The sequence below is a fragment of the Rhinopithecus bieti genome, unplaced genomic scaffold, assembly GCF_001698545.2.
Source record: "Rhinopithecus bieti isolate Rb0 unplaced genomic scaffold, ASM169854v2 scaffold_12238, whole genome shotgun sequence".
NCBI classification, from domain to species: Eukaryota; Metazoa; Chordata; class Mammalia; order Primates; family Cercopithecidae; genus Rhinopithecus; species Rhinopithecus bieti.
This window is the reverse complement of record NW_016807069.1, coordinates 79,358-151,446: the sequence shown is the minus strand read 5'-3', so window position 1 is coordinate 151,446 and position 72,089 is coordinate 79,358. Positions and strand designations below refer to the sequence as shown.

General features: G+C 37.6%; 1 protein-coding gene across 1 annotated transcript; it reads left to right on the top strand.

Annotated features, from left to right (window-relative positions):
• The first annotated feature begins 16,938 nt into the window (after positions 1 to 16,938).
• PTGFR (prostaglandin F receptor) lies at positions 16,939 to 63,477 on the top strand. Its single transcript, XM_017880107.1, is given in 4 exon segments — positions 16,939 to 17,161; positions 18,572 to 19,441; positions 61,744 to 62,006; positions 62,008 to 63,477. Coding segments are annotated over 3 exon segments (1,095 nt in total). The 5' UTR covers positions 16,939 to 17,161; positions 18,572 to 18,643; the 3' UTR covers positions 62,042 to 63,477.
• Positions 63,478 to 72,089: the final 8,612 nt, after the last annotated feature.

The following is a 72,089-nucleotide window of genomic DNA, read 5'->3' as shown; positions in this document are numbered from 1 at the left end:
TGGGTGCAAGACCATTCATAGTATAATATTTCATAAGAACAAAACCTGGGAAAATAACTTCATAGCTATTAACAGAATACTATTTTAACATGTGAATGTCCTAACATTGAGATATTATAGAACTTTGTAAATGAGTAAACTACTGCTGTGTATATCAATATACATGCATTAAAAAATTTTGCATAAAAAAGCAAGTTGCAGAAAATTTACAAACCAAAATAATTAATATATTGGCTCATCTGCATATTTATATAACAAAACAATATAAAAATGCAAGAGAATGATGACACAATTCAGGACAGTGGTTATCTGGGGGAAAGATATAGAGAAATGAAATGGAGGGAGAGGCATATAGGCAGATGTAATATTGGTAATGTTCTAATATAGTCCTTGCTGTGGATTGAATTGTGACCATTCCAAAAAAGATTTGTTGAACTCCTAACACCTTGAATTTCAGAACGTGACCTTATTTGGAAATAGGGTAGCTGCAGATAAAATTAGTTAAGATCAGGTATTGGAGTAGGGTAGACCCCAATCTAACATGACCGAGGTCTTTATAAGAAGACAGCTACGTGAAGACGAAAACACAGGGATAAGGGTATGTGAAAATAAAGGCAGAAATTACAGTCATATTCCTCTGCAAGCCTAACAATGTAAAAGATAGCCAGAAAATCACCAGAAGCTAGGCAAAGGCATGGAATAGATTTTCCCTCACAGTTCTCAGAAAGAGCCAATCCTGTCAACACATTGATTTTGGACTTCTAGCCTTCAGATTTGAAAACAATAAATTTTTGTTGTTTAAGCTGCCTAGTTTATAGTACTTTGTTACAGCAGTCTTAGAAAATGAATACAGTTTTTTAATAAAGTGGCAGTTCATAATGTTTATTTTATAATTTAAAACTCACAAATGTGTACATATACTACTTTTTATATTGAAATAGTTACATAATAAAATGAAAAGACAAAGTTATTATTTTATCACTATGAAACGGTGGCATGTATTCACTATTAATCTTTTTTTTTTTTTTTTGACAAGGTCTCACTATGTTGCCCAGGGTGGAGTGCAGTGGCACAATCACAGCTCACTGCAGCCTTGGCCTTCCAGGCTCAAGTAATCCTCCCACCTCAGCCTCCCAAGTAGCTGGGACTATAGGCATGTACCACTACACCTGGATAATTTTTGTATATATATATATTTTTTTGGTAGAGATGGGGTTTCACCATGTTGCCCAGGCTGGTCTGGAACTCCTACACTGAAGCCATATGCCTACCTTGGCCTCCCAAAATACTGAGATTACAGGCATGAGCCACTGTGCCCAGCCTCCACTATTAATCCTGATGGCAAATTCCAATAAAGTTTTTCTGGGAAATTTTATTAAAACTATAAAGTCAACTTCCAGAACTCCTCTTGATTTTTATGGATCTTTTATCTCAACCTCAGTGACATGGAGTCTCTGTTTCTCTGATTGCAATTACAGTGTGCCCATCTTCTGAGAGAAGTGTTTTGCTGGTAATCCTGAATGAAGGTGAGTGGAAAACACACACCTGTCATGGCATGTTATCTTCTTGTAGACAGGCTGACATCAACTCTGCCTCTATTTAACACAAAAAGGACCTCAAAATCACATCAAGATTTCCAGCATGCATGCTACAAAAGTAAGTGCTTTCTCCTAGCCTAGAAGCCACACCAGAGCAGAGGCTAAGATGCCTTATTCATACAACTGTGTTTCTGCCTCCTAGAAACGGAATGTGGCGCAAAGTAGATGCTCAATGAATTTACTGAAGAATGTATGAATGAATGGTTCTATTAGTGTCCACCTCTTTGAAACAAGACAAGCTGCAGTACTTTTCAGAAGGGTTTATCAGGCATCTCCCACTCTGCACAACATTTTGATCTGCTAGTTCCTTTCATCTGTGGATTCCTCAGTTTTTCTTTTTGTATAAGCACTCAAGGGTTGTCTTTGGGTATTTTGAATAGGGATCAGATTTGGGGCCCGTAATACCAGACACACATATTTGTCTGTGTTTGTGAGTTTTTTTTTTTCTTTTGAAGGTAGTTATTCTTCCTTATAGACTAGTAACATGCAGAGAAGAGATGGAGGCATTGTAGACTCTTTTATTAATGCTCAGGTGAAATGTGTCTTGATTAAGGAATGGGTTCTAAAAAAGGAACACCAAGAGTACATACAAAGTAGATATTGTTTTCAAATTGGATTTATTTAGTACATTGAAAAAGAAATTAATACTGTTTTGAATATATTACATAATGAATGTTATAATTTGACGTTGTATTAATGTGAATTTTTTTCTGTTTTTAAATACCCAGGAGCTACAGCAGCTGATGTTAGTGAGATACTCCAGTGAGAGCCTGAAAATTTTCAAAATCCTGAACTCTAATACTGGAAATACTGACTATAGCATTTATTAATTTAAGCAACATTTGATGAGTAGACAGGCATTGTCTTAGGTGAGAACGAAGAGATGAACAAAACTTCTGCAGTCATTCATTTCAGTGGGAGAGATATAAGTAAACCAACAATTGCAATGTCATGTCATTAAGTGCTATTAATCATTAAAGGAAAGAATAGGAGGTGGGGCCAAGATGGCTGACTAGAAACAGTGGCAACTGGAGGTTCCCATCGAAAAGAATCATAAAAAACATGTGAATCTTTCACCAGCAACCAAGGTATCCAGGTTCTCTCATCAGAACTGACTAGGTGGCTGGCATGATCCACAGAGAGTGAGGAAGAGCAGGGTGGTGCAGCAGCCCACCTGAGAACCACATGGGGCAGGGGAGATCCCACTCCCCAGCCAAGGGAGACGGTTAGTGACTGTGCTTCCCAGCTGGGAAGACTGCGCTTTTTCCATGGAACTGTGCAACCCACGGACTGGAAGATCCCACTTGCAAGCCAATGCAGATTCTCAACAGCCTCTCAGCTGGAATCTGCTTAACTCTGCCAAGCTCCTGGGGGGAGGGGCGACCAGCATCACAGCTGTGACTGCCTGCTGTTTAAGTCATTTGAGCTCCTTGGGAGAGGGGCAGCAGCCAGCACTGGAACTCACAACTGCCTAACATGCTAAGCTCCCTGGGTGGGAGAAGGGTGGCATCCATCTCTATAGCTCCAGACCACACTTTTCCCTTGCTGGAGTCAGTGAGGCTGGATGACTTGGTCCCAAAAGGTGTCCCCACAGCCTTACACAACAGCTGTGACAGACTGCAGCCAGAGCGCCTCTTCAGGCCTGACCCTGACTCATCCTTCCTTACTGGGTGGGGCTTCCTGTAGGAACTCCAAAAATTCTAACCAGAGGCTCAGGGATAGAACCCTGATCTCCCTTGGCCTGAGCCCCTAGGAGAAGGGGTGCCCACAGTCTGTGGACCAGCAGACTTAGCCTTTCCTCCTGGTAGTTCTAAGGAATCCAGGCAGCCCAGATAAGTGGGTTTTTCCCTAGCTAAGCACACCCCCTCCACCGAGGGACAGTCAAAGTGCTTTGTTAAATGGGTCCTGTTCCCCAAGACACCCAACTGGGTAAGACCCTCCAACAGAGGTTATCAGACACCCTATATAGGAGGGATCCTGCTGGCATCAGGTTGGTGACTCTCAAGGTCAGAGATCCCAGAAGAAGGAGTAGGCACCCATCTTTGCTGTTCTCCAGCCTCCTTGAGTGACATCTCCAAGAATGGGAGTGAACTAGATGAATAGGGCCTGAAGTGAATCCCCAGCAAACCACAGCAGACCTATAGAAGAGGGACCTGACCATTGAAAGAAAAACAAACAAACAGAAAGCAACAACAGCATCAACAGCAACAAAAAGTTTTCACAAAAACCCCATCCCAGGGTCAGTAACCTCAAAGACAGAAACTAGACAAACTCACGAAGATGAGAAAGAATCAATGAAAAAAACGCTGAAAACCCAAAAGGCCAGAGTGCCTCTTCTCCAAATGTTCACAATGTCTCTCCAGCAAAGGCACAAAACTGGATAGAGGATGAGATGGACAAATTGACAGAAGTAGGCTTCAGAAGACGGGTAATAAAAAAACTATGCTGAGCTAACGGAGCATGCTCTATCCCAATGCAAAGAAGCTAAGAACCTTGATGAAAGGTTAGAGGAGCTGCTGACTAGAATAACCAGCTTAGACAGGAACATAAATAACCTGATGGAGCTGAAAAACACAGCATGAGAACTTTGTGAAGCATACACAAGTATCAATAGCCAAATTGAACAAGCAGAAGAAAGGATACCAGAGTCTGAAGACCACCTTGCTGAAATAAGGCATCCAGACAATATTAGACAAAAGAGAATGAAAAGGAAAGAACAAAGCCTCAGAAAATATGGAACATCATATATAAAGACCAAACCTACAATTGACTAGCATACCTGAGGGAGACGGGGAGAATGGAAACAAGCTGGAAAACACACATCAGGATATTATCCAGGAGAACTCCCCCAACCTAGCAAGACAGGCCAACATGCAAATTCAGGAGATACAGAGAATATCACTAAGATTACTCCATGAGCACATCAATCCCAAGACACATAATCTCCAGATTCTCCAATGTTGAAATGAAGGAAAAAATTTAAAGGGCAACTACAGAGAAAGGCCAGGTCACTTACAAAGGGAAGCCCATCAGACTAACAGCAGACCTCTCAGCAGAAACTCTACAAGCCAGAAGAGCTTGGGGGCCAATATTCAACATTCTTAAAGAAAAGAATTTTCAGCCCAGAATTTCACATTCAGCCAAACTGAGCTTCATAAGTGAAGGAGAAATAAAATCCTTTTCAGGAAAGCAAATGCTGAGGGATTTCATTACTACCAGGCCTGCATTGCAAGAGTTCCTAAAGTAAGCACTAAATATGGAAAGGAAAATCAGGTGCCAACCACTGCAAAACACACCAAAATATAAAACCCAATGACACTATGAAGAAACTGCATCACCTAGTGTGCAAAATAACCAGCTAGCATCATGATGACAGGATCAAATTCACAATAATAATACTAACCTTAAATGTAAATGTGCTAAATGCCTCAATTAGAAGACACAGATGGGCAAATTGGATAAAAAGTCAAGACCCATCAGTGTGCTGTTTTCAGGAGACCCATCTCATGTGCAAAGACATAGGCTCATAGAGACATAGGCTCAAAATAAAGGGATGGAGGAAAATTTGTCAAGCAAATGGAAAGCCAAAAAAAGCAGAGGTTGCAATTCTAGTTTCTGAAAAAACAGACTTTAAGCCAACAAAATAAAAAAAGACAAGAAAAAAATTATATAAAAGTATAGGGAACAATGCAACAAGAGGAGCTAACTATTCTAAATACATATGCACCCAATACAGGAACACCCAGATTCATAAAACAAGTTCTTAGAGACCTACCAAGACTTAGACTCTGATGCAATAATAGTAGGAGACTTTAATATCCCACCTTGAACTCAGCTCCGAACCAAGTGGACCTAATAGACATCTACAGAACTGTCCACCCCAAATCAACAGAATATACATTCTTCTCAGTGCCACATGGCACTTATTCTAAAATCAACCACATAATTGGTAGTAAAACACTCCTCAGCAAATGCAAAAGAACTGAAATAATAACAAACAGTCTATCAGACTACAGTGCAATCAAATTAGAACTCAGGATTAAGAAACTCACTCAAAACCACACAATTACATGGAAATGGAGCAACCTGCTCCTGAACGACTCCTGGGTAAATAATGAAATTAAGGGAGAAAACAAGAAGTTCTTTGAAACTAATTAAAACAAAGAGAAAACCTACCAGAATTTCTGGGACACAGCCAAAGCAGTGTTAAGATGGAAATTTGTAGCACTAAATGCCCACATCAGAAAGCTAGAAAGATCTCAAATCAACACCCAGACATCACAATCTAAAAAAGTTAGAGAGGCAAGAGCAAACTAATTCAAAAGCTAGCAGAAGACAAGAAACAATTAAGATCAGAGCAGAATTGAAGTAGATAGAGACAGAAAAAAGCTCCAAAAAATCAATGAATCCTAGAGCTGCTTTTTTTTTTTGAAAAAGTTAACAAAATACATAGACCACTAGCTAGACTAATAAAGAAAAAAAAAGAGAAAAATCAAATAGACACTGTAAAAAATGATAAAGGGAATATCACCAGTGACCCCACAGAAATACAAACTACCATCAGAGAATTCTATAAACACCTCTATGCAAATAAAATAGAAAGTCTAGAAGAAATAGATAAATTTTTGAATACATACACCCTCCCAAGACTAACCCATGAAGAAGTCAAATCCCTGAATAGACCTATAATGAGTTCTGAAATTGAGGCTGTATAATAAATAAAATAAAGGGTATTCAAATAGGAAGAGAGCCTACCAAGCAAAAAAAGCCCATGACCAGACGGATTCATAGCTGAATTCTACCAGAGGTACAAAGAAGAGCTGGTACCATTCCTTCTGAAACTATTCCAAATAATTGAAAAGGAGGGACTCCTCCCTAACTCATTTTATAAAGCCAGCATCATCCTGATACTAAAACTGGGCAGAGACACAACAAAAAAAGAAAACTTCAGGCCAATATCCCTAATAAACATTGATACAAAAATCCCCAGTGAAATACTGGCAAACTGAATCCAGCAGCACATCAACAAACTAATCCACCTTGTTCAAGTTGGCCTCATCCCTGGGTTGCAAGGCTGGTTCAACATATGCAAATCAATAAACGTAATCCATCATATAAACAGAACCAAAGACAAAACCACATGATTATCTCAATAGGTGCAGAAAAGGCCTTTGATAAAATTCAACATCCCTTCATGTTAAAAACTCTCAATTAACTAGTTATTGATGGAACATACCTCAAAATAATAAGAACTGTTTATGACAAACCCACAGCCAATATCATATTGAATGGGCAAAAGCTAGAAGCATTCCCTTTGAAAACCAGCACAAGACAAGGATGCCCTCTCTCATCACTCCTATTCCACATAGTATTGTAAGTTCTGGCCAGAGCAATCAGGCAAGAGAAAGAAATAAATGGTATTCATATAGGAAGAGGGAAACATGTCCCTGTTTGCTAAGGACATGATTTTATATTTAGAAAATGCCATTGTCTCAGCCCAAAAGCTTCTTTTTTTTTTTTTTTTTTTTTTTTTTTTTTTTTTTTTTTGAGACGGAGTCTTGCGGCCTGTGCCAGGGCTGCGAGTTGCCAGTGGCCGCGATTCTCGGGCTCAACTTGGCAAACCTGCCCTCCCGGGTTCCGCCCATTTTCCCTGCCTCAAGCCTTCCCGAGTAGCTGGCGACTAACCAGGTGCCCGCCACCTCGCCCCGCTAGATTTTTTGTAATTTTTTTTGGGGTGAAGGACGGGGCGTTTTCACCGCCTGCGTTAGCCAGGATGGTCTCGATTCTTTTTCTGACCTCATTTGAATCCGCCCGCTCTCACGGCGCCTCCAAGCTGCTGGGATTACCAGCGCTTTGAAGCCACCCGCCCGGCCCCCCAAGGCTTCTTAAGCAGGACAAAGGAAACTTCAGCAAAAGACTTCAGCAAAGTCTCAGGAAACAAAATCAATATGCAAAATCACAAGCATTTTTTTTTACACCAACAGTAGAAAAGCAGAGAGCCAAATCATGAATGAACTCCCATTCATGATCACTACAAAAAGAATAAAATACCTAGGAATAGAGCTAACAAGGGATGTGAAGGACCTCTTCAAAGAGAACTACCAACCACTGCTCAAAGAAATAAGAGAGGGCACAAACAAATGGAAAACCATTCCATGCTCATGGATAGGAAGAATCAATATCATGAAAATGGTCATACTGCCCAAAATAATTTATAGATTCAGTGCTATTCACATCAAACTACCATTGATATTCTTCACCAGAATTGGAAAAAGCTACTTCAAACTTTATGTGAAATCAAAGAAGACCCCCATATAGCCAAGACAATCCTAATCAAAAAGAACAAAGCCAGAGGCATCATGCTACCTGACTTCAAGCTATACTACAAGGCTACAGTAACCAAAACAGCATGGTATTGGTATCAAAACAGACATATAGACCAATGACACAGAACAGAGGTCTCAGAAATAACACCGCACATCTACAACCACCTGATCTTCAACAAACCTGACAAAAACAAGCAATAAGGAAAGGATTTCCTATTTAATAAATGGTGCTGGGAAAACTGGTTAGCCATATGCAAAAAACTGAAACTGGACCCCATTCCTTATACCTTATACAAAAATTAACTCAAGGTGGATTAAAGACTTAAATGTAAACTCTAAAATAATAAAAACTCTAGAAAAAAACATAGGTAATACCATTCAGGACATAGGCATGGACATAACTTTATGACAAAAACACAAAAAGCAATGACAACAAAAGCCAAAATTGACAAATGGGATCTAATTAAACTAAAGAGCTTCTGTACAGCAAAAGAAACTGTCATCAGTGAACAGGCAACCTAGAGAATGGGAGAAAATTTTTGCAACCTACCTATCTGACAAAGGTCTAATATTCAGAATTTACAAGGAACTTAACACATTTACAAGAAAAAAACAAACATCCCCATCAAAAAGTGGGCAAAGGATATGAACAGATGCTTCTAAAAAGAAGACATTTACACAGCCAACAAAAACATATGAGAAAAGCTCAATAGAACTGATCATTAGAGAAATGCAAATAAAAACCACAATGAGATACCATCTCATGCCAGTTAGAATGGTGATTATTAAAATGTCAAGAAACAAGGTGGATGGCAAGATGGTCTAATAGGAACAGCTCTGATCTTCAGCTCCCAGTGATATCAATGCAGAAGGCCAGTGATTTCTGCATTTCCAACTCAGGTGTCCAGCTCATCTCATTGGGACTGGTTAGACAGTGGGTGCTGCCCATGGAGGGTGAACAAAAGTAGGGTGGGGCCTTGTCTCACCAGAGAAGCACAAGGGGTCGGGGAACTCCCTCCCCCTAGCCAAGGGAAGCTGTAAGGGACTGTGCCATGAGGAATAGTGTACTCCAGCCCAGAAACTATGCTTTTCCCAAGATCCTTGCAACCCACAGAGCAGGAGATTCCCTCTGGTGCCTACTCCACCAGGGTCCTGGGTTTCAAACACAAAACTGGGCAGTTGTTTGGGTGGACACCTAGCTAGCTGCAGGAGATTCTTTTCATACCTCTGTGGCATCTGGAATGCTAGGGAGACAGAACTGTTTACTCCCCTGGAAAGGGGGCTGAAGACAGGAAGCCAAGTGGTCTAGCTCAGCGGATCCCACCCCCATGGAGCTCAGCTAAGATACACTGGCTTGAAATTCTCGGTACCAGCAGAGCAGTCTGACGTCAACCTGGTACGCTTGAGCTTGGTTGGGAGAGGAGTGCCCACTATTACTGTGGCTTGAGTAGACAGTTTTCCCCTCACAGTGTGAATAAAGCTGCCAGGAGGTTTGAACTGGGTGCAGAACCCACCATAGCTGGGCAAAGCTGCTGTAGCCAGACTGCCTCCGTAGATTCCACCTCTCTGGGCAGGGCATCTCTGAAAGAAAAAGGCAGCAGCCCCAGTCAGGGGCCTACAGATCAAACTCCTATCTCCCTGGGACAGAGCACCTGGGGGAAGGCGCGGCTGTGAGGCTGCTTCAGCAGACTTAAATGTTCCTGCCTGCTGTCTCTGAAGGGAGCAGTGCATCCCCAGCACAGCAATTGAGCTCTGCTAAAGAACAGACTGCATCCTCAAGTGGGTCCCTGACCACCATGCCTCCTGACTGGGAGGCACCTCCTAGCAGGGGTCGACAGACACCTCATACAGGAGAGTTCTGGCTGGCATCTGGCAGGTGCCCCTCTGGGATGAAGCTTCCAGAAGAAGGAACAGGCAGCAATCTTTGCTGTTCTGCAGCCTCTGCTGGTGATACAGGCAAACATCGTGTGGAGTGGACCTCTAGCAAACCCCAGCAGACCTGCAGAAGAGGAGCCTGACTGTTAGATGGAAAACTAACAAACAGAAAGGAATAGAATCAAAATCAACAAAAAGGATGTCCACACAGAAACTCCATCTGAAGCTAACCAACATCAAAGACCAAGGTAGATAAATCCATAAAGATGAAGAAAAACCAGTGCAAAAAGGCATAACATTCCAAAAACCAGAATGCCTCTTTTCCTCCAAAGGAATAAACTCCTCACCAGCAAGGGAACAAAACTGGACAAAGAATGAGTTTGACAAATTGACAGAAGTAGGCTTCAGAAGGTGGGCAATAACAAACTCCACTGAGCTAAAGGAGCATGTTCTAACCCAATGCAGGGAAGCTAAGGACATTGAAAAAATGTTAGACAAATGAAAAAATTGCTAACTAGAATAACCAGTTTAGAGAAGAACATAAATGACCTGATGGAGCTGAAAAACACAGCAGGAGAACTTTGTGGAGAATACACAAGTATCAATAGCTGAATCGATCAAGTGGAAGAAAGCATATCAGAGATTGAAGATCAACTTAATGAAATAAAGCATGAAGACAAGATTAGAAAAAAAAAAGAATGAAAAGAAATGAACAAAGCCTCCGAGAAATATGGGACTGCATGAAAAGACCAAACCTACGTTTGATTGGTGTACCCAAAAGTGATGGGGAGAATGGAACCAAATTGGAAAACACTCTTCTGGATATTAACCAGGAGAACTTCCCCAACCTAGCAAAACAGGCCAACATTCAAATTCAGGAAATAGAGAACACCACAAAGATACTCCTCGAGAAGTGCCATCCCAAGACACATAATAGTGAGATTCACCAAGGTTGACATGAAGGAAAAAATGTGAAAGTCAGCCAGAGAGAAAGGTTAGGTTACCCACAAAGGGAAACCCATCAGACTAACAGTGGATCTCTCTGAAGAAACCCTCCAAGCAAGAAGAGAGTGGGGGCCAATATTTAACATTCTTAAAGAAAAGAATTTTCAACCCACAATTTCATATCCAGCAAAACAAATCTTCATAGGTGAAGGAGAAATAAAATCCTTTACAGACAGGAAATGCTGAGAGATTTGTCACCACCAGGCCTGCCTTACAAGAGCTCCTGAAGGAAGCACTAAACATGGAAAGGAACAACCAGTACCAGCCGCTGCAAAAACGTACCAAATTGTGAAGACCATTGATGCTATGAAGAAACTGCATTAATTAAAGGGCAAAGTAACCAGCTAGCATCATAATGACAGGATCAAATACACACATAACAATATTAACCTTAAATGTAAACGAGCTAAATGCCCCCATTAAAATACACAGACTAGCAAATTGGATAAAGAGTCAGTAGCCATCGGTGTGCTGCATTCAGAAGATGCATCATACATGCAAATACATGCAAAGGCTGAAAATAAAAGGATGGAGGAATATTTATCAAGCAAATGGAAAGAAAAAAAGCAGGGATTGTAATCCTAGTCTCTAATAAAACAGACTTTAAACCAACAAAGATAAAAAAAGACAAAGAAGGGCATTACATAATGGTAAAGGGATCGATGCAACAAGAGGAGCTAACTATTCTAAATATGTATGCACCCAATACAGGAGTACCCAGATTCATAAAGTGAGTTCTTAGAAACCTACAAAGAGACTTAGACTCCCAAACAATAATAGTGGGAGACTTTAACAGCCCACTGTCAATATTAGATAGATCAATAAGACAGAAAATTAACAAGGATATTCAGGACTTGAACTCAGCATTGGACCAAGCAGACCTAATAGGCATCTACAGAACTCTCCACCCCAAATCAACAAAATATACATTCTTCTCAGCACCACATCACACTTATTCTAAAATTGACCACATAATTGGAAGTAAAACACTCCTCAGCAAATGCAAAAGAAAGGAAATCATAACAAACAGTCTCTCAGACCACAGTGCAATCAAATTAGAACTCAGGATCAAGAAACTCATTGAAAACCACACAATTACATGGAAATTAAACAACCTGCTCCTGAATGACGACTGGGTAAATAACGAAATGAAGGCAGAAATAAGTAAGTTCTTTGAAACCAGTGAGAACAAAGACACGATGTACCAGAATCTGTGGGACACAGCCAAAGCAGTATTTAGAAGAAAATTTATAGCACCAAATGCTCACAGGAGAAAGAAGAAAAGATCTCAAATTGACACCCTAACATCACAACTAAAAGAACTAGAGAAGCAAGAGCAAAAAATTCAAAAGCTAGAAAAGACGAGAAATAACTAAGATCAGAGCAGAACTGAAGGAGACAGAGATACGAAAGACCCTTCAAAAAATCAAAGAATCCAGGAGCTAGCCAGACTAATAAGAAAAAAGAGAAGAATCAAATAGGTACAATAAAAAATGATAAAGGGGATATCACCACTGACCCCAAAGAAATACAAACTGCCGTCAGAGAATACTATAGATATCTCTATGCAAATAAAATAGAAAATCTAGAATAAATGGATAAATTCCTGGAAACATATACTCTCCCAATATTGGTCTATTCAGGGATTCGACCATGAAGAAGTCGAATCCCTGAATAGACCAATAATGAGTTCTGAAATTGAGGCAGTAATTAATGGCCTACCAAGCAAAAAAAGCCCAGACCAGACAGATTCACAGCTGAAGTCTACCAGAGGTACAAAGAAGAGCTGGTACCATTCCTTCTGAAACTATTCCAAACAATAGAAAAAGAGGGACTCCTCCCTAACTCATTTTATGAGGCCAGCATCATCCTGATACCAGAACTTGGCAGAGACCCAACAAAAAAAGAAAATTTCAGGCTAATATCCATGATAAACATCAATGTGAAAATCCTCAATAAAATGGCAAACCGAATCCAGCAGCACATCAAAAAGCTTATCCACCATTATCAAGTTGGCGTCATCCTTGGGATGCAAGACTGGTACAACATATGTAAATCAATAAACGTAATCCATTGCATAAACAGAACAATGACAAAACCACACGGTTGTCTCAATAGCTGCAGAAAAGGCCTTCAATAAAATTCAACACCCCTTCATGCTAAAAGCTCTCAATAAACTAGGTATTGATGGAACATATTTATGACAAATCCACAGCCAATATCACACCGAATGGGAAAAAGCTGGAAACATTCCCTTTGAAAACCAACACAAGACAAGGATGTCCTCTCTCCCGACTCCTATTCAACATAGTATTGGAAGTTCTGGCCAGGACAATCAGGTAAGAGAAAAAATTAAAGCTATTCAAATAGGAAGAGAGGAAGTCATATTGTCTCTGTTTGTAGATGACATGATTGTATATTTAGAAAACCTCATTGTCTCAGCCCAAAATCTCCTTAAGCTGATAAGCAACTTCAGCAGTCTCTGGATACAACATCAGTGTGCAAAACTCACAAGCATTCCTTTACACCAATAATAGACACACAGCCAAATCATGAGTGAACTCCCATTCACAATTGCTACAAAGACAATAAAATACCTAGCAATACAGCTTACAAAGGATGTGAAGGACGTCTTCAAAGAGAACTACAAACCACTGCTCAAGGAAGTAAAAGAGGATATAAACAAATGGAAAACATTCCATGTTCATAGATAGGAAGACTCAATATCATGAAAGTGGTCATACTGCCAAAGTAATATATAGATTCAATGCTATCCACAGCAAGCTACCATTGACTTTATTCACATAATTAGAAAAAACTACTTTAAATTTCATATGGAACCAAAGAAGAGCCCAGATAGCCAAGACAATCCTAAGCAAAAAGAGCAAAGCTGGAGGCATTGCACTACCCGACTTCAAACTATACTACAAGGCTACAGGAACCAAAACAGCATGGTATTGGTATCAAAAACATATATATACCAATAGAACAGAACAGAGGCCTCAGAAATAACTCCACACATCTACAACCATCTGACCTTTGACAAACTTGACAAAAACAAGCAATGGGGAAAGGATTCCCTGTTTGATAAATGGTGTTGGGAAAACTGGTTAGCCATATGCAGAAAACTGAAGCTGGATCCCTTCCTTACACCTTATACAAAAATTAACTCAAGATGGATTAGACTTAAATGTAAAAGCTAAAACCATAAAACCCTAGTAGAAAACCTAGGGAATACCATTCAGGACATAGGCATGGGCAAAGAATTCATGACCTAAACACCAAAAGCAATGACAACAAAAGCCAAAATTGACAAATGGGACCTAATTAAACCAAAGAGCTTTTGCACAGCAAAAGATATTATCATCAGAGTGATGATAGTTTTTTTGCAATCTATCCATCTGACAAAGGGCTAATATCCAGAATCTACAAAGAACTTAAACAAATTTACAAGAAAAAAACAATCCCATGAAAAAGTGGATGAACGATATGAAAAGACACTTCTCAGAAGAAGATATTTGTGCAGCCAACAAACATATGAAAAAAAGCTCATTATCACTGGTCATTAGAGAAATGCAAATCAAACCACAATGAGATACTACCTCATGCCAGTTAGAACGGCAATCATCAAAACGTCAGGAAACAACAGATGCTGAAGAGGATGTGGAGAAATAGGAATGTTTTTACGCTGTTGGTGGCAGTGTAAATTAGTTCAACCACTGTGGAGGACAGCGTGGTGATTTCTCAAGAATCTAGACCCAGAAATACCATTTGACCCAGCAATCCCATTACTGGGTATATACCCAAAGGATAATAAATCATTCTACTCTAAAAACACATGCACAAGTATGTTTATTGGAGCACTGTTCACAATAGCAAAGACTTGGAACCAACCCAGATGCCCATCAATAATGGACTGGATAAAGAAAATGTGGCACATATACACCATGGAATACTGTGCAGCCATAACAAAGGATGAGTTCATGTCATTTGCAGGGACATGGATGAAGCTGGAAACCATCATTCTCAGCAAACTAACACAAGAACAGAAAACCAAACACCGCATGTTCTCACTCGTAAGTGGGAGTTGAACAATGTGAACACATGGACACGGGGAGTGGCACACCACACATCAGGGCCTGTTGGGGTGTGGGGGGCTTGGGAATGGATGGATTTAGGAGAAATACCTAATGTAGATGATGGGTTGACCACCATGGCACGTGTACACCTATCTAACAAACCTGCATGTTCTGCACATGTACCTCAGAACTTAAAGCATAATAATAATAAAAAAAAGTAAAATAAAATATTAATGGCCTTCAAAGAAAAAAAAGTCAAGAAACAATAGATACTGGCTAGGCTGTGGAGAAATAGGAATGCTTTTACACTGTTGGTGGGAATGTAAACTAGTTCAACCATTATGGAAGACAGTATGGTGATTCCTCAAGGATCTAGAACCAGAAATAACATTTGATCTAGCAATCTCATTACTGGGTATATACCCAAAGGATTACAAACCATTTTACTATGAAAACACATGCACACGTATGTTTACTGCAGCACTATTTACAATAGCAAAGTCATAGAACCAACCCAAATGCCCATCAATGATAGACTGGATAAAGGAAATGTGGTACATATGCACCATGGAATACTATACAGCCGTAAAAAGGAATGAGATCATGTCCTTTGCAGGGACATGGATGAACTTGGAAGCTACCCTCAGCAAACTAGCACAGGAACAGAAAACCAAACACCTCATGTTTTCACTTATAAATGGGAGTTGAGCAATGAGAACAAATGGACACAGGGAGGGGAACAACATGCACCAGGGCCTGTTAGCGGGTGGTGGGCAGGGGCAGGGAACTTAGAGGACAGGTCAATAGGTGCAAAAATTACATGTTTTTTAAAAAAGAAAAAACTATATATGCACTCACATATTTTAAAAAAGGAAAGAACAGTACTCTGTGTTATATTTTCAGCATAGCTTATCACATAATTGTTCCTTGGATACTGTCCATTCATGTATAATATTTCTCTAGTAACCAGGTTATCTAACCAAAATGTTTAATTCCCTCACCATAATTGAGTAACAGTTTAGTTTACAAGTTATGATCATATTATTTTTAAAAATTTCAGTATCTACCACAGGGGAAACCTGCAATCATTCTTTTCTACAGTTAATGGCTAATTTATTTTATCCCACTTTTTCATTTTTTGATCCCTTCCAATTTCCAGGAATTTAGAGGTTCGTTCTGATTTTAGAATGGAGAAACAGAGTTCATTTCCATGTGGTACTGATTTTTCACATAGGTAGTGGCAACATTTTACTACAATAAAAAGAGCAAAAGTCAGTAATAGATTCACGTAAGTGTTTAGCTAGAAAAATGAGACACAGCTAATGGGTATGTGTCGAAGCAATATTAGATAAAAGCAATTACAGAATAAAATGGTTCAAATCATAATTCCTAATGAAAAAATAGATTACTTCATCATAAATGTATCTCCACGAAATTTATTAGATGTACATCTCTTGGAGTATACATATCACTAGAAATTTTCTCTCCAGTGGACTTCTAAAATCACTGAAATGTTACTAATCCCTTATCTACCGGTGTTGTTCAGGAAGGCATCTCACCCCTTTTCCTTTTCACATTCCTTAGAAAGCTGGAAACAGTCCCAGTCCTCTGTGTGACAGTAAACCCTAAGGCTGCGAGTGTTTTCATTTACTGGGCTTGAATACCTGTTTTTAACTCCCTGGAGATATTTGCCACAAAATTCTCCCTCAAACACACAACCTCTTTCTACCTGGTTTCTTTATGCTTTTCGAGCTGGACTTGGAATGAATTGTCTGCAAGCCACCATCTGACAGCCTAACACACCATCTTAGGGTTTCCTCGGCTCTCCAGACTGTTGTCTTGCATCTTCAGAGATGGCTTGGGGATAAAAATGAGTTTAAAACAAAACTTTCTTTAGCTGGTCCAGCGGCTAAGGGCAGCTCTGATGCATCCAAGCACGCTGCCCTCTTCTCTTCCAGTTCTGCTCTGTGCCCATGGAAAAGGGGGCGGAGGCGAGAGAGAAGACGAAGAGGCGGAGGTCACTCGTGCGCCCCATCCTTCCCAGGCTGCCAGCGCAGCTAGGTGCAGAGGGATCCCAGGAGCGGAGCGCGCCCGGCAGGTTCCGCGCTAAGGGAACGAGTGCGCGCAGGGGACGAGCGGCAGGACCACAGCTGGCGCCCGAGCAGGATCCCCGCACTGGGCTCGGTGGAACGAGGTGGCGGCGGCCCAGGGCGCCATGGCTCACCGAGCGGCTCAGTCTTCTCCGCAGAGAGCCCGGCTGGCGGCCTGGGATGACAAGGTACCACCTCTCCAGAGGCTGATCGCAACGCGTGGGCCTCCGTATGATATCCAGTCCCAGGTTTAACCAACTCACCCCCTGGGACACCCGGCTGCAGCTTCTGCCGGCTGCGCCTGACACTGAGTTTGGACCAGATTCCCCAAGCTAGGGAGACGCGTAGAGAAAGAAGGGTACTCGGGCTAACCCGTCCCCATTCTGAGCTGCTCGGGTGGGGACCTGGTAGAAAGGGTCTCAGAAGAGGGAAATAGGCAGAGATCCCGCTTCTTGCCGCTGCAGGGTTCCCTGCGGGCGGCACTTCGAGTTTCTCACCCGGGGACCTCCTCACGCCCCGTGCCAGGATGAAGGAGAAAACAGCCCTTTGGCGTTTGAGCAATGGCAGAAAGTTTCAGCGAGTTTGTTAGTTTGGAGAGGATGTTGTGAGACCAGGCCAAAGGGCGGCGGGGGTAGTAACGGGCGAAAGTCGAACTGTGAGTAAGACCTGGAGGAGGTGACCGTCCTGGGGTCAGCCTAGGCAGTCCCACTCCGGCTGGGCGCAGGAAAGGCTGGCTCCAGAATTCCCAGCCTCCGGGAAAGCTAGCTGCTCGGGAAAGGCCAATCGAATTAGCTCGGAGCAGAGTGGCTGTGGCCATGTATATCCAGTGTCTGTGACTCAGGCTTCAGCCCCCTAGGGGAAAGAGTGACAAATAAATACTTCGCCTTGGATGTTGCTACTTTGAAGCTGTAATTGGACAGTATCTTGGCGGAGGTTCACAGTGAGCGTGGCCCGCCCCCTTCCCTATGGCGAATCAGAATTTCTGCACAGGGGCAGCTAGACCAGAAAACCTTCCTAGAGACTCACCACTCTGCTTTTCCTGGTTTCAACGTGTGTGTGGTTTGCTGTTATTTGATTTAGGCTTAGAAACATATTCAGAAAATCTACATTTAATATCAATGAACTTGCTAGTCTCCTTCCAAAGTTTGGAGATTGTTATGTCTGCCTGACAAGGAGGTCGTTCAGTTGAGGAATAATCTGCAGTTTGGGGACAAAGGCCGTTTTTTTTTTTTTTTTTTTTTAAATAGACTTATGATTTAGAAAACCTTATTGGATTTAAATCTAATCTTGGTAGCAATTTTGTAAAACCTGAAAATTTTAAGGTGTCAGTGATGTGTCAGGGGCACATACAGGAGGAGGTGCTCATTTGCAGAGGGGCCACAGAAGTTAACCAAGGGGTCTCAATTTCGACAGTTTCTTCACCTTGAAAATGAAATGTGGAACTAGAGGCAGATATGAGCTGCTTTCAGTATGATGCAACCTTGCTTGTGATAGGCCAGATAAAACCTATCCCACCACAGGGTGCTGGGGCACGTCAGTCATAAACGTCAGATGAGCAGTAATGCGTTGTTCATAATTCCTCTCTCTTTAACCTACAGATGTCTGGACTGCAAGCTTGCACAGTTTTGAGAGGGAGATGACTTGAGTGGTTGACTTTTATCTCCACAACAATGTCCATGAACAATTCCAAACAGCCAGTGTCTCCTGCAGCTGGGCTTCTTTCAAACACAACCTGCCAGACGGAAAATCGGCTTTCCGTATTTTTTTCAGTAATCTTCATGACAGTGGGAATCTTGTCAAACAGCCTTGCCATTGCCATTCTCATGAAGGCATATCAGAGATTTAGACAGAAGTCCAAGGCATCGTTTCTGCTTTTGGCTAGTGGCCTGGTAATCACGGACTTCTTTGGCCATCTCATCAATGGAGCCATAGCAGTATTTGTATATGCTTCTGATAAAGACTGGATCCGCTTTGACCAATCAAATGTCCTTTGCAGTATTTTTGGTATCTGCATGGTGTTTTCTGGTCTGTGCCCACTTCTTCTAGGCAGTGTGATGGCCATTGAGCGGTGTATTGGAGTCACAAAACCAATATTTCATTCTACGAAAATTACATCCAAACATGTGAAAATGATGTTAAGTGGTGTGTGCTTGTTTGCTGTTTTTATAGCTTTGCTGCCCATCCTTGGACATCGAGACTATAAAATTCAGGCGTCGAGGACCTGGTGTTTCTACAACACAGAAGACATCAAAGACTGGGAAGATAGATTTTATCTTCTACTGTTTTCTTTTCTGGGGCTCTTAGCCCTTGGTGTTTCATTGTTGTGCAATGCAATCACAGGAATTACACTTTTAAGAGTTAAATTTAAAAGTCAGCAGCACAGACAAGGCAGATCTCATCATTTGGAAATGGTGATCCAGCTCCTGGCGATAATGTGTGTCTCCTGTATTTGTTGGAGTCCATTTCTGGTAAGAGCCTGAAATTTTGACTTCTGCTTTCTTGGGTTAATCCATATTCAATTCAAGGTTATCTTTTTCAAAGTTGTTAGTCTGGAAGTTTGGTCTTTTAAATGCTGAGAATGACCCCTACTCAAAATTTATTTCAGCACTCAGCTCTGGCTTAGAATTACATGGGATATGACACATATGGTTATTTTCCCACAAGCCCTGAAGTGAAAGAAATGTGTTGCTAAACAATTCTAACCATAGTGTTAGCTGCTTCAAAGCAGTGTAGTTCTAACAGAAGTTACATATTTTTAATATACTGAATATGATTATTTCTAAAATGTGAACAAAATGACTAACTATAAAACAACATTTGAACAGATTGCAGTAAGTCTTGATAGAAAGTCACATGGACTTTTAACTTGTAAACAGAGTATATTAGCTACTGGGTTCTCCTAAGCATGTAATGACCAGAACTGCAAAGGGTGGTGCTGAATTGAGATAGCTGGATAGTTCAGGTGTACTGCATGGATAGTTCAAGTGAAGAAATCAGTAGTTCACTAACTCAGGAATAACGCCATTAGTCCAGGGAGTGGTACGTTTGGCAGGAAGGCCAGAGATTCCTCCCTTATTGTTTCATTCATTTAACATTTTAATTTAACCAGCATCTATATGTGATAGCTTGATAGTTTAATTTGGAAATGAAAGCTAAAGTGAAGCTATTAGAAACAAACATAAATCATATCATTTTCCAGATAGAAGACAAAAATCATATTTATCATAGATAAGTAAGACCTTAACTCTTTCTAACATTTTGCTTTATAATGTAAGAAGTGACAACATGCCATGAAAGAAAACAAAAACAAAACCCTCTGTAGCGAGCAAGTGAGGCAAAGATTTTCTTTTTTCCCTCGTCTGTAACAGTGGGGAAGTGGGAGGGCATCCAGAGATAGCAATACAGGTGGGGTGGAAGTGAGGCAAAGGTAGAGGTAAGACAAAGGTAGTGGTTGTATCTTACCCGGTAGAATGAAGGTGCTTGTTACTAATGCAGTTTTCCAAGTCTCCAAACAGGCTGATTTCCCAAGAATTGTTGCTAGTGGAATTTTTTTTTTCTTTTTTGAGACAGAGTCTTGCTGTGTCACCCAGACTGGAGTGCAGTGATGTGATTTTGGCTCACTGCAATGTCCGCCTCCCAGGTTCAAGCAATTCTCCTGCCTCAACCTCCTGAGTAGCTGGGATTACAGGCATGTGCCACTACACCCGGCTAATTTTTGTATTTTTAGTAGAGATGGGGTTTCACCATGTTGGTCAGGCTAGTCTCAAACGCCTGACCTCGTGATCCACCTGCCTCAGCCTCCCAAAGTGCTGGGATTACAGCCGTGAGCCACCGTGCCCAGCCCACTAGTGCAGTTTTAATTAATGATCCAGATGATTTTGATACACATAAAAGTTTGTGATAGCTGCTACTGCAGACAGATTCTATGACAGAGTAGAGTTTATTTTACAAAGGGAGTTCTTCTTTTCTAATATTTTAAAAATTTCTATTCATATTATTGCCTCACAACCTGAATTTGGCTTCTTGAATTGTTAAGTCATTTAAGTATTTTTTGTGTTGTTCCTGAGTTGGCCAGGTCATAAGAGCTCACCCAATGGGAGAGTGGGTCTATCAATGGCAAGTCAACCTTTGGAGACCTGCTTATTGTCAATTGACAATTACTTGGGTGAACCCAGTAAGAATCTGATCTGTGATTAGAGTATAGTTGTGTGAATTGAATAACAGAAACCATTTCTAAGAACACTGGAACCACTTCATTGTTTATTTTTGAGGAGGTTAATGTATGTCACTTGACTAAAGAAATTTCCTGAGTATAATGCTTTTTTAGTTTTCTGTAGTTAAGCTTTGAAGTAAAGTAACTTAAAACTAAAAAATGAGTCTGAATGGGTTGAAATGAATTTGGGGGTGGTGAAAGAAATAGAAAGAAGGTGAGAAAAGAAGTGGCTAAAAATGTTTAAATAAACTTTTACAATGAAGGTTGTGTCTCTGGAGAATACCTCAGAACGGTGAAATAGTAAAGCATTAATAAATGAGAGACATAATCTGGACAACTGAGATAATCACTTGTATTTTATTTTTTGTTTATTCTGAGGCAACTTAAAAATTCTATTTAGTTACTGGATTTCAACTTTGAGGAATAGGAGTCATAGACTTACTCCTGCAAGATTATGGAAGGAAGCAACATTTCAGACTCTTGGCATGGATGTTTTGAATGTATGTTTTCCTCTAATTTCTCCATTCCTGGATTTTTGGTTTGGTTTGGAATAAATATTACAATGTAATTCATATTTTGAACATATTTCCTAGTGGAAATAAAGTTTCATTTTTACAGAACATTTTCTGAGGTCCAAAATAACATCCAGTACTAATACTTCAGTTGAAAATTTTCTCTTTTTCTCTCTCACACATCTAGGAGGATTTTAATAGATATTAATTACAGAGCCATCATTTTCCTGTCCACCTTGTATTTTACAAGCTTCTGATTTTTAGAAATACCTCTGAAACCAAGCGTCTGGATTCCCACAGATGCACTGTAATAGTGACAGCTTCCAGGTCAATGCCCTATTTCATACCATGTGCCTTTTCTCTCTGATTAAGTGTGAATTGTTGGATTTGTGTTTGAATGAAAATCTGCACACACTCTTTGATCAGTGTTCACAGTCATTTTCAAGTCTCAAGCTGGAACAAAGGTAGAGGTACATACACTAAAAGGAGGAAAGGAGTAAGGTGGAGATGATGGTGTTTATGCTTGACAGGAGCTACTGAATCAAAACTTATCAATAGTGGCATAATTTCTAAAATTATTGAAATTTATAAATTGAAATTTATATTTAAGTTTATGTCAAAGGTGATACTTTATGAATTTGTTGAGTTTTAATACAAAGGTAAAATGATCATAATGTTTGAATTCTCTCTCATGTTAATAGACTCTATTTCACTTTTTTGAGTAGTTTTGGGTCTACAGAAAAATGAGTAGAAAGTAGAGAGAATTTACAAATACTCCCTTCCCCTCCTCCCACCCATCACCTTTATTATTAACATCTTGCTTTGGTGTGGCATAGTCATTACAATCGATGAGTCAACACTGCTATATTATTATTAACTAAAGTTTGTATTTTACATTAGGGCTATCTCTTTGTGTTGTACATTCTACGGGTTTTGAAAATCTAGAATGACATGTGTCCACCATTACAGTATCATTCAGAATAGTTTCCTTACCCTAAAAATCCCCTGTGGCATTATAATGTGTTTTATTTTTCCAAAAGGGGAAAATGTGCTTTCCTCCTCCTAGCAATTGAAATGTAGAAATGTAGTACAAACATAACATTTGTTTAAGATACAACTTGTTATTTACTTAAATTTTCACAATATCTGGGTTTTGTAGTTTTAAACACAGTTAATTCATTCACATTCATTTAATTATAATGCTAACCAAAAAATACAGGAAACTACAACCGATGCTTATTATCTTACAGTTCCATTTAGCAACAAGTTAATTCTAAACATCTTTGAAAGTGAAACAGCAATTATAAAATTGTCTCGTGTTCTTCCTAGATGAATCACTTTTCCTTAATAAATAAATCTTGAACACATTCTCCTGATGTCTCTATTGTGAAGGGGAAAAAAGAGATTTATCAGCACTTTTGAGAAACATTTTCTCAATATTGTTTTGTTTCTACTTTTATATGGGTAATGATTCTTTGTAATGCTCCACTTCTAGAATATGCAAACCTAAAAGGAATTAATTATTAGTGCTATGTGTAGTTCAACTATTTGGCAGAGCAACAAATACTTGTTGACTGGTTGACTGTAACTTAAGTAGTATGAATGTCAAAAGATTGGAAATGATTGACCAGTATATGGATTCTGAGTTTTGTAGGTTAACAACCAAGCAAACTCTGAAACCAAATGGTAATTTTAATCTGTTCCCTAATCACCAACGGTAGACCTGGGACACTATTAAACTTCAGTTGTCTTTTACTGGAAGGCCATATGTTTGTTTTACCTTCTCTTCAGGGATACAGAATAATTTTGAATGGGAAAGAGAAATATAAAGTACGTGAAGAGCAAAGTGATTTCTTATGTAGGTGAATTTACCCAAGAAATGTGTTCTCTTGCAAATGTAGAGTTGGAGCTTGATTTTCCTAAGATTACTCTTATGCTAATATTTCTAGTCAACATAGTTAAACATTGTTTGGTCACTAAGGTGTTTGTCAGATATAGATCAAAGAACTGGGTGGCTAATTGAACTTTGCCTGAAATTACTAAAGGTATTGACTTCATAATGACCAGGTCTTAAAGGGCTAATGACAAATGATGGAGTAACATGACATCACAGCACATTTTGACTATTAGTGAAGATTATTTTCTTTGAAAGGCTGACCCCCATCATCATATCTAAGAATGGTGTAATGGAAATCTATGTATGTGTCTTGAGCACTTGCCTCAGTACCCAAAGGATGGTGAGTGGATGTACGTTTATATGTTTTAAGTGAAGAGATAATGTGGAAAATTGCACATATACAATATAAATGTGTACATGTGTATATGTAGTGTGTATATTGTTTATGTATTTAGGTACATACATAAAAGTGTAGATGTGTACATACATACCAGTGTGTGTATGTATATAAACAAATACACACATAAATGTTAAATTACTTACCAATTTAAAAAATTAACCAATTGCCATTGGATCAAATAAGAGAGATTCTAGTGGGTGGCATAGCTATCAGATACTGTGTTCACTACTTGGATGATATTAGAAGGCTAAACCTCAGTATTGTGCAATATACACATGCAACAAACCTGTACAGGTATCCCCTGACTCTAAAAACAAACAAACAAACAAACAAAATGGACTGTTCTATAGTCTTATATTAGATCTTGGAATGTAGATCTTTCAGGTTTAATCTTGGATTTCTGCTGATTTCAGAGGCAATATTTTCATAAATCATTTTAGCTAGTTTTCTTTGTGAAGAGGGAGTGTCCCTCTGTTTGGAATGTGGAAGCAGCAGTGATGTTGGCCGGATACAGGACTGATGACACCTGGGTTCTACTCCTGCGAAGTTTGTAACTTGGATCTAAACGACTCAAAATTCGTATCTAGCAGAAAAGACATATTTTAGAGATACGTTAATGTACTTTAATCACTGGAATTCAGACGGCTTTCTCACATTGGGGAAAGCATGAAGTAAGTGCCAGGGGGTGAATGACCAACCACAGCTAGCAGAGGAGGTGTTCTGGGAGATCAGGGAGCACGTTCCTGTCCCTGAGCCTTGGTGTTCTCCTGCCTGGAACACTCTCCTCTTGACATCCATGTGACTCTCTCCCTCTTTCTTCTCTGTTTTCTCAAATATTCCCTCCTCTAGCCAGGCTATCTTAAAAAGTTCCTGTTCTCTTTTCCTCTCTTCCTTTCCGCTGCTTTATCTCCCTCATAGGACCTAGCAGGATGTGATAACATAATACACATTTCTCTGTTTATCTGGTTGTTCCTGGGCTTTTGCCCCTAGCACGCAAGCTCCTGAGAGAAGGGCCTTGCTGATTGTTCTGTGTTCAGCTCCTAGACCAGTGCCTGGCATATAGATGGGGTCAGTAAGGGTCTGTCAAATGAATCCTACGTAAAGGAGGGCCCAGTTGTTGACTACACTCATTTCCACTTTGGATTAGCTCTGCTGAGGAGGTCAGGACCTGGTTGATAGGCCCTGGGAATACTTCTAGTACTTTGAATTGTGATTTGAGCTGGAGAGGTCTGAGAGGGAGAAATTCTGTGTTCAGGAGTTCCCTAAAAATGTAAGTTGGAAGTAGTGTCCTGGAGAATCTTGGACTTTCTGAAGTTTGAGTCCAGAATGAGAATTAAGGAATTTTGTCAGCTTCTAGAGGAATTTCATGGATACACTAGGCTTGGTATTTTATTTTATGATATTACAACGATTTGTTTATGTGTTTTCTCTGTTATTCCAAATGGTGCTGGGTGGCTTTACTCTACCTTATTAGTTTAATTTCAAATATAATGAGCCATTAATCAATATTTGTTGAATGAATAAGATAATGAATCAAGTATTGAATGGGAAGTATCAAAGGCAAAGGAAAATATTAGGTAATAGAAATTTGGATTAATTTCACCCCAGAGTCTTTAACACTGTTATTTTCTCTACAGCCACACATTTTTTTCATAATGTATTTTTTTATTAGTATTTTATCTCTGAGAGAATCATGTCAAGGGACAAGAGGAGAACTTACTTTGAGTAAAGACCTCCAGATATTGCATGTTCCTTGTCATAAAATGAAAGCTCTATGGTAAATGTGGAAATTTGTCTGAAATGGGCTTGCTTACATCATGTCTTTACCAGCTGATTAAGTGAATGTATGTGCCTTAATTTGTGCTGTTACCAGACTAAAAGATAAGGTAGGTTTTATATTCACAGAGGATTAATTCTCAAAAAATTCCGACAGACCTTTTTAGCGGACACTGTGGTACTCCTCCCTGATCTTCCTTTTCTCAGGGAAATTTCCTTTAGCTGAAAGTAGCTGCTTTGTCCAAGATTGTGTCCCTGTCTCTTGGGGTCAGTCTATGTGCAGTGACTGGTGGATGTGGGGATACAGGGAACTTGTTCCTTTGCCTTGTTGGGATATTTCTGAAGGTCCATTCATGTTTCAGGACTTGCTGAGGCCTCTGTTGAGGAGTTTCCTTGCAACTGCATTGCAGCTCCTCTCCTGCCCAATCCTACTTCCTTCCCCACTTTACTCTCTCCCTGGGAAGCTTCCTGCATGCAGATCTCTGCCCCGAAGTCTATTGCCTCCACAGTCTACCTTAGGACAACCTTTCAGAAATCTATTTGTTCATGTACTATCTGCATATAAAGTGCATTTCACATTGGTTTACAGCATTATTTGATAAATATATGAGGTATGTATAGGCTATGTATATGGAATTGAGCTCATTTAAGTATAAAACTATCTCCCTCCATAAAAGTGTATGGTGTAAAATTGGCAAATGTCAACCCAGTTTTAAAAGACATTGCTAGGATGAGAATCCACACAATAATTTGTTGCTTTGGATGAGCACAGTGATCTGGAATACTTTGTTATTTTAAATTTACTTACTCTTGGAAAACATGACCTTTTTTTTTTTTTTTTTTTAAGAAGAAAGACTTATAAAAATGCCCAAAGATATCATAGACATTGAGACTACACTTACAAACATTACTTGAATGACTTAAGTGTAAATGAATCAGAAACATGTGTATTAAATTTATACCCTCATGGATATAAAAATCTTCTGGCTTAAAATGTTTTGGGCTTTTTATTAAGCTCCAAAACATTTGAAGAACAATTCAAGATGTTGATGTGTTCCAAAGCTCTTTGGGTTGCCAGTTTTAACTTTATTTGCTTAAGACTTATCTTTATAGGAAGTATATAAAATGCATTCCATTTACATTTGTTTTGGAAGGCATGTATAGCCACCCCAGTTTTACCTGATACATCAGTGTCATTTATCTGTACTCAGAGAGGACTTCATCCAATAGGATAAATTTGTCTTGTGATACTTGTAAATATACCTTTCAGAGCTTGTGTAAACCTGCCTCCTGTCTGTCCTCTTTTCTGGGTGTAATACAGCTAATGCCATAGAAGAGTGAATATAGTTGTGGTTTTACATAGGCAGGGAGGTGTTTTTTCTCACTCCTCCTCAGCTATTGTATCCCAAACGAAATTCAGACTGTGGAATGCTGAAATGGAATGTGGCTGTGGTGTGATGGTGAAGGAGACAGAGATAATTGGATTATGTAAAATGAATTATTTTAGTTCTTTTGTGCATAGTCCCAAATCAAGGCTTCCTTTGAGAACAGTGTAGTTATTCAGAGTACAGGCGGGAAACATGGATCTCAGCCTCACCACTGCTTAGCTATGACCTTAGAGTTACTCTAAGACAATTGTGCATATCTGTGATTATAATCATAGTATACTCTGATGTACTGTCAGATTAAATAACTTGACTCCCCTAAAATCTCATCGCAGAGTGATTGGTGCATAGTAAATGTACAAGAAAACCAAAAATACTCAAAAAGTGTGTTGGTATTAATGCTGCCCACCATCTCAATGAAAATAATCATCTGTGTTAGTTCAGATGTTTTCCATTTTCTCTTCCATTAAGAAAGATTGGTTGCAGTAGAAAGGAAGAGAGGAAGAAGCTCATAGCTTCAGAAAACTTGAACGTTTCCACTCCAAGTTTCACATTATAGGTCCTTATTTCACTATCTCATCAGAAGTAAAGATGTTGCCTGCTAACCTCTTAAATATTCTAATAATTTGTAAGATATTAATTATTACATCAGAGTTGTGAGTGGTACCAGGGAGTAAAGGATACAGATCTTTCCTCAAGGAACTTATAATTTAGTTGAAGCAAAAGACGTAAGATATTAGCCTTTGAAGAAGCAATATAGTGTAGTGGTTTAAGAATCTGGGTTCAAGTCCTGTTTCTTTCACTTCCTGGCCATGTGACTGTAGCCACTGTTTCCTCATAATTAAGTGGTAATAAAGCAAAGTAAAATATTTTAAAGTAAAATAAAGTGAAATAAGTAGTAATAGTACCCACTTTATAGGGTGGTTGTGAGAATTAAATAAATTAATGTATGTAAAGCACTTAAAATAATGTTTGACATATAACAAGTACCATATGCTTCAGTTATTATACTATTCTCATTGTTGTTTCTGTTACTATTAAATAATAATTTTGCCTGCTAATCATTTTGTCAATGAGACAATCAAAGGTACTTTAAAATTATTTATTAAATGAATAATGAGACTTATAAAACGGATTTGTCACTTCTAATTTGATGATCCATAAGTTATTATTTGTTTATTGGTCTGACAAATATTTATTGGGCATCTAACATGTATCAGGCACTGTTCTAGATTCTAGAATAATAGTCTGTAATTTAACTGTTCATAATGTCTATGGCCTTAGACAACTGTACTTATAAAAAGAGAAGAGATATGCAGGAAATTGAAACATAATGATTCTATCTTTTGTTACAACAGAATAGCAGGTATTTTATTATGAATGTTTGTGGATGGGATTATTTGTGACAACTTATGAAAAGGAAAAAAATTTCTCTGGGCTATCATTTACAAAGAAAAATTACTGGAAATAAATGTAATTGAAAGTCAATTAATGTAAGCTGTATGAACCAATGAGAAAATAACGCATATAATTCCCAGAGACACAGAAGTGTGAAAATGAGAAGAGAAACTCTTTAGTATTTGGGCCAGGCTTTAACAGGACTAGAATACAGCAGGTTATAATAAGTTAATATTAAAAGAAAAATTTTTCAAGTAATAAAATATGAGTAGTAGGAAAATTAAGTCAGATAATACAAATTTGATAATTCAGATTAGTATTTTATAGTATCTTTTGATAAGGAAAGTGACTCAGGATGTAGAAGAGAAATAAATTTTGGGTGAAATGAAGCATTACAAAAGCTCCTAACACTTTCTAAGAGTTCAAGGAAGTTTAGGAATAAAGAAAAACAATTAAATCATTAAATTGCTGTGAACATGAGTAACAGGAAGAAAACCAAAAAGTTCATTTATGCTTTAATTTACTCATGAATAATTTACTCATTGATTTACTCTTTCAGCAGACTTTGCTGAGGAAATGGGTGGGTGTCTCTCCAGGTGGAGGGTAAAGGATAGAGACAGATACATGACCTGGGAAAATATTCCTGAGACAAATTCTAAGACTCATGCTTTCTGTCTCCTTCATTTTGGCTGTGACTTTGCATTCTCTTCTCCAAACTCCACATGCATCCTCTGCCTACTTTTTCTACTTTTACTATGGGGTAAATATAGCTATTTGTATTTTTTTGGCTTTGCTTTGGAGCAGGTCAGGGAGGTAATGTCTTAGTAATACTGAAGGAACCTCTGATCACAAAGGTGAATTAGTAAGTACTAAATACACAGCAAGAACATTGTTGTAGCAGCAATGGCAGCAATATTTGTTGTTATTGTTATTATATCATCCTTTATTTTGCTTCTTGCATTTATGACCGTGGCTGTGGACCAGAAAACAGAAGGGAAAATAAAAGTCACATGAGTGAAGGAGAAACAGAATGCGAGGGTAAAAACAAGGCAATCGGGGCAGCAGAAAGCTGGTGGTGTGAGGGTGAAGAGAGGCACTCTCATGTTTCAGGAACTCTGTTGGAAAGATGAGACCTCCTTTGATTTTCACAGATATCTTCTCCTTTATTGAGGAATATCAAATTTCATGTATTATATTCCCCAAGCTATTTGAAAAAATATAATATTTTCTTTAGCTATAAAATTTCATTGTAAAAAATTATAGCAAACTACACATTAAGTTTTTTAAAAAAAATCTTCCAAATCCCACTATCCAGAGACAGCTACTGTTAGTATTCTGGGTACGTCTATCCTTTTACCTAGCTAATGGGGAAAATACATTATTTTATTTGATTGATAAATTCTTTGATTAATAGAGTAAACATTTTTTGTTACAGTTGTTGGGCATTATCCCTTTTATGAATGTACAAGTATTTGTACTTTTATAAATGATGTTCAATAACTCTTTGGATAGCAAAGAACAGATAATTCTGATATATAAAATATTTATGAAATAAATTGTTATAAAAGCAGTTACTTTTTCAGGTTTATTGTTTGCCTTTTAATTTAGTATTTGAGTTTACAACAGTAGTGAATTAATAATTTCTTTTGTAGTTACTGCTTTGTTTCATGTTTAAAAAATGCTTTTCTCAGGCTGAGATGATATCAGCATTTATCTCTTTTCTTCTTCTAGCAATTTTCCCCATTCATCATTTGTATTTATGTTTTAATACATTTATGACTTATTTTGGTTTGATTTACAAGTTAATGATCTGAATTTTCTATTGAATGGTTAGCCAGTTGTCCTCAAATTATTTATTGCATGATCTTCCTGCAAACTGTTTTAAATTCCTACATTTAGTATATATAACATTCTAACATGTGCTTGGATATTTTTGGATCCTTTATCTTATCCTGTTGATCTTTACATACAATTAGTATTAGCTTTATGTACAATTATCATCTTTACATTTTATTTAGACTTGGGTTCAATTTATCAATTTTAATATAGAGTGTTTCTTATCTTGATCACAATCTATCTTATTATCAAAGTCATGTTTTGAATAAAAATTTTGTAATTTTCCTCATAATAGTGAGGCAAATTAGTTGTGTTAGTTTTATAACACTTTCATTCTAACTTTTGTTTTTTTTTGAAATGGAGTTTTGCTCTTGTTGTCCAGGCTGGAGTGCAGTGGCGTGACCTTGGCTCACTGCAACCTCCGCTTCCCAGGTTCAAGTGATTCTCCTGCCTCAGCCTCCTGAGTAGCTGGGATTACAGGCACCCACCACCACACCTGTCTAATTTTTGTATTTTTAGTAGAGATGGGGTTTTACCACGTTGGCCAGGCTGTTCTCAAACCCCTGACCTTAGGTGATCCACTCACCTCGGCCTCCCAAACTGCTGGGATTACAGGCGTCAGCCATTGCGCCTGGCCTATTCTAACTTTAAAAAATTTTTTGTTTCTACTGTAAATATAATCATATTATTTTCTTTTACATATACAAGTATATAAGAAAGCAGTGATCTTGATGCATTTGTTGTTTATTATGGTAAAATTTGCATAATATAAAATTTACCATTTTAACCATTTTAAGTGTACAATTCATTCACAATGTTGTGCAGTTGTCACCACCATCTTGTACAGAACATTTTTTTTACCCGCAAAGAAAACCCCATATCCAACAGTAGTCACTCCCCACACCCCAAAGTCCATGGCAACCACTAATTTCTCTCTTTCTGGGTTTGTTTATTATGGTTATTTTGCATAAATAGAATCTTACAATATGTCATCTTTTGTGTCTGGCTTCTTTTGGTTAGCATAAGGTTTTCAAGGTTCATGTACATTGTAGCGTGTATCAGTACATCTTTCCTTTTTGTAGCTGAATAAATTCATTTGTAACAATATACCACATTTTGTTTATCTTTTCAGAAGTTGATGAACATTTGGGCTGTTTCCATCTTTTGGCTATTGTGAATAATAATGCCATTTGTGTACAAGTTTTTGAACACCTGTTTATAATTCTTCTGGGTATACAACTAGGAGTGGAATTCTTGGTAATATAGTAATTCTGTTTAACTTCTTGAGAAACCAAACCTTTTCACAGCAGATGCAAAATTTTCCATTCCTGACAGCAATGTGTGAGTGTCCCAATTATTCCACATTTTTTTGCCAACACTTTTTATTTTCTCGTTTTATTTTTATTTATATTTTATCATAATGGCTCTAGTGGATGTCATGGTAACTCATTGTAGTTTGAGTTTCATTTTCTTAATGTTGAGCATCTTTTAATGTGCTTGTTGGCTATTTGTATATATTTTGGAAAAAATCGTTTTATTTTGTGTGTAAAAGGTTATATTGGTCTGTAATTTCCCTGTTTTATTTTATTCTTTTACTTTTAGTATTAGAATTATTCTAGTTTTAAAACCAGTAGGGAAATTCTTATTTTTCCAGGTACTAGAATAAGTAAAGTAATTTGGATGTTAGTTGCTTTATGATTTGACATTATTTCAGCATTCTGTTTGACAGTTTTATTTTTTCCCTAGTGATTGGTTTGTTTGATTTCAGTACAAATTTGCTGCTAAATTTATACTCTCAAGGATACTGAGTATATTCTAATAAAATATAATAAGCTAATAAATATAATAGCATATTTGAATAAGATATAATATCTTAATATTCGAAGAATATGAAGTTCTTTTTGGCTAATTCCAGCATTTCTGTATCCTGGAGTCAGTCTCTGTTTGTTCTGTTTTCTTTTGAGAGCAAGTCACTGTTTCCTGTTTCTTTGTTTATTGAACATTATTGAATTGTATCTTGGGCATTGTGAATGTTATGTTAGGGAGACTCTGCATTCTGTTATATTCCTCTGAAGAGTGTTAATATTTCTGTTTTAACAGGAAATTAACCTGACCAGACTCAAACTTCAAACAGCAGCTGAAATACCAGTTATTTCATCCTTAACTAGGTTACATGGAATCTACCCTAGACATGCATGGTTCAAAGGTCAGCCCAAGATTTGGTCAGAGTTTATATATAATATTTGGGGCTTTCCCTCTCTGGCTCTTTTGTTTCCAGGAGAACTCTGTCCTCTGGTTCTTCAGGCTGGAAAGACTGTGGGTTTAGTATCAGAGTTTAGCTACTCTGCATGGCACAGACTGGGGTGTGTTTTCAGACTGGAAACTGTGGAATAGGAAACTCATCCTTTTTCCCAGAGAATAATTGATTATTCTCTAGAATTTTCCTGCTTTTGGTTATTCTCCAGGGTCTTCAGGTAGTGTGTTTGTTTTTGTTTTTAGCAGAGTTTATAGCTATTGAGTGAAGGTTGATTCCATAGGAGCTTATTTGGCTGTACTGGAATGAAACAGCACATTTAGATTTTAGATTTAAATTGTTATTTTTTAGAAAACTTCTAAAATTTCCATTTTAGAAATTTAGAAAATTCTCCATTTTCTAAAATTATTTTGACATTTTGGAAGTTCCACAGGAATATAGTCTATGTCTGCTTTGCTAATCATTGTATTTGCAGAGCCTAATACAGGACATGTCACACAGTGAGTATTCAAGAAAATTAGTAAAATGTTGAATAAAATAAGTTTCATAACATACTATAAACAATTGAAAAATTATGTAGAATTTGACTGATATTTTGTTTTATTGGCTTTGTTAGTGCTGCAATTTCTTTTTGATCATACTGTCTCCATTCTAATGTTTGATATTTTGATTGATTTCTAGATTGCTGAAGTATAAAATTAAACTCTTAATGTGAAGAATAAGGATGAGGCTTCAAACTAGAATGTTCAAAAATGTACTTATCTTGGTCAATAGTTTTGTTGATTATTGAGTTGTTATATCAAAATTATTTTCCCTTAAAGACCTTGCTGACCTTATTCCATTTTGTTTTCTTCATTTACTTCTATAAAGAAGGAGTTTGAAACCAATTTAATTCTTTTCCTTCCTGTGTGGTTACTTATCTTTGGAATTTGTTTCAGTGTGGGAATACTTTTGTTACATTTTGCTTGTACTCAGGATACTTTTTTAACCTGATTTTTTTAACCCGACAGAAGTGTTCTATTTTCTTTTTTTCTGTTTATGCTTCTGAAATACTGAAGCTTCTGAAAACAAAGTTTTCTACTTGTTTTCCTTATGAAATACTTATTAAAAGTATATCAAAGCTTCTTGATTTATTACTCATAACACTTACCTTTTCATGCATCATTCATATATATATATTTATTCTTTTCTACAAAAATCGCCTAGACAGATTTGGTATTCTGTTTTTATTGCATTCATTATAGTTTGAAATGTAATAATAGTATTTTCCCTCTAGTCTGTGGCTGGAAACTTCATGGTTTTGCCGAACAGCTTCTTTTCATGAGTATTACTGTAGTCCAAAGTTACCTGAGGCACTGCTCTCTTTTGAGTCATCATGCCCTTCATTAGGAGTGTGCAGCTGTCATGACCCCCTTTACTGCACCAAGTACAGCCTAGAAATGAATGTCACTGTCTCCATAGCAAGTGCTAGCTCCCTGCTGTGCACCTCAGCGAAATTCATGTGGTTCAAACTCTCCCTTGACTTCTATCTCTGACCCACTCTCAACAGTCTGGCCTGCCTTTGCCAGCATTGGTGGGTATATGTGTTGTTTCTAACTGAGTTGTTCAAATGGGAATTTGGGCAGGAAGAATGCAAAATGTAAAGGTAAAATCATCTCTTCTTAACTCAGAGGGATCATTATTACTTTAAAATGCATATTTCTCATAATATTCTGTATACATTCTAAAGGCAAGCCTTAAAGTAGAAAATTAATCTAGTACATAATTTTTGTCCTTTCAGTCATTTTGGCTACAGGATACTGATATGAATGTTACAGTCAACTCTTTTTACTGAGGTGATTTTCAAAATTGAATTAGTGAGATGTTTGGGTACTTTGGTACAGTCTAAGGAATTTTAGTGCCATTCTTATTAATGGAATATAGGCCATCAAATTCGAACAGACCAAATAGAGATTTTCTTTCATTCTGTCTCATGCTTGCAGTACCTCTTGGTTGGACTCCAGAATTCTGATATTAAAAAAATTTTAACACGGAGAGTAACTTTACTACTTACCTTCTCCTGCCTGTATTCTGGTAGCTGTTTCAGTTCTACTAAATCAGAAAGGAATCAGTGGATGAAAGAGTATAGCTAAATTTCCACTATAGAAGGTAGGCCCATTCTGCCTAGTGCCAGGAATATGATGCTGACAGTGGTGGTCATCAAAGCCTGTAATTGGCCTATCCCTCATCCAGACCTGTCTAGTTGTGGTTTGGAATTGCTCAAAATCTGTGTATTAAGAAGAAACTTCTTAGAATATTTCTCCAACCTAGCATATCCTCTGTGTCTGCTTACATTAGAAATGCACCTTTTGGGGAAATGCTGGACTAGAATTGCATATAAAGAACAGTATGAGTGCTGTCTTGTTCCTTATTTCCTAGTATAAAAGCTTATTTTCAAATTGCAACAAAAAGTAGCAATTGAGATCTCTATCATTACGCTTGTATTCATTGCGGTGAAAAGATAGTTTCTGATACATCTTAATTTTTAAATGTTTCTATAATGATGCTTTTTTTTGTTACCGAAATCTAGCTTTCCTGGATAGCAGAGAAGACATCAATCTATCTAGGAGTAATTTCCATTGTGTGCTATGGACTTTCTGTTAGTTGCCAAATTTAGATTGCCTGTATAAATTAAATGGTCATAATACAAAAGCTAGCCTGCTTATTTATAGTTTTACATTTATGTGGGTTTCCAATTCATTGATTTAGCAAGCCATTTTATGTTTGGTGGTAAAGGTGACTGAATGACCTGTTTTACCTATATCAACACTCTCATCTTAAACACCTCCCTCAGGTATGAATTGACATTAGAATGTAACCACAGCATTGGTGCCACCTTTCTCTTGGACTTCTTGGGTTGTTTTACATGGTTGCTAAAAATTCAAACTTAAATCAGTTCAACTCATGCAAAGATTACCTGCTAAATGGTATAAAGAGATAAGCAGCAACCAATTACAAATCATGCATTACAGTGATGCCTCTGAAAGATGTCCTGTTCATTCAGGTACTAACCCAGTAAATCCTGAGGGATTTCTCTGCTGTCCCTCTCTTCTAGAGGGCCAAAGTGCTCTTAAAGTACTGAGCATGCAGGATGAATGCATTAGTGCATTTTTGTATGACTAGAAGGGAATTATTGAAACTGGGTAATTATGAAGAAAAGAGGTTTAATTGGGTCATGGTTCTGCAGGTTGTAGAGAAAGCATGGTGCTGGCATCTTCTCAGCTTCTGTTGAGGTCCCAGTGAGCTTTGACCCACGGCAGGAGGTGAAGTGGGAACAGGCACATCACATGGCAAGACAGAGAGAGTAAGAAAGAGGAAGGGAGGTGCACACTCTTTTAAACAACCAGATCTCATGAGAACTCAGAGTGAGATCTCATTCATTACCACAAAGAAGGCACGAAGCCATTCATGAGAGATCCACTCCCAGGATGCATTCACCTCCCACCAGGCCCCATATCCAACACTGGAGATTACATTTCAACATGAGATTTGGAGGGGACAAACACACAAACAATATCATTCCATCCTTGGCCCCCCAAATCTCATATCCTATTCATACTGCAAAATACAACCATCCCCTCACAGTAGTGCTCAAAAGTCTCAAGGGATTCTAGTGTCAACTCAAAAGACCCAAATTCTTGACTATCATCTGAGACTCAAGTCAGATTCCTTCCACCTATGAGCATGTGAGCACAAGGAAAAGTTATTTACTTTCATGATACAATGGTGGTATAAGCATTAGGTAAACATTCTCATTCCAAAAGGGGGAAATAAGCTAAAGAAAAGAGACGACAGGCCCCACACAAGTCCAAAACCCAGGACATCAGTCATTGAATTTTAAAGCTTAAATAGTCTTTGACTCCATGTCCCACACTCAGGGCACACTAGTGTAAGAGGTAGGCTTCCAAGGGCTGAGGAAAATCCATCCCTTTGGCTTTGCAGGGTGCAGCCACCATGGCTGCTCCCATGGGTTGGAATTGAGTGCCTGTGGCTTTTTCAGGCTTATGGTGCAAGCTGCAAGTGGCTGTACCATTCCAGGGTCTGGAGGGTGGTGGCCCCCTTCCCACAGCTCTACTAGGCAATGCCCCTTTGGGGACTTGGTATGGGGGCTTCAACCCAAAACTTTTCCTCTGCACTTCCCTAGTAGAGACTCTCTTTGGGGGCCCTGTCCGTGAAGTAGCCTTCTGCCTGGGCACCCAACTTTCCCCATATATCCCCTAAAATTCAGGGGGAAGTCACCAAGCCTCCTTCAGTTTTGCATTCTGTGCACCTATATGTTTAATACCATGTGGAAAATGCCAAGACTTATGGCTCATGCCCTCAGGTGTGGTGGCAGGAGATTTACCTGAGGCCCTTTGAGCCATAGCTGGAGCTAAAGCAGCCTGAACATGGCGAGTAGCATTGTGAAGCTGCACAGGTCACTGGTGCCCTGGCTCCTGAAACCATTATGTCCTCCTAGGCCTCTGGGCCTGTGATGGGAGGGAGATGCCTCAAAGACTTCTGAAATGGCTTTGAGGCTTTTCACTCATTGTCTTGCATATTAGCACATGGCTCCCTTTTAGTCATGCAAATCTCTCTAGCAACTGGTTGTTCCCAGCCCACATAAATTCCTCTCCTGAAAAATGCTTTTTTTTTCTCTATCATGTGACTAGGTTGTGATTTTTTCAAATGTTTATCCTCTGCTTCCCTTTTAAATAGAAGTTCCAACTTTAAGTCATTCCTTTTTCCCTGTATCTGATCATAGGATGTTAGAAGCAGCCATGCCACATCTTGAACACTTTGCTGCTTGCTTCTTCTGCCAGATATCCTAGGTTATTACTCTTAAATTCAAACTTCCACAGATCCCTAGGACATGAACACAATACAGCCAAGTTATTTGCTTGGGGGTAAAATGCATGACCTTCACTCCAATTCTGAATAACTTCCTAATTTCCATCTGCTACCTCATCAGCCTGGTCTTTACTGTCCATATTTCCATCAGGTTGTGATTTTGGTCACAACCATTTAATCAGTGTCTAACAAGTTTCTAACTTTCCCTCATCTTCCTGTGTTCTTTTGAGCCCCCCAAACTCTTCCAACCTCTGCCCCTTTCACAGTTCCAAAGCTGCTTCCACATCTTCAGGGATCTTTATAGCAATACTCCACTCATGGTATGAATTTTCAGTGTTAGCTCATTTTTTATATTGCTATAAAGAAATATCTGAGACTGGGTAATTTTTAAAGAAAAGAGGTTTAATTGGCTCGTGGTTCTGCAGGCTGTACAGGAAGTGTGATGCCAGCTGTGCTCAGCTTCTGGGGAGGCCTCAGAGAGCTTTTGCTTATGGTCGAAAGTGAAGCCAGAGCAGGCACATCACAAGTGAGAGAGGGAGCAGGAAAGGTGAGGGGAGATGCTACACTTTTTAAAGAATCAGATCTTGCATGGACTCAGAGAAAGAAATTACTCATTACCATCTTACTTGAACTCAGAGTGATAAATCACTCATTACCATAAGGAGGGCACCAAGCCATTCATGAGGGATCTACCCCTATGACCTAAACACCTTTCTCCAGCCCCTACCCCCAACATTGGGTGATACGGTTTAGATGTTTGTTCCTTCCAAATCTCATGTTGAAATGTCATTCTCAACATTAGAGGTGGGGCCTGGTGAGAGGTGATAGAATCATGGAGGCAGATTTCTTACAAATGGTTTAGCACCAACTCCTTGGTAAGTGAGTTCTCTCTCATGATATCTGGTTATGATATCTGGCATGATATCTGGTTGTTTCAAAGTGTGGGACCTCCCCCTTTTCTCTCCTGCTTTTGCCATGTGACATGCCTGCTCCCCCTTTGCCTTCCTTTATAACTATATGCTTCCTAATGTCCTCACCAAAAATGGGTGCTGGCACCATGTTTCCTGTTCAGCCTGTAGAATCTCGAGCTGAAATAAACCACTTTTCTTTATAAATTTCCCAGTCTCATCTTGGCTATTTTTTATAGCAATGTGACAAAGGACTAACACAGAAAATTTATAACAGGAGTGGAGTGCTGCTGTAAAGATCCCTGAAGATGTGGAAGTGGCTTTGGAATTGTAAAATGGGCAGAGGTTGGAAGAGTTTGGAGGGCTCAGAAGAACACAGGAAGATGAGGGAAAGTTAGAGACTGATTACATGGTTGTGACCAAAATGTGGATAGAAATATGGACAGAGAAGGCCAAGCTGATGAGGTTTCAGATGGAAATGAGGAAGTTAATGGGAACTGGTGTGAAAGTCGTCCATGTTATGCCCTAGCAAATAACTTGGCTGCATTGTTTTCATGACCCAGGGATCTGTGGAAATTTGAATTTAAGAGTGATGGCCTAGGGTATCTGGCAGAATAAATCTCTAAGCAGCAAAGCATTTAAGAAATGGTGTGGCTACTTCTAACAACTTATGATCAGATAGAGAAGCAAAGGAATGACTTAAAGTTGGAACTCATATTTAAAAGGGAAGCAGAGGGTAAAAGCTTGGAAAATTTGCAGTTTAGTCCTCTGGTAGGGAAAGAATCCAAGCAGTCTGTGGAGCAATCACTTGCTAGAGATATTAGCATGACTAAAAAGTAGCCATGTGCTAATATCCAAGACAATGGAAAAAAGGCCTGAAACCCATTTCAGAAGTCTTTGAGGCAGCCCCTCCCGTCACAGGCCCAGAGACCTAGGAGGACCTGCACAGCCTTGCAATGCTGTTTCCCACATCCAGGGTGCTCTGGCTTCACCTGTGGCTCAAAGGGCCTCAGGCAGATCTTGGGCTGCCACTGTCAAGTGTGTAAGCCTATGGCCTTAGCATCTTCCATATGGTGTTAAGCCTGTAGGCACACAGAATGCAGAAGTGAAGGAGGCTTGGTGGCTTCTACCTAGATTTTAGAGGATGTAAGGGGACAGCTGGATCCCCAGGCAGAAGCCTGCTGCAGGGGTGGAACCCCCACAGAAAGCCCCTTCTTGGGTAATGCAGAGGTACAATTTTGGATTGGAGCCCCTACACAGAGAAGTCCCCAGAGAAGCACTGCCTAGAGGAGCTGGGGGAAGGGGGCTACCAATCTCTAGACCCCAGAAAGGTACAGCCACTGTGTGCTTGCACCCTGTGGCTTAAAAAGGCCACAGGCTCTCAGCTACAACCTGTGTGAGCAGCCACAGGTGGATCTTCCCAAGACCTTGGAAGCTCACTCCTTGCATCAGTGTGTACTCTGGATGCAGGATGTGGCATTAAGGGAGATTCATTTAGGAGCTTTAAGATTTAATGACTGCCTGCTGGGTTTAGCACTTATGTGGGGCCTGCTGCCTCTTTATTTTGGCCTATTTTTCCCTTTTGGAATGGGAAAGTAAACCCAATGTCTCTACACCCTTGTATCTTGGAACTAAATAACTTGTCTTTTATTTCGTAATTTTATAGGTGGAAGAAACTCATCTCCAGATGAAACTTTGGACTTGGGACTTTTGAGTTAATGCTTTGGAGGACTATTGCGAAGGCATGACTGTATTTTGAAATGTGAGAAGGACATGAGATTTGGGGCCCAGGGGTGGAATGATATAGTTTGAATATTTCTCCCCTCCAAACTTCATGTTGAAATGTGATTGCTAAAGTTGGAGATGCGGCCTGGTGAAAGGTTATTGAATTATAGGGATGAATCCTTCGTGAATGATTTAGCATCAATACCTTGGTGATAAGTGAGTTCTCACTCAGTTAGTTCATATGAGATCTGATTGTTTAAAGAGTCTGGGACCTCCCCCTTCTCTTTCTTGCTCCCCTCCTCACCAGGTGATGCACCTGCGCCCCCTTAACCTGCTGCCATGACTGTTAGCTTTCTTAGGCCTTTACCAGACACAGATGCCAGCACCATGCTTCCTGTACAGCCTGCAAAACTGTGAGTCAACTAAACCTCTTTTCTTTATAAATTACCCAGTCTCAGGTATTTTGTTTTATAGCAGTGTAAAAATGGACTAACACAATGGGGATCACATTGCGATGTAAGATTTTGAGAGGATAAACATCTAAACTATATTGATAAAGTTTTCTCTTTTGGAATTAATCTCATTTTTCTGTCAATTGAAGCACACTGGAATGTGTGGGAAACAGTCAGGAGGCTTCTTTGTGGTGGGTAGAGGGAGAAAACTGGTTTTAGGTTTCCCTACTCAATGACTGGCCTATACCACCCAACCTGAAGAGGGGAGGGGGCTTAATGTGCTATCATGACTTTAAGAACAGGTAAATACCATTTATTAACTGATTATTTTATAATTAAAATCAGAACACTCAAAAATAAATACTGGTTAGGTAACTAACATTTTCCCTCCAAATTTTCTTAAAGAATGTCCAATATTTTGTAAATGAAATGCCAAAATTACATGGCTTCACATGAAGTGTAGTCAAATGTATACGTGACTGGTGGCTAAAATCATCTCTCTAAAAGAATATGTTACTCTAGCACATTATACTGATTGAAATCTGAGCTTTTTAATTAGAGAAATTACAATTCTGGACACTCTTTGTCTTTATTTACACATGTAACATTCTCCAAGAAATCTGCTGTGATTTTCTACCTTATATTTATCTCTCTTTCTGTAGATAAAATATAGCATCTAATTCTATATGATTATAGATTTTGTGCTGTTTGTTTTGTGACTAATCTAATCTGTCAAGTGGCTAGAAAGCTCCTCAGTGACAGAGTGAATTTCATGTTTCTACTCTGTTTCCTATGCTGCCTCACACACTGCTTGGAAAAGTTCAAGAAAAATGTAGCTCATCCTTTAGGATCCTTTAGAATCCTTTCACCACGAATAAAATTGCTGAATAAAACAACATCCTTATAGGTGTGGTTATGAATTGCATTTGAATGTCACATAAGGATTTTATTTTAAAATGCTATTTCTTGTAAAAGAGTCAAGTTTTTTGAAATGTAGCTATAAAACTGTAATTGTGATGATCGTTTTAAATTTAAAGTTCTTGCTTAAGAATTTTTCTGTAAGAACCAATCAATTTTTTTTTAAAAAAACCACATGCATAACTCCTACTATTTGCCACACAAGATTTTAAGTGCTTTACAGATGTGAACTCACTGAATCTTCAAGACATTTTGTAGAATGTAGATTTCCTTAGATGTGGAAAATATTTATGACTATGTATGTTCAGAGGGTTTACCTAAGGGATGCAATCATATGATACAACATCATGAGCAGTTGCACAACATTATTGGCCATATATTATATTTGAAATTTTAGTTAAAATTAAAATGTCTTCAGATTTAAGTCAACATTCACGGAGAAGAGCTCTGACATGAAGAAAACACAAAGACATGAAGGTGGTTGTGATATGTAGAGAAAAGTAAACATTAAAGGGAGGATGATTTTTGTACTCTGTTGTTATGCTGACACAGGGCTGACTGAGAGCAATCTTCAAGCAAATTTGCTAAACAAAGGCCTTTAATAATGTTTTAAAAGTAATTTTTGCCTCTCTTCTCCCTTCCAAAGCATTGACAATGCCCTCAGTCTCATACCCTTTTCTGTCTCCAACTTAAATAGGTATTAATTTATCTGAGTAAATTTTAGAATTCAAAATTTAAAAAATGGACAGCTGTGTTAGTTGGCAATGAGTATTAAAATAACCTGGATTTTGTACAATTTTTTTTTTTTTTACCTTGGAGAAGTCGTTTTTCTCTCCTATTCTGTCATTGAAAGGTTAAAACCACATCCAGGGAAGAAAGAAGTCACTGCTGAGTGTTGCGAGGAACCAGTCATCAGGCTTTGATTAAAATCAGAGGGTGCAAGAAGGAGCCAGTTCCAGAATGTTGATGACAACAAAACAAACTTTTGTCTTGAAAATGTGTTCATCTCTCACTGAGCAGCCTGTTTATCCTAAGTGTCTTGCAAAATCTGATGTGTTTGCTATCAGAACACTACTGTTTGCAATCCTACCTAAGCATATTTGCAGCTGCAGGATACCATAGTTCTTGATTTTTAAAGAACCAAAGATAAATGTCCTTAGTAAAAATTCACTATATGAAGGCACTTAAAATATTACCATAAATACCATACCTAGACACTTAAAATATACCATAAAATGTACCATAAATGAGTTTAGAAATACTCATTCAATTATTCAATAAAAGTTTTTATCAGTGCCTTCCATGTGTAAGATACTGCTCTAGATGCTAGGGCTATGGTGCTGGCTGTGTTGCTGGACAAAGCAATATCCCTTCTCTTATGGGTCACATTCTTCTGAAGGTGGTGGTTGAAGAGGGGTAAGGATGGTTTGGAAAGGGGTAGATAATATGTAAACAAATAAATTTATAGGATGATTTCAAAGAGTGATAAGTGCTGTGATTGTGGGTGGGAATGGAACTATTTTAGATTAGATATTCAAGGATATCCTCACCATGAGCTTAGTCCTGGGTGACAAAAAGGAGCCAGCCATGGGAAATTATCAGGGCAGGGTGGTTGAGCAGAGGGAAAATCCAGCACAAAAACCCAATAGCAGGCATGGACTTCTTGTAATGAGGAACAAAGCAAAGGTCATTAACTGGAGCAAGGGGAGCATAGATGAAAGTGGTAGAATTTGAGGACACAGAAGAAGGTAGGAGTCAGATTGTCTAGAACTTTGGAAGCTATGGTGAGTTTCAATTAAAATTTTTTTGGAAGCCATTGGAAGGGTTTTTAACAAGGGAAAGGTATGATCTAATGCATGATTTAAAAAGATCATTTTGGCTGCTTTGTAGAGAATGGATTATAATGGAGCAGGATATAGCAGAAAGTTTTATTTTAGAAAATTTTTTTTTGTTAGAAATTTCATTTAATGCATGAGTAATAAGTGATTGCTTTTCTGGAATTTATATTAGGAAGTAAGACAAATAATAAATTACTATTATGCCAAGATTAGTTTGTAAATAACAAAGAAAATGCTTTCAACCTAGATGACGGGTTGATAGGTGCAGGAAACCACCGTGGCACATGCACACCTACCTAACAAACCTGCACATTCTGCACATGTATGCCAGAACTTAAAATAAAATAAATTGAAAAAAGAAAATACTTTCAAAATAATTTTCCTTATGGCTTAAAACACAATTATGTTTTGTGGAAAAATTTTAATGGAAACATTCAGATATATCTTACCTATTCTACTTGGTTAATAATCTCAGCATAACTTCTCTGTTAGTTTAGCAAAGAACATTTTGATAGACATTCATTTGGCTGAGAATATAAAGTTATGTATCTACATTTTTCTTTTTTTGAGGTGGAGTTTATTTGACTCTTTTTATTACTCTTTTATTATTTCTTTTTGGCTTTAGTTTTGCACAGCTTTGTACACACACACAAAATTAGGCACCTCCATGTTTTAGCTACAAATTGTTCTATTTTTTTGACCACAGAGAAATCAGTTTTGAAGTGTCCTAATAATTATTTTAATACAAAAGAGAAAGGTTCCAACACTACAGCATTTGTAATTACAGTATGAAAGACACACACACACATGCATTATAGCAGAGCATGTATTCCATGTTAGATGGACAATGTTAGATGGGTGTAGGAATTTAGACACCCTTATTTGGGATTCAGTTAGGGTTTAATTCTGGAATTTTAAAAAAACATTTTTTTCATGATTGATTTTAATATCACATCTCCCATTATTTCAAATGTGTAAAACATGAGCAGAGGCTATCATTTTATTTTGCAGAGCTTTTCCATAAGGCCTTAAAATATTTTAAAAACTGAGTACCCTGCAGAAGCAAATCTTTCTGGGGAGCAAAAGAGACAGCCCCACCGTAGCTAGCCTCAGTGAATTCTGACTTGTCTGAGTCAAGGTGCTTAACTACTCTTCAGCTTCTGTCACTGGGAAAAAGGATCAATATTCATTCCCAGTTGAATAGAATTCCTTGACTTGGGAAACTGTTTAGGTTTCCTAATTTGGCTCTGAAATCGCCTATCAAATATTTATAAGGCACTTACTATATGCAAAGCTATCTTGATTTTTGTCTCTATCAATAAGCATCTTCATCAGTGGCTACTCCACAATATGTGACTACACTGAAACCATCTCTGAGAGTGAAAAGTTTATCTCCCAAGTTTATACTTGAGCCTTTCCTTCTAATTATATAAGTTCATATAGCCTATTGTAGCGTGCAGAAATTTCTCACTACCTGAGTTTGAACATAGTAGCCATGTGTCCTTTGGCAAATTATTAAGGATATTTGTGAGCTTCAGTAAAATATAGATATTAGATAATAGATAATAACCTCTGTAAAATATAGGTGATATTTTTGATTCTATCACTGATTTAGTCAGGTAACAGTTTTCACATGATATCTGGTAAACATCCAGTGAAAGGTGCTGTGTGATTGTTATTGTTACTGTTATGGCCATGATTCCATTTGGTACTCTAGTAAAACTCAGTAGTAACATATGAAAACGTTCAATGAGTGGCTACTACAGGCCTGTGCACATGTGCTACAGGGTATACAAACATGACTAAAATGGGATACTAACCTCAAAGGAATTTGTAGTTTATTTGGGGAGGCATGAACAGAACCAGTTTTGTTACAAAAGAATCCTGTGAACAAGTGCCCTTGGCCTTCCAAGGAACAGCTTTGCTAAGAAACTTCATTTATGTTTAATCTGTGCCAAGCAACTAAAAGAGTTCTGGACCAAAGGGCTCCTGAGTTCATATACATTGTGGTGTCTGGTGGTCCCTGGGCGTAGTGGAGTAGGTTCTTACCTACCAATTATGAGAATGGATCCTCTTCTAAAATTGCAACTCTTCTCTTTTGACTTAATTGTTGATTTATTTATAAATTTCCTTTTTTCTTTTTTCCATGGGTTAAATTATCTCATCTTTTCTTCACACTGATTTCTTTTCCATGAACTTGTAGTAAATGTCATTTCAGGTTTATACCACTTCCTTTCTTTTCATGCTGTGCTTCCCAATATGAATGTGTTTAATAAGGTCAATTCTCCTCCAAGATGCCAACCAGACACCATTACCTTTTGGGATTTTGGGCTTGTGCCGTTCTGAGTTAGGGGGTTTTGGATCTTGTGTCTTTCACTGGTTAAACAACCAGAGAAATCTTAAAGTTAGTTCAGCCCATCTTCCTTATGAAACAACTTACCCGAATACAAATATATACTTGTTGGTCGTATATATTTATCTCCTCTTATTTCTTTAAAAGTCGTGTTCTTTTAAGTGAGGCCATTTTGTGGTATTATTTGTAAAACCTCTTAAGAATACAATATCTTCCATATAACCACAGAGAATGGGTTTGGCTTTCTGGCATTGGAAATAATACCACAAAACTTGGTAGCTTAATGGAAAAAATAAGAGAATTTATATACTGGAAAGAGAATTGTGGAATTGGAGCTAAAGTTTTACAGCAGTGCAATAAAGAAATTTCCGGAGCTTTTGCTGACAATCTCCTAAGAGCAGGACAGTCTTTGGTGGTCGTTTTCAGATCTACTCTTTGGATGACTTAGAGCTTTCTTAGTTATGTGAGTGAGTCATTAGTGTAATTTGGTGATGATTTGCCATTGGTTTGGGATCGATCATGGTTAAAGTATACAGAGAATGTCTCCATTGCTTATCTTGAATGTGTTATAAAGTCAAAATAATTTGATCTAGTAAGCTGTTTTTTATGTTAAAATTCACCTACCACTGTGGTGGACTTTGTCAAGTACTTGTTAGGTAGGTAGATATGTTTTAATTGCTGTTTTTTGTTACTTGGGGTGTGAGAATTAGTTCCATGAGGGACTTATAACCTTGCCATTTCATAATTTAAAGGCAAGTAATGGCAAGGCCCCCAGCATTCACATGCTTGCAACAACTCTGAGCTCACACAGGGGAGGAAATCTGAGTTACAGCTTTTAATCTTGTCTGCTCAGGTAGGATAGTACTGTCACATGCAGGCCACCAGGCTGGCTCCTCTCTCTTAATTTCCCATTCTCCAGCTCTATAGACACTCTACTCCCTTCTGTACCAGCTGCGATTTTTGCTCACTGCAACCTTTTAAGTAAGCCATCTTGCCTTGTTGCTTTAATTACACTCCAAAGGAATTACTTTCCTTTTCTCCCGACTATGGGAGAAACAATTATTGAGAGAAATTCTCCTTGGCAAAAGTGGGTAGCTAAACTTTGCCCTTCCCAGTGATTTCAAAAAGAGAAATATAATAATCACTTGACAATTATAAGAAATGATGCTCTTATTCATCTGGTACATACATATATGGCTGAACTACTTGATTATTGCCTGTGCCATTCTGATTGATCGATAACAATGTTCTAAATATTTTGATAATGATCATTGATAGGGCATGTACCTACTAACAAAGTTATATGTGTTCATTATATAAAATTTGAAAAATACAGAAATAATTGTTTTATTTTATTCTATAGTTGGTATTGTTAGCACAGAGAAGTGAGTTTGAGTTTTCTAAGCTGGTTATATATTCAGCAGTAGGTTGAACTCATTGGTTTCAATTGTTTATTGAGTCTAATCACTTTTTTAGGTAACAGAAGTTTATCTCTTTTCTCCTCATTCTTATACTTCATTTTTTTTTCTCATAGCATTGTCAATACTATGTTAAACAGTAGTAGTAATAGTGGGCACCCTTGTCTTGTTCCAGATTTTAAAGTGCATCTATACCTTCTCCATTAAGTGTAATGGCTGTTGTAGGTTTTTGATCTACTATATAGAAATTTCACTGTTTCCTAACTTTAAATCACTCATAAGTACTGTATTAGTTTTCTATCGCTGCATAACAGAGTCCTATAACTTGGCAGCGTGAAATAATGCTTATCTTATCTCACAGTTCTGTAGGTCAGAAGTCTGGGTGCATTCAACTGAGTTCTCTGCTCAGGGTCTCAACAAGTGTCTGAGATGAAGGTAGGAACAGTGTTGGGCGGTTACCTAGAGGCTTGGGGGAAGAATCATTTTCAGAGTTCATTCAGGCAGAATCCATTTCCTTGTGACTGTAGATCTGAGGTCCTTGTTTCCTGATTGGCCCTCAGGTTGGGGCTGTCTTCTGTTCCTAGAGGCAGCTTGCATTCCTTCTTCTGTGGCCCCTCTATGCACAAACCAGAAAATGTGCAAGGAATTCTTCTCCCACTGGGAATCTCCCTGGCTTCTCTTACTACCAGCTAGAGAAAGTTCTCTGCCTTTAAAGGGACTCATGTGATTAAATTAGGCCCACTTACTCACTATCTTAAGGTCGGCCATGCCATATAATATAACACAATCATGGGAATCATATCTCATTATATTCACAGGTTCCAGAGACTAGGTTGGGCATATTAAGGGGGTCATTTTTGAAATTCTGCCTAACACAAGTACATACCCAACTTTTGTTATGTACTGTTATATTTTTGTTCATATTCTTCTACTCCTTTCTCAAAGCATATACACATGTATTAGAGAGGCTCTATCAAGCTTGCCCAACCAGATTTATTTTGTTATTGTTGTTCTATTGTGTTTTGTTTTAGGCTTTTAGCAGCCCGAAGCCATGGTTTTTAGCTTCTGTCTCTAGTGATAAGCAGAAAAGGGGGATGAGGAAGGGGCTTTACTGGCCCAACAAGAAACAGAAACTAAGAACCCGTGACTATTCTCTCCCGTGGACACCCCTGCAAATCTACTTTTTCTAAAAAATCGGTTTGACTTTGTGAACCCAATTTATCTTTGCTATCTGTTTGGCCTTACTAAGGTTAATTAACTTCCTTTTGTCTCCTTTTCCTTATCATTGAAATGGGAATATTAGTGGTACCTATCTCAGAAAGTACATAGGCATTTTGTAGTAAGTCTTAGCTATGTAATTATTACTGTGTTAACCAAACTAAAATACTATTACTTTGTAATCTTCTTTATTTTCTTGACTACATTATAATTATTTTCCCTTATGTTCAAGCATTCCTAGGTGACATCATTTTAATGGCTGCAAAGTATTTCGTTGTGTAGGTGTACTGTAATCTCTTTTTATAAATCCCTGCTTGTTGGAGATTGCTTATATAATTTTTCATTTTATAAACTACACTGAGATGAACAACTTGTAGGTTGTTGTACGCTATTTTTATTTGATTCCTTAGAATAAATTCATAGACATGAAATTGATTTAAGGAGAACTGGCTTACAAAGGCTTGTGACATATTTTTCCAAATTGCCCAAATTGCCCTATAGAAAGATTGAACTAATCTGCACATTTCCTTCCTCTTAGTCCCAGAAATATCATTTACTTTTAATGACACTTTTTATATTATAGAATAATATCTTTAGAGACTGAGTCATAGGTAGTCAGTACTTTGGGACAGTGGAAGAAAAAGGAGAAATAATTCAAGTCAAAACTCATGGGGGAAGTGGTGAAAAGAAGTCTGAGCTGAAGAATAAGTTTTGTGGGAAAGGAAAATGTGAAAAACATGTATAAATACTTTTGAACTAACCAGGAAATAGGAAGTCTGGCACAGGTAGGGAGGATAGGATCTACATGTAGCTCTCAGATATGACAAAGGTTTTGGTAAGGATTACTAACACTGCAACAGAATTTTATTTAATTTTTATACATGGCACAATATTTTAAACTAGCTTATATAATAAAGAGATGCCACATTATTATGGTGAACTGTATTCCCGTATTCTGTGGTTTAAATGATAACTTGTAAATGAGTGATGTTTTAAAAGTTTGTTAGGTCTGTCTGCATTTCATTGTTTAAAGAAGAGACCCAAAGGGTTTTTCCAGTACTCTGGTGATTACTTAATTTAAATGTTGAATGATACACTCCTAACTTTTGGGAACTATATACCTAGCATCTAATCCAGCAAATATCTCAGTACTAGATTTCTGAAAATAAAAAAGTGAAATTTCAGCAATTCCTTTGGAATACAAAGATCTAGTGCAACTTACATAATACAACAATGTGTGGATTGCTTAATCTTAATGGTGCCTTTTGGGCGGCTGGTGTAGTTGCTCCTATTGAGTATATCCATTAGCTCACTAGAAAAGAATGACATCACATGATGAGGGCACTTGTTCAAGGGTGTGAACCTGTCTCCATCCCTGTATGCATCCTTCCTCTTTAAACCCCCATCCCTTCCACACCATACTCAACAACTGCACACGCATAGGGCTTGATGAGTTGGTTGGCTTCACAATGCACTGAAGCAAGAGTAATCCATTTGGTATCAACAAAATGAGGAAGAGGATAAATACATGTTATCTAGAGGATTACTGGACTTTTATTAGTTCTTGAAGTCACTTCAGAACCAAATATCTAGATTTGATTTATAATAGATGCCTTATAAGTGCTTCTGGAATGAATATTTGCATAGGCCAACTGTTCAATTATGTAAGTCAGCAAAAAAGTTAAAAAGACATTAAAAGTTCTATTTGAATGACCAATAAAAGAAAGGCAAGACATTTGATTACATCCTGCATGCTTTCTTTCCCACTGGCAATACAACCTGATCAGAATTTATCTACCTTAGCTAGCGAACAATGTCCTAACTAAAGGAGCTTGGGAATCACAGTGTAATTTTAGATGTTATAGATCTGACATAATCCCAGCTCTGATACTAAATGGCTATTATCTTGGGCAAACCACCTATCCCTCTTGCCTTGGTTATTTTTTCTCCTGTGAAATGGAACAAATTAGACTACACAATTTTTAGATTCTTTCCAGTTCTAACCTTTTATATCTTTCTCTAATAAAATAGTTGTCTTATACCAATAAGAGGGAAATGTGGAATAACTTCATCGAAAGCTCTACACTTTGGACAAATGCAAGATTTTTTTTTTTTAACTGTTAATGTATTTGACCTAAGATAACCACCTTGGCTTAATTAAAGTTCACATAAATCCTCCAACTGCTTCTTAATAGTATGAAAATTGTTACCCCATCCCCAATTCCAACATGTCAGATGAGTATCAGGAAGCCTAAACTGAAGCAGCCCAAGACTATTGTAATACTTCCAGCCTTACTTAACCTCTGTCATACTGCCATGCTCAAAGATGTAGCAAGGAACCAGCAGTGCAATTCTGACATTAACTACATGGACTTAGTTCAAATTTCATAGATATACAGCCGAGTCCCCCACAACACTGCCCTGACTTCAGACACCATCTGCAAGCCTGGGAGATTCCCAACCACCTGCACCTCTGACAAACTGGCTATAAATTCAGTTTTCCCACTATCCTCTTGCATTTGATGATTTACTAGAACTACTTGTAGAACTCAGGAAAGTACTATACTTACAATGTTATTATAGAGGATACAAATTAGGACCAGTCAAAAGAAGAGACCCCCATGGCGAGGTCTGGGAGGGTCCCAAACACTAAGCTTCCATGTCCTTAGGATTAATGCACCTCCTACTGTATTAATGGGTATCATCAACCAGGGAAGATCATCTGAATTGTGGGTATCCAGGGTTTTTAATTAGGTTTCAGTCTGTAGACATAATTGAGCGAATAATTGATCATGTGACTGAACTCAGTCTCTAGAAGGTCAGGCTGATATCATGTGGTTCAAAGCCCTGACCCTCTAATCACATGGTTGGTCTTTCAAGTATGGCCAGTCCCCATCCTGAAATTCTTTAGGGTTCCACAATGAGTCACCTCATTAACAGAAATTGAGACATGGTCCAAGGTGTCCACCAGAACTAATAAAGACACTCTTATCATTAAGGAAATTCCAAGGGCTTAGAGACTCCCTTCCAGGAACCAGGGACAATGACTAGTCAAAGTCTTTTTTACACAGTAAGACTTAAAAGTAGTATCAGAATATTTTATTTGTTTTAAAATCTTAGAAACTGTTCCAATTGGAAGTAGTCTTCTGGAATTAGCATATTCTTATATTAATAATTCTTCATATAATGATCATACCAAGGAAACACAGTTGATTTTGGTTGATTGCTGAGACTTGTTTGTACTAGATTTACAGCATGCCTTTAAAAACAAAAACAAACAAGTGAAAGAAAGGTCCTACCCAACACTGCAAGAATTATACACAATTTATGTTATTGACTGGGACTAAAAAATTATTGCTAGATCTTTATTTTAAAGTGGTCTCCTATTCAGCAGCAGAAAATTGAAGATAATTAATGCTTTCTTTATGAGGGGCTGTGGAATATGGGATTGCTGTGGCATCAAGTTCAACACACTGAGAGCTGAGACATGATGCATTTCTAGAGATAGTGTTAAATGAGATCACTGGATCCTGCTAAGCATTTTCTAGTGTTCTTTTGCTATATGTTTGGTGTCATTCATCAGCAGGGAATGGTTGAAATGTGAGGCATAAATTGGCAGAGTAGAGAGAACCTATGCGTTTTAATACCATAGCCACAGACATCCAGGACTCCTAACATTTTCTCCTAGATCTTCCTGAACATGGAGGGCAGGACGAGAACACCAGTGATTTTATTGGAATGAAGCCAAGACAATAACATTTTTGTATGCTCTTTATAATATAGCTCTGAAGAATGAACAAATAAAAAGAATAGGGTCACCATGTATATCATTGTTTGGCAAGTGACAAGTGAGACAGTAAGCAATCCTCAGTCAGTAGCATGACAAGGAAATACTCAAGACAGACACTGACTGTATTGTGAATGAGGTGCCTTGATGAAGCAAAGGTTTGGGCCCAATAGTGAGTCAAGGAGCCATTTCAAAGATGGGCTACAGTCACTCATTAAAAGGGATAGAACACAACTGTGCTGATTGTAGAATTAACTGTGACTTGTCCATACAATAGATGGAGGATGCAATCTGTTTTATAGAAGTCATATCTTAAAGGGCCCTTGTAGCTTTGTTAAGGACAGATGATAGTCAGCAGGCTGAAATTTTCTCTCTAGTGGACCACTTTGATAAATTCTCAAGGTTTTATTTGTATACATTACCACAAGACATAGACTTCAGTTACAATGGCAGCAAATATAATATGTACTACCAACTATGAATTTTTAGGTAAGATAAAATGCTTCTTAAAAGATTGTTAGTCAGAAATCTGGAGATTGGTACTTTTTTTCAGAAAGAACGTCAGCTCAACCTAATGGCTGTATACTGCATTATGACATTTACTTTTATTTGGAAGTTGGATTTTTGTGATTTAAAAAAGTAATGCAAATCTTCATTTAAAAGTTTAAATGGCATAAAGACAGCCAGTTTTCATATAGTAGTAAAATTGTTTGAATTTTAGACAATGATTGATGGCCTCTCTTGACTGTATCTTAAACAAAAGGACTTACTGCACTTTTTTGATTATCAGTATTATGCAAATATACCAGTAAACAACTGCTTTCTGAGATCTTAGGGAAGTAATGATTAATGAAGTATAAAAATGTAACTGTAATTGTATCACCCAAATTATGTCAATGAGATACATTAGTGATATATGCTAAAAAAAAGAGAGAGAATAAAAGATTCCCTCTCTCCCCAAATCTTACAACACATTATATCTGTCTTCTATTGCATGTTGAACATAACAGTATCAGGAACTTGATGAAAGTTGGTTATTCATTTATGATGATGATGAGGCTGCTGAAGCAATTGGTATAGTTTTGTGCATTACAGAGAAGGCTGTATGCCAGTTAACAAATAGACACCCACTATGTGCCCAACACATAGGGAAATAAGAGTCATGGTTTGTGACCTCCATGGATTCTAACATTTCTTCTCATTAATTAATTCCTTCACTTGATATTTACTGAATGCCAGTATGTACCAAGTATTGACCATGGCACTGGGAATAAGGGTGTCCAGAAGACAAAATCTTTTTCTTGATGGAGTTGATGGTTTAATGGAGTCATGGCATATGCTTCCGAAACAGTTGAAGGATGAGTAATACACAGAAAATTGTCAGGAGAAAATTATGTGGGGTATAACCATTACACCAGATTGTTTTGTAGAGGAGAGAGATTGGCACTGAACTTTGTGGCTAATATTTTAGGCCATGAGATAGGAAATATATTCAAAGAGCTGGAAATTACATGGGAGAGAGTATGATCAGAGATTTAAGCCATAGGCTATTACCTAGAGAATGCTTGGGTATACATTGACTTATAATGAAGAAAGATGAATTTCAATTTGCTGCTTTGGTATGTTGAAGAAAAATTAAAAGTGTAACTCCAGAGAAGTAAGTTCAGAAAGTTAACCAAAAAAAAAAAAAAAAGCACAACACTCAAATTGTCTTATCCTCGTGACCAAACAACCAGATTGACTAAAGTGCCACCATTACACTGAACTAATTTTAATGAAATTGACTGGATTATCAGGAAGGGCTGACTTTTTTGTCCTCACCAGAAGTATATATGAATTTTATCTTTAACTAGGCTCATAGTATGCTTTAGGGTTAAATAGACATTTTTTATTAATTCTGGCTCAATTCTTTTCTGTGTGTTCCATGTGCCTTAATTTGTTGGTCTTCTAGTATCTTTGCATTTGGTCTATAGGTTTAGATTGGCTTTTCAAAGACTGATTTTCTCTAAAATGTATGGGTATCTTTTATTTTTGAAAGGACACTCTTCTCATTAAAAATTTCCATCAAATAAAATAGGTAGATGCCAAGGCACAGAGAACAAGCACATATATTTCAGTAAAGAGCTAGATCCCCAAACAGTGAAGCAACAAATGCATTTTATACATAGTTAGATGTCCAGGCACAGTAAGCAACACACACAAACTTCAATACATAAGTAGATGCCAAGGCACAGAAGACCAACACATACATTTCAATAAGTAGTTGGATGCTGAGACTGTGAACTAATACACACAGTTCCAATAAGCAGATAGAGGCTGAGGCACAGCGAACCAACACACACATTTCAATAATAGATAGATGCCCAGGCACAAAAAGCCTATACACATTTCAATAAGTAGATAGATGAGAAAAAACATTCTCATTAAATAATTAATTATTGTACTACAACTTTGAGAATGCTTTGGAAAATCTTTCCAAACTACTGTTACAACAAACTAAAGGGCCAGTTGGAAATTTCTTGCTGGAAAAAACATAATGTGTTATAGGAGGGATGGTTTACTGAAACACCTAACTGGTACAGTCTGTGTTTGCTATTAAAACAATGTTGCGAGCGGTCAAATAAAGTAGTCTTTTATTCCTGAATCATTGTACCTCCAATATTACAACTAATTACTGGACTAGCTTTTTCTTTAATTCATAGATGAAACACTAATAATTACTTCAGTCATAATAAACATTTTTTATTAGGATGAAAATGTCTTATGCATCTATTATTACCAATATTTGGAGCATAACTGATATTTTCTTAGTGTAACTATATGTTTGATGTAGGTAATCATATCTGGAATGAGCTAGAGTTTATGATGATATTACAAGCATGAAGTAAAATGCCTCAAATTCCTTTTGTGCCAAAGCAAGGCATGCATGCAAATATAAGATTTCATAGATGTGTTTTCTTCTTCTAAGACTTTGAATTTACCTACTGAGTTTTTAATTTCCACCACTGCAAGAAATAGAAATTATAAAATAAGGGTAACTCTTGAGTGAATACAAAAGTTTGGATTAAAAAAGTAAAAACAAGGTCCAAAAGGACATCTGAATATTAGTCTAAAGCAGGGGTCCCCAGTTCCCAGGCCCAGGCCTTTTAGGAAATGGGCCGCACAGTAGGAGGTGAGTGGCAGGTGAGCAAACATTACCACCTGAGCTCTGCCTCCTGTCAGATCAGTGGCGGCATTAGATTCTCATAGGAGCACAAACCCTATTGTGAACACATGGGAGGGGTTTAGATTGCACGCTCCTTATGAGCATCTAATGCCTGATGATCTGAGGTGGAACAGTTTCATCCCAAAACCATCTCCATCTCCAAGGAAAAATTGTCTTCTATGAAACTGGTCTCTGGTGCCAAAAAGGTTAGGGACTGCTGGTCTAAAGAATGAGAGAAAAAGAACTACTGAAATGAAAATCATGCCATTCATCATGGGACAGATAAGAAGAAGGAAGATAAAAGGCACTGAGCATTGTTTTATTCCATCTATCACTATTAGTGAATCTATTAGTGATACTTTTTTACAATTACCTTTTCATTCTGGGACAGATAGCTGTCCTCTGCACATTCATTGTTTTGACATCCAACTTTCTGAAGGACACCTTGGTTACGTGGTGTTTACTCATTTGATTTTTCTATTGGTTATATCTGTTGTTGTGGGCACAGGAGATTTGCAGCAAAACATTTATTAGCACCAGATCCTAATTTTTTAAAGAGATGCTAGTAAAAATATAATCATAGAAATATTGGATGAGAGAGTGCTAGAATCAGCTTGAAAGACAACTAGACACACGCAGATGAAACTAGAATCATAGAGAATTAAAAATGAGCTCTCCTAGTGCCACGGAGGCTCACACACAAATCCTTAGTCATCATCTCCAACTATTCAAATCTTGACTCCACCACATTTTTGTTTGGCTTGACCTAGGGCAAGTTAACCTCTCTGTACCTCAGCTTCATCTCTCAGAGGTGTTAGCAGGATTAAATGAGACAATAGATGTAAAATATTAAAACAGTGCCTGAAACATACTAAGTAATAAATGTTAGTTTTTAAAATCATCTTATTCGTAAATAAAACATAGCACCACTGGCCTCATTACTGGGAATGGTGTAGTGGAAGACAGACTTGGAATCCAGATAGACTTGGGCTGAAATTTTGCCTTTGCCACTTACCAGTAGTGTGAACTCGGGCAAGTTAATGTGTCTGTGACTTGGCTTTCTTTTTGGCAATATCAGAAACACAGCAACCACCTCTGGGGGTTTTAGGAGGATGAAATGGGTTCATATATATAAAATGTTAACACAACTTTTTCCTTCCCTTTCCTCCTTCCTTGAAGACACACTGGGGTAAAGAAATTCCATGATCCCTGCTGTGCCTAAGCCACGCCAGTGGACCTGGTCTTCTTGCACCACCCCTATGGCTGGAGGTTTGAGACACTGACAGGTATATTTGATGGCCAGCAGTAGGTGGGTCAAAGCTTTAAAGTTGAATCAAATTAATTGATTAGTCAGTGAGTTTGATTTAAAAAGATTGAACTAACAACCTATTATGCAGTGGATGCAGGGATGGCAGAGTTTCTTTAAACAAGAGCAAGTCCTCTAAGACAGAGACGTCTCTGTTGTAGCACCTTGAATCCCACCACCTCCATCCCAGTTCCCAAACTCTTCTGGGATCTGGCTCAGGTAGGAGTCTCTGTACCCCTGCCTCCTTCTCTTCACCTGTCCCAGTGATCTTCAACTGTGGCCCTTCCTTAAGAACAGCAAAGGCTTATGGGGAGATGTAAGGTTTCTCACCATAACAATTTTAAAAGTTAAAAGTCACTTTAACTTTACGAGGATTTCTTATCTTGAGTAAATAGAAACTTCTGTGCAGACTAGAAGTTAAAGGTTACAGAGAATCTGAGGAATTCCTTGAAACAAAAGTTCATATAAGTTTTCTTTCCTTATATTGTTTTTTTTTTTTTTTTTTTTTAACCTTAAATCCACCTTGACTCTTTGGACCGGAGGTTGCCTGGCCTGCTTTCTGTGTAACCCTCCTAACTCCTGTACTTGTAATTGCCTGTTTCTTCTTGTCTTCCCCAATTCAACTGTAGGAGTCTCTTCCTAAAGATGTTGTACAAAGCAGAGGAGAAGGATTTGAAAAAGTTAAAGACATAGTTCCTACCCTCAAGACATAAGGGACTATTATACACATACTGACATTATCTCAATTCAGTATGTTCTACATATTATACTGATACTATGTTTATCAGTGTTAAAGGAGTGGTGTCACACACAACGGCTGTATAGAATGAGAGATTATTCAGCTACAGAGAGATCAAGAAAGGTTTTCTGCAGAAGATGGGACAGGAAGGATAGGAGGATTTAGATAGGTAATTTCTAGTGAGGGACGGGCAGGAAAAATGGCATGTTTTTGGCATTTGCAAAATATTCTGTAACTACAGTAAACAAAATGAAATAAGAACAAATAAATAGAGACTAGAAAACCACTTAGGAGTCTATAATACTATGTTTGCTTTTAAAGCGATAAGACACTCAACGAGAAAGGACAGAAAAACAAGGTGTGGGTTGAGAGGCAACATGAAAGTGGATCAAACAACTTATATATGGGTGCTGGCTCAGATGTGATATCTGAGGCTCCAGAATTGGAAGTTTATGCCATCAAGTAAATTCATGTGTGTGTGTGTATGTGCGTGTGTGTGTGTATATATATATATATATATATTTTTTTTTTTTTTGAGACACAGTCTCACTCTGTTACCCAGTCTGGAGTGCAGTGGTGTGATCTCTGCTCACTGCAACCTCTGCCTCTTAGGTTCAAGTGATTCTCGTGCCTCAGCCTCCTGAGTAGCTGGGACTACAGGCATGTGCCACCATGCCTAGCTAGTAAATTCATTAATATCAAGTCACAGATATGTCACTGTAACTCCACATATGTATGTACAAATATTTATATATCCATATTTTCTAAGTATTTGAATAATTTGAAAAATAAGCAGGGAAAATTGAAGCTTGTCTTACTCTACATATTCACTGAGTAAAATTATTAAGTTAAGAGAGTATTTCTTGTAATACACTATGGACTAGGATCAATTCACAAGGGAATATGCGAGGGAGAAAGTAGCTAATGCAGTTCTGGAGGCACAGATAGGAGTAGTTTGTCCAAAAGGAAATGATGCTCCAATGAACTTTGTAGTTATTGGACCATATATAGAGTTAGTTTATTTCTGTCCAATGTATTTTCTTCAAGAAAGATTGAGAAACTAGAATATAAGAGGTAGGGGTTTGCAAACCATTTTGTATGAAAAGCACTTGAAGAAATACAAGACTAGTATTATTTTAAGATATGTGAAAGGCTGACATTTAGTAAACGGACTGATTACCCATGATGCTCTAGAAAACAAGATTAAAATATGTTGAGTAAATTTTAGTTCCTGGTCACAGAAAACATTCTACAACTCATACAGCTCAAATGGAAAAGATTTTTTCCTGAGTAGTGCTGAGACTTTCTTCTCACATACTTAATGGCATCCCTAAGTAATTTCTGCTTTGTATAGAAGTCTGGACTAGATAAAATTTTCCTGCACTCTGTAAGATTTGTGATTCTGTCTTCTCATGAGAGGTGATGTAGACAGTCCTCTATGTGCATAATAAATGAAGCCCATTTTGTTCCCTTCTGTTCTCAGAATCCCCTCAGTTACATTTCTGTTTTATTCACATTAACTTGGGTCTTGGTGGTAGTGCCATCTAGCACAATGCCTAGATACAGTAGACACTCAAAACTACTTGCTGCTGGATTGATTTACATTTATAGATATGCAGAGGAATGGAAGCATAATTATCGAATTTACCATGGCTTTGAATAGTAAACAACCACAGAGCCTGACTCTGGCCAACACATGTACAGACATGGGGGAGAGATGATGGGATAACATCCAGAATAAACCTTAGCAAACATGAGCTCTATTATCTATGAGTAAAGTAGCCTGGCAGATTCATTAACTTTGGTAACCTTAACAGTTGATAGAATTGTTTTAGGTGGCCCAAATGAATGGAGATCCATTGTATTACCAACTATATTGTTCTTTGCAAGCTGGCAATAAACATATACTCTCCTTCCTCCAGGCTTCTTTGACCTCATTATTTCTCTTATGTTAGTGTCCAGTGTTTTACAGTTATCAGGTGAATTGATTAATTTTTTCATAGAATATTCAAATACTTTGTCCTGTCTACTTCTCAGAACTCTAATCATCAACAAAGATATACAACTGTAATGTGCCAAGGTTCGCAGGAAGATATTTTAGAAAATAACCCATATTCCTTTAGTTCCATGTACCGGGTAGCTCTTGGAAACTCTATGAAAGGCTGTGTGTATGACGAGACTCTGTACATAAGTGTCTGGAGTACAAGTGCTGGTGGGCTAGACAGATAATAATGTTCTCAAGGCTTGTCAGGAGGCTGTTGCCAGAGACCAGAGAAAATGGCTTCCGACTGCTTTTGTCAAACCAGCTTGCAGACATCCTTGTTCTGACCCCAGTTCCCACATGTCCCTTGCCAGTCTTATCAGGGCTTCGGTTTTCCGGAGATTCTGTGGTAACTTCAGTGCTGCTCTACTCACAACCATAGAGATGTACGCAAATAATCCACATCAGTTTTGATTCTTTAGTAAAATAGTATATTTCCACACATTTCTTAGGAAAAAACATAATTTATAAAAGTAATGCATGATCTATGTAGAAAATTAGTGAATTTGAGACAAACAAAACGAGGAAATCAAAAGTCTCTGTAGTTCTGCTGTCTAGAGTTAACCAATGAAAACAATGACATACACTCTAGGCTTTTATCTGTGCACAAAATTACATATTTGGGATTTTTTCAAAAATGGAACCACATAATCAGTACAGTTTGGCAATTTGCTTTTTAAAAAGTTAACACCGAATCACAAACATTAAAGTCTGCCTATATTTCAATTATGTGAAAGTACTATAATTTATCTTCTGTTGGATACTTAGGTGGTCCTGAATTATCAATATTATGAATGTATTTGTTATTACTAATATACTAATGATAAACGATATTTCTTTTACAGAAATACTCTCCCCACATTTATTGGTGGCTAAATGATTAGTGCTTCTTCCAAGTCATGCTGCGGAGTAACCCCTTTCCAAGGCTGGGGTTGGGGGTTAAAGGTGGGGAGAGAGTAATGATGAGTGCTTGGGCAGTGCCCTACTGTTCTGGGGAGAAACCTGGGCACTGGGCTCCCTCAGAAGAGGACTCCATGCCTTTTCACATCTGGTGACCACACTGCTGTTTATAGGGGAGAGAGGAGAAGCAGAGAAGTGTGCACCATGTAACTCAAAACAAAAGGAGTTACACAAACAAAAACTCAGAAGGGCATGGTGCGTCTGGGACAGATGAGACCTTCACAGTGGTTGTATTGTAGGGAATTTGCAGGAGAGATGAGAATATAGAAGTAGCCTTCAGATGCATCATCAAGAAGCTAGCTGAGGAGTTTGTACTTTATTGTGTAGACAAAGAAGGTTTTGATAAAGATCTTCAACCATTGGTATCATCGGGTCAAATTAAGATGTACATTTCTTTCTAATAATGGGTCTTGATTTTCTTTTTACTTGTGTTTTGGTCTTTGTTACATCATCTTTTAATGGTGGCAAATTGACCCAAGTTTCACTTTTCAGTTTTACCCTTTGTTTATTTATTTCTTATTTGTTTGTACATCCAAGATGTTTTCAAAGCCACCTTATATGTTCCACAACTGTTTGTTTGGAAGTCAAAGCTGGGACCAGTGATTTGCTTAGTTCTAACATGTAGCTGGGACAATTTTATAGAACTGATTCCATGAAATGATCTCTTCAAAATCTTGGGTGGTCAGGAAATGGACACATGAAACCACGAAATACATTGTTACTGTTAAGTCACAATGGTAGTGTAGAGAGAAACTCCTTTCCTCAAAGTCCTTAGAAAATTCCATTGCATACTTTCTGGAATGTTTTAGCCAAGTTAAGGCTAGGGCAAAGAGATATAGAAAAAGAAATATAAAATTGAAGAGAGTGGTATCCTTGTAGTTAACAAGCAGAAAATCTAAAAGTAACATTTGTCTTATACCATTTACAAATTAATATCAGATGGTCTAAATTCATTTTGTAAAACTATTTGTTAGCTTATCTGTAATTTATTTATTTAAAAATACTTCATTGAAATAAAACAGATGTGCATTGGCTTTGCATTTACTATTCTCAGAAGCATGAGAAGGTCAGTTACTGATATCAATGTTTGTCCTCCCTTAGGTGATTCTGTTTATGCATATTTGACTTACTATAGAAGTTATCAATTTTGTAATTCTAATGTCAATTTGAATTCAAATGATTCAATTGTCTCTATGAGTGTTTCTGCTATCATTCATTTCTTTCTATCAGTATTTTGCACAATAGCATCACTCTGTGGAAAGTGAAATGAATGTCATCTAGCATAGCTAGTTAAGTTTTAAAAAATTATAGGATTGAAAAAAAGGCTGCATCAACTAATTTCCCTGTTTTCTTCTTTTCTAGGTGACAATGGCCAACATTGGAATAAATGGAAATCATTCTCTGAAAACTTGTGAAACAACACTTTTTGCTCTCCGAATGGCAACATGGAATCAGATCTTAGATCCTTGGGTATATATTCTTCTACGGAAGGCCGTCCTTAAGAATCTCTACAAGCTTGCCAGTCGATGCTGTGGAGTGCATGTCATCAGCTTACATATTTGGGAGCTTAGCTCCATTAAAAATTCCTTAAAGGTTGCTGCCATTTCTGAGTCACCAGTTGCAGAGAAATCAGCAAGCACCTAATTTAATAGGACAGTAGTAAGTCAGTGTAGGGCTAGAACAAAATTAAGACACGTTTGGCAATATTTCAGTTAGTTAAATACCTGTAGCCTAACTGGAGAATTCAGACCTCATCATGTAGTTTGAAGATACTTTTGTCAGATTCATGTTTTGAAATTTGTCAAATAAACAGTATAATTGTACATTTTCACTTGTTTTGCCAATGGGAGGTAGACACAATGAAATAATGCCATGGGAGTCACACTGAAAGCAATTTTGAGCTTTATCTGTCTTATTTATGCTTTGAGTGAATCATCTGTTGAAGTCTAATGACTTTATTTGGCCTATTTGCCAGAGAATATCTTATTGTGGCCTGCATAGTGAAATGGTTATTTTGAGATCACTGCTCTGTAGCTAATCCTTATAAATTAGGCTCAATAAAATAAAGCACTCTTATTTTTTGATCTGGCCTATTTTGCCCGTCATTATGTAGCCTCAATTAATACATGCATGGTCATGACACCTGGAATTCGTGACGGTTTATTGTAACAACCTCTGCATATTCCAGGTCTGGCGGACAGGTTGCCTGATCTTGCAATCCTATCTAGAATGGGCCCATTCTTGTCATATTTGACAAACAGGACTACTTACATTTATTATTAAGAAGGTCGATTGTTGTTGGAAGTGTTTTTTGATGTCACAGACTAGTGATTTTCAAATAATCATTTTTTTCTCTGAAAATTTTGCGCATGATTGCACAATAAATAATTTTTAGAGAAACAAAGACTCTATCTCAGCCCATTGATGGACAACTAGAATTACAGCAGTTTCAAAACTCTACCATGGAAAATGCAAACAAACAGAAGCTACATGCCAGTGATAGGTGCAAAGAATATTGGCAAAAGGTGCTTTACCTTGAGCCATTATTTGTGTCAGAGAACTTTAAAAGAAACATAATTAATATACAATATTCAAAGACTATCTGCAGCTAGTGTGTTTCTTCTTTACACACATGTACACACAGACATTAGAAAATTCTGTTGATAGCAGGTTCACTAAATTTGTAAGATGGCATATTCTAAAGCCTGTGCTACCAGTACTAAGAGGAGAAGAGTGGCATTTTGCCAAGCACTTGGGGATTATTATAACGATTAACTAGGCGATCAAGAGATAATCTCTCTCCAAATTTTCCAGTAATAATTGAGACTTTTTCTTTGCTTGTTTGTGTAATTCAACCAAAAGAATTTCAGTACTCATTCAAATTGTCCTAGATCTATCAGAAATAAGGGTAGGCCGTCCTGCTTTATAATAGGGAAATGCATTTCTGTATGAGTTCTTTGCTTTCATTAACTTGGATTCATTTAAAAATTAATCTTCTCTGTTAGGCTGATTTCAGATTCTCTAAGAAATCTGTGTAATTCAATGAGACTTAAATTATTATGCTCGTAAATATCTGCTTTTGATTGGTAATTTACATTGGAAGTCATGTTAACTTTTAGTGATTTTTCTGTAAATTTGCATAAGTACATTAAAAGGAATTAAGCAAATAGCGTTACTGAAGATTTAAAGGCAATAATTTTTCAGTAAGTTTAAAGAAGAGAAACACAAACATATTGGCACATGATATTCTGATTTTAAGGCCAGTAAATAATTAATAACACAAATTTAGGCTATTCTCATTTATAAAGCACATAGTAGATGCTTGGTAAATACTTGCCAGGTTGAACTACAGACAAGAACCTCTTGGTGCAAAATGAACACAGAATTGCAAAGTTTTGTGCAGTTTTAATTTAAACTGACGGTTATAGATTTTTGTAGTATATATGAGTGTATGGATGTATATACACAAATATGTGTGTTATATGTATTTCTATAGTGCATATACTTTAAAAAAAAAGCTGCTGCAATTAGTGACTGTTATTACATTACATAAATGCTCTCATTTGTTTCAAGAAATCTTAAAGCCCAGAAGATCTTTCAGATGGTTTATTTGCTTTCAGAGGAGAATTTATTTCATACAGTTAACGTAAGAGTGTTGTTATCTTGTGAACAGAGACATAAAGAACCATTCTCCATCCTTCCTCATCATGCTAGGTACAATGCTTCTATGAATATTTCCATGTATTTTGACTGGGGAGAGGCATGGAGAAAGAACTCTCATTTAGGGGCTCCTTCTCCTTGAGGCTTCTAAATAAATGGCAGAATTCTTGCTGTATTGCCATGATGTCACCCTGGCCATGTGTACTGACTTGGGAGATCTTGCAACATGACCATGTGTGAGAATGTATGAGCATGCAAGGCTTTGAGGAGTGAGAGAGAAGTGTACATATCACAGGAGGGTTATCTATGTTATCTGAGCATAGGTTTGGGTAACCAAATTGATCCTAAAAATGATGTTAAACCCAAGAAGTAGACATCAAAAATTTAAAACAAAAATGTTTTCATTGTTTTAAGTTTTTCTTCTGAGTAAAACAAAATTAAAGAAAACAAGTGCAACAATGTGTACATCTGACTTCAGAGTTTTATTTCTGTTATTATATGTGTTGCATGTAGCTTGGCAATTTACTGTATAATAGACTGGAACATCTACCAATAACTTTCATATAAATGTTCAAAGTAGAAGTATATTTGTTCAGGTTTCTGGAAATAAATAGTAAAATAAATAGTACAAATAGTTTCAATAAATTTACCAATTTGAGTGTTTTCAGCTCTATTTCAAAACTCATAACTAATCTTCAGAGTTACTGAATTTCCTTTTGAACTGGGTAAGGCATTATCCAAGCAACTTCACATACTATTTAAACATGATTTCTGGGTAATTATATTGTTCTGGACAAATAACCTAAACATGTCAGGATTTTTACAAGTGTTAGTGAATTTTTTCCAAAAAGATGAGACAAAAGCAAAAACATCACACATAGGTTTTCATTACTATGAATACAAAGATAGATAATGCTGATTCACAATTAGCTATGGGTGCATCCAAACCGGCAGAGATTTTACTGATGGGTTTAACTAGGTGATAGAAATGTGCCCTTAATTTTTTCTCCTAGAGGCAGAAAGTTGCTTCTAATTATCTACATAGCTAAAATGAAAACTATCTGAAAGTTAATACACACATATGTAGATATATTTGTGTTATGTGATAAATGTTTCTTTTTTGTACACTTTTGGACTTGAGAAATCTGCTTTTGTTTTGTGCCTACTCTGAGTTTAGAACCCAAATAAGAGCACTTGTTAAATATAGAGTGAACTTTTTGTTAAAACTCTTGCTAGCTTCACCTGTATACCATCATTGCTCCAAATTAAATAACTGTTTTGGGTCAGAATATAAATGCTGGGAATATACATTTTATTACTTCTTAATCTAGGTGTCAAAGATTTTACCACCTGGTAAATAATGTTGGACTTCAACTTATTACTGGCACATTTTAATAGTAGACGAAACGTGTTTTTCTTTGTTGTGTGAATAAATGTATGTTGTGCTATTCATACTTGTTGGATTGTATAGAGATTAAATAGTGATATGTATATATTGTTGTTTGCTTTGGTATGCAATTCATGTAATTTCAGTGCTTTGACTAGCTTAAAACTTCAAATAAGTAGTTTTATAATAAAGTTGGACTAATGTTTTTCAAGAGTGATTATTTTTAGGAGGGCCATAGAAAACTTGAAACGTTTGAACCTAAGCTCCTGTTTTATCTGCTACTGGATGGGAAGAATTTCAACTTGTTTTCCATTATCACCTTTTGCTCTCCCACCCTACCCACTCTTCTGTGATATCTTCACTCTTTACCTGTGTCTCAACTTACCTAGGCAAGTCATAATTTAGATAGAAATCTGATTATTTCCCAAACCTCCAGGTTTAGGTATATGATTCAGAAAAGCCTAGATATGTCTGTACTAAGAAACAACCTCCAAATTACAGCGCCGTAAACCTCACAAAGGTTTATATCTCACTTATGGCTCCTGTCCACTCTGAAAGGGAGCTCTGCTGCCGTAATCACTCAGAGAACTCAGGTGACAAAACAGCCACTATTATATGTGGCTGTTCCTCATGCTACAGAATATGGTGAATCACACACAGGCTGTTAGAATTTCCATCCATCTGGAGGCAACACACATTTGCATACACTTCTCCGGCTAACATAAATAATGTGGCTTTACTAACTTCCCAGGGGGCAGCTAAGTGCAATACTATGATATGTTAGGAGGAAAATGGAAACTAATTTGTAGACAGCACTAATGATTTCCACATTAGGTAAAATAAAAATTTTCATTCTTGTCTTCCTAATAGCATTTAAACAGAAACCATTTTTAAAAGTTGTGTTTAACATTTAGGAACATCATGGCATAAAAACATTTGGGACTCACTCTTTGTAAGTACTGACAAGCATGGTCTTGTAATCTGTAAAGATAAGGTAGAATAAATGAACTAAAAGAAATTTTAGATGACTAAAAGGACAATATAATAGAAAGAGGGAAATCTTGGTTCTTAAAAATTCAGACAATTGAAACATGTCTGTACAATATGAAGCGTTGTTGCAGTATTGTCTGAAATGGATGCTTTTCTAATAAAAGAAAATGACTAAAATGTATTTTGCCTTTGCACTTTTAGCTTCCCTATAATAGCATATATTTACCTTGATATAAAGGTAATTCACTGAGTTCTATCAAATTATTGGAAAACTTGAAGTACAATCACACTAGAACAAGATAAAAATGTAAATTTCATTTTCTTTTCTCCAAGTGGGAACAGTGCCTTCATTTTGAACTCAAGCATGACAGTACATGAAGTAAGTCAGAAACTTGGTAAAATTAAATCATAGCAATCTTGAGATGGAGGTTCATACAAACCAAATGTTCTGTTCTAAGCCTCAACTGAAAGTTATTGCACAGAATTTTTGGCAGAGCTGTTTTTCTGCCCTGCATAAATATCAACTGAAAGCAATATGATGAAGATAAGATATGTGATTATGAGAAAGTAGTTTGAAGGTTTTTATGCTATTAGTCTCATATTTGCTAAAGTATATTTTCAGTAAACAATCTAGATAGTTTATGAGAAAATCATGAACATTTCACTTTATATTTATCTTATAATAAAGAAGAGGCAGATTACTGAAATCCAAAGGAACCGTATCTTAAATTTGAAGTGCACTTTAAATTTTAACAAGGATCTAAACTCAGTCTTAGTGTTTCATATTTAACTTGATTTGAATTATTTTCAATGCCTGGTTTGTAAAACCCCAAATTAGCAAAATGCATTGTGTTGTTGTAGTGCTAAGTTCTATATTAAATGAGGTAATCTTGTACTAGTATATAGTTACATAATTTTAGTTTTAGAAAGTGAGGCCATGCTAGACATATTGTTGTACTGAAAATTTTTATTTCAATAGTTCATGTCAGTACATAAAAGTATTCTTTTTCAACAGCTAAATAGTTGTATTAGTCCCTTTTCATGCTGCTGATAAAGACATACCTGAGACTGAGAAGAAAAAAAGGTTTAATGAACTTACAGTTCTACATGGCTGTGGAGGCCTCACAGTCATGGAGGAAGGCAAGGAGGAGCAAGTCACATCTTACATGGATGGCAACAGGCAAAGAAAGAGCTTGTGCAGGGAAACTCCCATTTTTAAAACTCATCAGATCTGGTGAGACCCATTCACTCATGAATAGTATGGAAAGACCTGCCCCATAATTCAATCACCCTCCCACTGGGTTCCTCTCAGAACACATGGAAACTGTGGGAGTTAAAATTCAAGATGAGATTTGGGTGGGAACACAGCCAAACCATATCAAAAATATTACATAACATGAATGTATCATAATTTAAATAACAAATTTTGTATTGATGGAGAGTTGTTTTTATTTATTTCCAGTTATTTCCTTTTTTCTTTTCTTTTCTTTTCTTTTTTTTTTTGAGATGAAGTCTCTCTCTGTCACCCAGGCTGGAGTGCAATGGTGCAATCTTGGCTCACTGCAACCTCTATCTCCTGGGTTCAAGCGATTCTCCTGCCTCAGTCTTCCAAGTAGCTAAGATTACAGGTGTCCACCACCATGCCCAGCTAATTTTGTTTTTGTATTTTTAGTAGAGATGGGGTTTCACCACATTGGCCAGGCTGATCTTGAACTCCTAACCTCAAGTGATCTGCCCACCTCAGCCTCCCAAAGTGCTGGGATTATAGGCATGAACCACTGTGTCCAGCTCCCTCTTTCATATAATGCTATTTCAATACATATGTTCTTATATTTCTATCTATTTTTGAAGTTTGCAGAATCACCAGATTAGACATGCTCATTTTCAATGTCGATATGTACTGCTAAAATATGTATTGTGCACTCCCATTCTCTTCTAAGAAAAAATGCTTGATTCTTGGTATCACCCACTGTGTATTTTAGCAATCTTTCTGTTTTACCAGTTTAGACTAAAATAAGATCACTTATTTAAAAAAAAAAAAAAAAAAAAAAAAAAAAAAAAAAAAAAAAAAAAAAAAAAAATATCATACTTTAGTTACTTGCTATTTTCCATTGCCCTAATAAAGTTGAATCTTTTCAATACATTGGCGAGTCATTATACCACTTCTATGAATTTCCTGTCTCACTTTTTTCCATTTTTAATGTGTTTTTTGTTTTGTTTTTGTGTTTTTACTTCAGCTAAGACTATGCTATATTAAAGGATATTTACCTTTTATTTTTTTTATATATGATATTGTTTGACTGTGTTCCCACCCAAATCTCATCTTGAATTCCCACATGTTGTGGGAGGGACCCAGTGGGAGGTAATGAAATCACAGGGTCAGGTCTTTCCCATGCTGTTCTCATGATGGTGAATAAGTCTCAGGAGATCAGATGGATTTTAAAAGGGAAATTTCCCTGCACAAGCTCTCTTTGCCTGCTGTCATCCACAAAAGATGTGACTTGCTCCTCCTTGCCTTCCACCACGACTGTGAGGCCTCCCCAGCCATATGGAACTGTAAGTCCAATAAATTGCTTTCTTTTGTAAATTGCCCAGTCTCAGGTATGTCTTTATCAGCAGTGTGAAAATGAACGAATACAATATATGTTACAATTTTTTTCCAGGCTGCCATTTTATTCTGCAGTGAGGGTATTTTGTTGGTTTGTTGTTTACCACATAAGAGTTTTACAAAATTTTACAAAGTTTTAAGGAAGACTTATCTTTTGCAGATTCTTTGATTTGTTTCTTGTTTAGAAAACATTTCTCTCCTCAAAGATTATAAATATATTCCCATTGTCATTTTCTACTATTAGAGTTTTATCTTTAGATTTTCTAGATTTTATGGAATTTATTTTTTTGTGTCTCATGTGAGTTAGAAATTTTATTTTCCCCTAAATGTATAGTCAATAGACACTCCAATAGTTTTTAAGTTACATTCTTGAAATCTTACTTTAGGTAGTATATTAGTCCATTCTCTTATTGCTATAAAGAACTACTGGAGACTGGGTAACGTATAAAGAGGTTTAATTGGCTCACAGTTTCACAGGCTATAGGAAAGCATGACTGGGGAGGCCTCAGGAAACATAGTCATGGTGAAAGGGAAGCAGGCATGTCCTACATGGCTGGAGCAGGAGGAAGAAAAAGAAGAGGGAGTTGCTACACACTTTTAAATAACCTGATGTCATGAGAACTCACTATCATGAGAACAGCAAGGAGAAAATCTACCCCCAAGATCCAATCACCTCTCATCAAGCTCCTTCTCCAACACTGGGGATTAAACTCAATGTAAGATTTGGGCAGGGACACAAATCCAAATCATATGAGGTAGGTTTTTGTGACAGTCACTATGGGACTGAACAAAGGAGGATGAACGCCACTTGTGACAGTTACTACAGGACTGAATGAAAGAGGATGAACACAGAAATGAAAACTTAAGACAAAAGAATGCGTTTAAAGAAGGAGTCAGGGGGCTTCTAGTGAGCAAAGGCCTTGAGCTTCCACAGCCTTCCATATTTATTGGGTAGAAAGAGCAGGGAGGAGGAGGTAACAGTTGGTCAGCTGCTTGGTTGACCACAGGTTCACATTATTGCTAACAGGCTTCAGATGTGCCTAATCACAAGAAACACCTGCACCCGAGGCATGACTGCCCTCAGCACCCACTGTGGACAGCAGACACAGTTTGTCAGTTTGCCAACATTCTGCATTAATGAGAACAGTTTGCTGTTTACTCATATAGCCTCCAGTGGCATACTGAGCTGATCACGACCCTCATTCTTTTGGCCTCCAACAGGTTTCCATTAGTCTTTTTGAAATATTGAATTTATCTCATCTGGCCTCTGTCATTTACTCAGATTGGGAAACACTAGTAAGACCATAAAATAATAAAAATAATACTACCCTTAGTATTCAACATTGACCTTAAGACCTATCATGAGTTTTTCTAGTAAAGAACATAATTTTATGCAACACCATTTTCCCTTTTTGCCAGATGTCTGCTATGACCAACAGCACTGAGTTTCCAGATGGCTAAGTGGGGGTAGTTAGGAGCTGTATTGGGTTGCTAGGGGTGCCATAACAAAGTAATGCAGGCTGGGGGTTAGAACAGAAATTTATTTCCTAACAATTCTGGAGGCTAGAAGTCTAAGACCAAAGTGTGGGCAGGTTTGGTTCCTTCTTTGGAGGCCTGTCTCTTTGTCTTGTAGATGACTATCTTCTCCCTGTGACTTTATATGGTCTTTCCTCTGTGTGTGTGTCTATGTCTCAATCTTTTCTTCTTACAAGAACACCAGTCACTCAATTAGGGCTTAGTCTAGTGGCTTGATTTAATGAATATCTCTATAAAGATCCTACTTCCAAAAACAGTCACATTTGGAGGATTTGGGATTAGAACTTCAACATATAAATTTGTTATATGGACACGATTCAGTCTGTAACAAAAGTATAGTTAGTGATGTTGACATAAAGCTATGCTAACTGGTCCACACAGGTACTGAGTCTGTTAATTTGGGTTTATTGGCCCTACAGCTAATCTAGTTGCTCTCACACATTAGCATGCATCCTTTTTAGATGGAGGATTTACTAAATCAGATGGTTGGGCCCCACATCAGTGACTTAATTCAGTTGGTCTAGGGAGGGGCCAGATAATTTACATTTCTAACCAGGCCCCAGACAATGCTAATCTTAGGAACAGACTTTGAGAACGACTGGCGAAATCAACTAGGCTAAGCAGCTATATGGCATGATAAGAAATATGTAATAACCATGAAGATTTTTTTTTTGAGACAGGTTCCACTCTGTTGCCCAGGCTGGAATGTAGCGGCACAATCATGGCTCACTGCAGCCTCAACTTCCAGGGCTCAAGCCATCTCCCACCTCAGTCTCCTGAGCAGCTGGATACAGGTGCACACCACCATGCCTAGCTAATTTTTAAAAAGTTATTATTTATTTTTTGTAGAAACACATCTCACTGTATTACCCAAGATGGTTTCCTGCGCTTGAGCAATCCTCCCACCTTGGCCTCCCAAAATGCATGAGCCACCTTGCCCAGCCTCGTGAAGCTTTTGATAATGCAAAGTTGCTCCACTCTTTTAGTACTGCCAATTTTATCAGTTTCCTAAATTGTATTTTTTTGCCTCAACACCAAACCATTTAGACCTGAAAAATGTAAAAGCTGTGCAGAAAGGAACAAGAACATGAGATGATATCAATTGAAAGTAAAAAATGAAAAAAACAAAACACATAAGTGAGTCAAGGGTTAGCTGGTCTAAAAATCTCTTACTGGTTTCAAAAGGATTATTGTCATCATGTAGACAGGCAAAATTCCCATAGTCATCTCTGGGAATACTGCTTATATTTTATTATTCTAACCAAAGCTTTTCTTCTTTTTAAAAATTCCAGGTCTTTTGGATTAATTTTACATTTTCATTCTTACACTTTCAATGTTTATAATCTTCTTTGATCCTTGTATTTTCCACTCCTGTTTCAGTCCAGTTGGTCTTAAGATAATTTCCTACTCTAGTAAAATAAGTCTTTAATAAGTTGTTGGCTCTCCAGGGGATACCGGGCATTTATTTTCCAAATAAAATACAATGCTTATCCTTTTCTTCTGGAACAAGTAAGTTATTATAATGGA